General features: G+C 45.6%; 3 protein-coding genes and 1 pseudogene across 4 annotated transcripts; 2 read left to right on the top strand and 2 right to left on the bottom strand.

Annotated features, from left to right (window-relative positions):
- Window positions 1–6,476: 6,476 nt before the first annotated feature.
- Window positions 6,477–8,946, bottom strand: LOC147185932 (uncharacterized; annotated as a pseudogene). Its single transcript, XR_015099174.1, has 2 exons — window positions 8,565–8,946; window positions 6,477–7,608 (listed from the first exon to the last, which is right to left on the bottom strand). The product of XR_015099174.1 is annotated as an uncharacterized LOC147185932 (transcript).
- Window positions 8,947–10,344: 1,398 nt separating this feature from the next.
- On the top strand, window positions 10,345–19,318 carry LOC147185931 (uncharacterized). The gene is made up of 2 exons (XM_086102932.1): window positions 10,345–10,746; window positions 17,036–19,318. Exons 1-2 carry the CDS (start codon window positions 10,638–10,640, stop codon window positions 18,682–18,684), a joined length of 1,758 nt encoding a protein of 585 aa, XP_085959058.1. The 5' UTR covers window positions 10,345–10,637; the 3' UTR covers window positions 18,685–19,318.
- An 18,322-nt stretch (window positions 19,319–37,640) lies between these two features.
- On the bottom strand, window positions 37,641–44,748 carry LOC147185930 (uncharacterized). The gene is made up of 3 exons (XM_086103867.1): window positions 44,104–44,748; window positions 39,330–39,355; window positions 37,641–38,022 (listed from the first exon to the last, which is right to left on the bottom strand). The coding sequence occupies exons 1-3, from the start codon at window positions 44,746–44,748 to the stop codon at window positions 37,641–37,643; spliced, it is 1,053 nt and encodes a 350-aa protein (XP_085959993.1).
- Window positions 44,749–48,370: 3,622 nt separating this feature from the next.
- LOC147185929 (uncharacterized) lies at window positions 48,371–63,398 on the top strand. Its single transcript, XM_086102925.1, is given in 3 exon segments — window positions 48,371–48,784; window positions 60,716–62,622; window positions 62,625–63,398. Coding segments are annotated over 3 exon segments (2,325 nt in total). The 5' UTR covers window positions 48,371–48,660; the 3' UTR covers window positions 62,919–63,398.
- The last annotated feature ends 1,060 nt before the right edge of the window (window positions 63,399–64,458 follow it).

Raw genomic sequence — 64,458 nt, 5'->3', positions numbered from 1 at the left:
GCAGATCCTCATTTTCTCTGGCTGCTTAACGATAACCATATTGCTGATCCACTCTGTTGGCTCAGCCACAGGGGTAATATGACCATCACGTTCATGTCTATCCAGTCGGGCTTTTACCGCTGTTCTGAGGGCCACTGGGACTTTTCGTGGTGAAGTTTGTACCGGGGTCACAGAACTGTCAAGCTCAAAGCGTACCTCTCCCGGGAGCGCCTGGACTGGGTCCGTGAACACATCTGAGAAAGATTCCCAGTTCTTCTGGGATGGTGAAATGCATTAGCCCCAACTCCACACTTGTTGAGCCCGACAGGAGGGGGCGCTGTTTGCAACTCACAACCTCAAAGTCTAAGATATGTCTTTTGCCGTGTACAACACATTCAGTTCTAAAAACCCCAATTGAGTTGAGCGTTTCTCCAGAATACAAAACTAGCTTGGTCTTGCTTGACAGTAGAGGAACGTTGGGCGCAAGCTTCCTCTTGTCTCTGATGCTCATTACATTGCACGTGGCCCCCGAATCCAACTGACATCTCTGGGGTGCTCTGTTTAATGAGAGGGTAGCGAACCATTTTCTTCCATGACCATGTACAGCACCAATGCTCTCCGCAGCATAGATATCATCCTGTTTTTCGTCAAACTGTGCGTCTTCCGTGATATTAACTCTCTGGTTGGATTGAACTTTTCTCATGCACACTTTTGCGAAGTGATTCAAAGTCCCACATTTGCGACATGTTTTTCCAAATGCCGGGCACGCATCCGCTCCCCGTTTGTGTGAGCCACCACAATATTTGCACTCGACAATGTCCCTTCTTCTCTCTCCATCTTTGGGTTCATACATGCCTCGCGTGCCCCGTTGCTGTTGCTTGTCTGATACGTGAATACTCTCTGAAATGCACTCTGGCGTCATGAGTTTCAATTTCATACCCGTCATTTCAGCCTACATATCAATGGCCGATCTTAGTGTCAGGTCTTTCTCCCTAAGTAATAATAATAATAATAATAATAGATTTTATTTATAAGCGCCTTTCAAGACACCCAAGGACACTTTACAATAACAAAAAACACAAAACAATACGGGTTGAGCAGCGGCAGCCAAAACGCGCCAGCGTTCACTCAACCCGAAAGTCAGAAAGAAACAAGGGAGGGAGAGGGGGCGTAGTAGTAGGCGTCTTCTCACATTTTCGTCAGTGATTCCAAGGACCAGCCGGTCGCGTAGCAGCTCTTCTTTTAGCTCTCCGTATTCACATGAAGCGGCCTTCTCGCGGAGTCTCATAACAAACGAATCAATTGGCTCACCGTCATCTTGCTTGCAGTTTCCAAACACGTATCTCTCGAATATTACATTCCGTTTTGGTTTGAAATAATTCTCCAACGCGTCCAATATCTCTTTCACGTCCTCCTGTTGTGCCGCAGACAGGTTCAGGTTGTGTTTGTACACATGGCGGCAATCGCCCCCCCCCATAAGTCTTCTCAGAGCAGCGGCCTGCACTCTATTGTCTTTATCTCCCAAACCGGATGCCAAAGAATAGTCTTCAAATTCAGCACGAAAGTTATCCCAGTTGTTTGCAACAGCTCCCGTCAGCTTCATCTCCTCCGGGGCTGGGATGCTAACGTTAGCCGCCATGTTGTCAGCCTCGTTGCTATCACGGTCGCGATACTGGACTCCCAACTGCGTGTTCCGCACACAATAAACTCACAGCTGCGACGGCACTAATCGAAAACAGCAGTGGGTAGGATCACTTCTGACACCATTGTAGCCGACTCTCTGGAAGGACTAGACTGGACACAAAATAATTTTTATGTGGGCTTTATTCCCGACTGAACAATGAGAAATTGTACAGCTTTAAGATGAAAGTCTGAGACGTAAAATGAATTTTAAAAGAGTTTGAAAAGGGATCTAAGAGATCAAAGAAAATCATCTAACAGATTAAAGACAATTACGCCACAATAGACAACAGCAGTGGCTTGCTTAATAGGGAAACAGAAATAAAATACATTATTTCCAAGCCACAATACTTCTTAGTGGAGAACAAATAATCACTACAACCCAATGTTTTGAGATGCAGCCACACTTACTCGATATGTTCCTGTGTGTTGGGTGTGTACAAAGCACGTGGACAAACACAAATGATCTCCCCTCTAAAGGACAGATAACACAGTTCATATAATTTCACAGTCAAAAAAACATATTTACATCTTATAACATTGCGAACACTTACGCTGTACAGCTGTTCACACGACTCACTAGTGGTAGATTTCAAACTCCAAACCAAACCACTCCAGATATTATGCTCTACAAATACCATTCAACTAATTAATCATCTGTCCAAAATTAACACCTAACATGCGTCATGGTAAACTAGTTACCAATTACCTGAATATCGCCAGGGTTACGACGACGATCATGGGTGTATCAAGTTGGGACAAGCAGTGGGCACAGTTCAGCGACTACCCTCCTTCACGTGCATGTCACCCTTACTGGTCAGATTCTCACACGCTGCATATGTTCCCGCGTGTTTTGATCTAGTGTGGCTCTTAAAGTGACAGTGCTACATTTGTTAAACAAGGAAGCTTTCACTACAAACGTCTAAGTAAGGTTCACCTGGGTACACCATGTTTGGTTTATTAATGACACAAGTCATGATGGCGTTTGACGAATGCTTTAATAGCATGAATCGCAACTGACGGTAACGATGGCAAGCCGCACTTTGCCTCTTGGGTTATACCATTTTAACTAGACCGGGGGGGGGGGGGGGTTGAATACCTTCAACTTGAATACCTTCAACTTGACAAGTTGAATACCTTCAACTTGACAATAATTTTCGGAAGTGAAGCGCCGTAACCAAATTATTCCGTTTTTTAAAACATTCCAGTGCAGCCGGACAAACAAGACAACTATGCAAAAAAAGAACTAAATAAAGACACCACTATGATTGCAAGATTTTTGCCCACGCTGTTTAAACTGCCGATTGCGAACAGTAATTGCGATGCGGCAAACAAAGCACAACGGACCCAAGACAAAGCAAACAAACAAAGCGAGCGCGCACGATTGAATCGAAAAGATAACTCCACATATCTGATAAAGAAAAGCGGACACAAACGTAGCTCACCATTCGGCCAGGCTGACGACGAAGTGGGTGTTTTATCATACTAAACAAACAGCGATGCCGATTTTTATACGTCGAGCGAACGGTCGCGTGTCAGTGGCAGCCCCGCCCCTCTTCAAGCACCAGGTAAACCCAACAAGCAACGTCACGTTTTGAAAACTTCTTCCAGTGTAGGTCTTTCACATAGTCACCTCCAGATTGATTAATTTATTGCATTTCAAAACAAAATATATCATGCGGTTGACTCCAAAATATTTTCCCATTTTTAACATATGTCAATAGAAGAAGTTATCATTTGTTAAAATGTTTTAAATGGTCAGTCCTACAATAAATAATGAATCTCACCTCATTCATTCCAATATGATCACTGAAAAGGTTAGCAGGGGATACCCGGCTTTTGGCTTGTTTTTAACCTTTCACGATGCAATGTAATGCAACGCATGATGTCACAACATCACAGAGGAGTTCAAACATATTTTATTTTATTTTTATTTTTTTCTCGTTTGCTTTTGTCTATTGTCAAATCTGCATTCCAAATGAAAATATATTCTTAATTGCTTTCCCAATGTGAATATAGATCAAGTCAATAAAATAATCAAGTAGGACTCTGAGGTAGCGTTCGTAAACAAAACAAACAAGGGGGCGGGGCTAAGCTAAAGCTAATTCCTTAGCGGCCACTATTGTCATTTCTAAAACAGGAAATGGTGCTTTCCTCCGCTGAACCGTCTTCAGAAAATCCTTGTTAATTTCCAGGCTCCATTAGTTCAGTTCTCAGTTCTCTTGGTGCTCATTTGTCACTTCATTGTCTTTTTAAGTAGAGTGGCAGATGAGTTAAGCGCTTGAGTCTGGTTTGTTCTTCGTGAGAGGAAATTGTTGTCTGGAATTTTTATTAATTCCCCTCAAAGGACCGTGTAAAAAATATTTTTGCTGGTATGACTATGGTTTATGAGAGTGAAAACCGCTGCAGTGACATTAACTGCAATCCAGGGCACAAGATAATTCACTCTATACGAGTGGGGTGTAAAAAGAGACATCTATGAGTCAAGATAGCGCAAAACTACCGCTACTGCACCGAACATAAGTGCTGGTGCAACAAAGAAAAGAATGTGGGCGCACCAGTGGAAAAAGTTAGTCTCGAGCCCTGTGAGCAATTGCATAATAAGAATAGAACAGAATAAATATTTATTGCGCACTGGGGGTGGGAATTAGTTGTTCTGAAAGCCAGAAAGGGACAGTGGTGACTGGAGTGGACAGGTTATCAGGTTTACAAGGTATCCTTATTTGTGCATGAAAAGGTTACATTTTGTGTCATGTCTGTGATCAGCTGCTATTCTACAAATGCAAACAACTGAATGACCGATCCTCCTTGAAGACTGATGCTGACAAAAATGACTCACTGTTTGATCATTTGTATTTTATTCAGAATCATATTCACGTGTTCTCACCTTCACATCAAAAGACAACGTTTCTGCGGTCCATCTCATCGCTCGTTAACTGACTTTATATAAGATAAGATATCCTTTATTTGTCCCGCAATGGGGAAATTACAGTCAGAATTCAGAGAGGAAAAAACGCTGGGTAGGGAGAGGGAAAAAAACCACGCTCGAACTATCCTCTTCCGAGGATAATTTAAGTCCAGGATAAAAAAAAGACCCTAGCACAGAAATAAGCACATGACAGTTACAACAAGTCACAAGACATAACATGTAATAATGTAATAAAGGGGGGATGAATGGGAAGGGGGGGGGGTTGAGAGGGGTAACCGTGACGCGGCCGAACAATGACCAGCTGCACGGATTCACACGAGCGCTCTGCATGTCGAACCACGTCACGGGGGGAAAAGAATCGGAGCGATGAAGACGGTGATAACAAGGATGTGTATGCGCGTGTGGTTGTCCAGTTGTGTATGTGTATGCGTGTGCAGGTCATAGCTGCATCGTCGAGGTCTGCTCATCGTGAAGACAGTCCTGGCTTATCAGTCCATGGCCGAGAAGGAGGGGGCGGTGGGGGGCCCTAGACTCCGTGCGTATTTCCATCCAGGGGAAAGGCCAGATAGCGTTGTTTGTTTTGGAGAGATGGCCGCCAACAATTCCAGACAGCCTTGAGTCCTTGGTCTGTATCTCCTCAGTGGCGCCGATCAGTCTGATCCAGAAATTCTTTCCGCAGCGTGGATTCCAACGTCTCCATGGTATTATCGATCGCGTGGAGTCGCTCCAAATCACAACAATATTGCGATTGAGCTCAGTCACCGCTTGAGTCTGAGTGTTGGACATTCGCGCCAAGCCATCCAGAGTGACCGGCAGCTTCTTCACTTCCAATAGAGCTGCTCCCGTCGGTTGAATTTTGCGATAGAACAGCAAGCTGCCAACACCAAACAGCAGCATACCTGTTATCAAAAGGCCAATAATGTAGATGTCTTCCACATCCTCCACGGACAGTACTGTCAGGCACACCGGTCTCCACTTTCTCCATGGATCCAGGGCGTATCCGGCAGCAAGTGTCCCCGGAGGGCAAGCAGGCTCCCCACTGCCCGCTCTTTTCGTTGAAAAATTTTTGTCAATTACATCGAGAGACCAGCCAACTAATTCCATAGTTAGTTCTTCGGATGAAAACACGGTAGGAGGCTAGGGAGAAAAAAAAAGTTGGACAAAAAGACAGCACGAGAAGACTAAGTGGCGAGCAGGGAAAAAAAGAAAGGTGGGGGGGGGGCAGGGAGCAGAGCAGAAGCGTCCGCCTTCGTCGAGAGCCAAGCAGAATGCAGATAATATGAACATTACTAAAACATTAGACAAAGTGCATGCATTGCTTGAAGTATTTTGGCACCAGTGCCTTTTTTTTTAAATACACGGACTACATGAAGATAAAACAGAAGACGTTACATACACTGAAATATATATTTGTATAATTACTATTGTAAAAACTTGAGGTCAGGAGTACCTTACCAATTGATCGCGCTCAGCTGTGTGCATGTTATCATAATATATTTTATGTTTGTGTATGCGACATCAACAATGTTTCTTTTGCAAAGTAGGTAATCTTTGTAGCTCAAACCTCACTTCCTGTCCCTTCAAATACACCAATGAACTGAGCCAGCAGCCCGGAATTTAAACTCGTGGGTCAGCACTCTGCACTCCCAAACCAGCACACTTGTGTCTCTTGATCTTATCCTTCTGAGAAAATCGATGGTCACAAACTGAGCATCCAAATGGTTTCTCACTTGTGTGGGTTCTTGTGTGCCTTTTCAAGCCTCCCTTATGAGAGAATTTTTGGCTACAAATTTGGCATTCAAACGGTCTCTCACCACTGTGGGTTTTTGTGTGACTTCTTAAGTGTCCGTTCTGAGAGAATCTTTGGCCACAAATTAAACATTCAAATGGCTTCTCACCAGTGTGGGTTCTGGAATGTATTTTTAAGTGATGCTTCAGAGAGAATCTTTGGCCACAATCTGAACAGGTAAAAGGTTTCTCACCAGTGTGTGTTTTTGTGTGTGTTTTTAAGTATGTCCTCCGAGAGAATCTCTGGTCACAAACTGAACAGGAAAAAGGTTTCTCACCGGTGTGGGTTCTTGTGTGTGTTTTTAAGTTGATATTATGAGAGAATCGTTGCCCACACACTGAGCAGGCAAAAGGTTTCTCACCGGTGTGGGTCCTTTTGTGAGTTTTTAAAATTGACTTTTCAGAAAAGCTCTTGCCACAATCAGAACATGCAAAAGGTTTCTCCCCAGTGTGGGTTCTTGTGTGTATTTCGAAGCTCGTCTTATGAGAGAATCTTTGAGCACAAACTGAACATGCAAAAGGTTTCTCACCAGTGTGGGTTCTGATGTGACTTATCAAGCTTCCCTTCTGAGAGAATATTCTGCCACAAATCGAACATGCAAAAGGTTTCTCGCCGGTGTGGGTTCTTGTGTGTGTTTTTAAGTGTACCTTATGAGAGAAGCTTCGGCCACAATGTGAGCAGACAAATGGTTTCTCACCAGTGTGGGTTCTTGTGTGTTGTTTCAAACGGCTCTTATAAGCGTAGGTTTTCCGACACTGAGAACACTTCCAGCGCTTTTTTTTAGTGTAACACGTCACATCACCTTCAGACTCTTCATTATTATCATCGTCATCATCAACACCAGCATGAGGAGTGTGTGACAAAGTGTCATCGCTATCTGATAGTGGAGCTAAGAGGCCGTCTGCTTCTGTTGTCATGTGTTGACGTGAGCTACTGCTTGGAAGCTCTGCACCTCGACTCGCTTCACTTTCACCTTCATCGTCACACTTCAAAGGGACACCAGTTGATGGCAACTTCCAGATATACTCTTCCTCCTTCTCCTCTTTTATGAAGTGGGGTTCTTCTCCCTCCTTCTTCATGCAAGGGCACTCTGACTCCTCCTCTTTTTTAATGTAAGGGGACTGCTGCACCTCTTCCTCTTTAAAATGGTGGACTGCTTCATACTCATCTTCCTCTTTAATGTCCGGGGGCTCTGGCGCCTGACTCTCAGGATGAACATCTTCACTGATATCTGCAAGATACAAGAAGACGAAGACACTTGGAATTGTGGTTTATATTTACAATGAAGGTTAAGAGAACCATGAGAGTTAATTGAATATGAACCCAATTGAGCTCTGATTTCTGTAGATTTGGTTCAATTCGTGGAGCCCACAGTACAAAGTAAACACGGTGAAGCTGTATTTCCTGTGACGCTGCATGCATATGGAATAGGTTGGCAACAGTTACGCAGGCAGCTCTGAGTGGAAATGCTTTTAAACCCAGGTTGCCTTTTTTCTCCAAACATTTGATTCAGGTGTTCTAAACGTTCACTGATATAAAACCTGTTCTCCAATACAATTAAAGATGGCATGTCTGATTGTAAGCATCTTACACTCCAAACCCATTTCCAAAAGTGCTAAGTTTTTTTTTTTTTTTTAATTTGTCATCATTTGCCAAAAAAGTGGGCATTCTGATGAACCTTCAATCAGGACTGACTTTTGGTCAATTGTTGTGTTTGTGGGATGCTGTGTGTTTGCTTGTGCGAAGCACAGTGAATGACCTTGTGTACGAAATGTGCAACAACAATAAAGTAGCTTTACCTTTCTTTGTTTTTAAAATGTCAAAGCATCCTTTATTCTTAACTTATTGACAACATTTATACACAATTTTCATCCCCTTTCTACCTCTTGTCAAAGACGTTGGTCTTGTTGATTACATTTTAAAAAACAATAGGAGTTTTTCCATCATGTATCTGCATTTTTACCCTTTGAGAAATAACTTTGATTATTTTTTATTTAAATTTGTGTGGACTCCACCTCTTGCCCAAATCCAGCTACGACACGAATAAGGATCATCGTTTCGGTGAATGGGATAGATAAGTTCAAATCGCGCGATACTGGATGTTGTCACATAACGTATGACAATAACGTAATGGGGGTCTCACCAAAAAACAAAAAAAAAGAAAGTAATATCTAGAAGTGATCAAACCTGCTCTGCGTGAGTGAACTCGGGACTTCCTGAAAACAGCGTCGTGGTCCTCTTTTGTTCCACAAAGCTTCTCCATTTCTGATGTCCTTTTGGCACACATTTTCACACCATCAATCCGAAAAGAAATCCGCTCACACTGGATCTCTGCCTCGCAACGAAACGCGTCTGCTTGTTGGCAGCGAACGAGCTAGGCTAAATTAAGCTAGTCCCAGAAGCTTGAACGAGTGATGTCTTGTCCAAATACTATATTGATGGACGTCCTGCGTGATAGACCGGAGCTACTATGCCTCCAGTTGAGATTTGAGAAGAAGGTTGTTATTTAGAGCTTTTTTTTTTCTTTCAAATAAGCTAGTGTTGTAGTTTGTTCTACCGCGGAGCAAACGCATCGAACACTGTACGGCAAAGCTTTTGGACAATTTCCGTGTCAAAACGAAATTCGCTTCTAAAGGAAAAACTATGGTGACACGTTTGCACTGAAAATGCGCCTTTAAATACGTTGGTTATTTAAAATTAAATTCCGCGAATTTAAGCAACTCAATCCCGTTTTTTAATTACACTTCACGCGTGACACGAAGTTTGATCCAATGGACTTGCTGTAGTGTACATACGTCGCTCAAGCGCTTTTATTTTGACCGAAACACGCGCTTCCACACGCCGCATAGTATTTTCCTGTATTTGTCTCAAATTTTACTTTCACCTTCGCATGAAACCGTCCACAACAATATAGCGGACACATTTCGTCTGTTCGTCTATCGTTTTAAAATATACACGGGGACAGAATTGTTTTACCCCTCGTTAATGAAAGAAAATACCACAGTGGTCACAGAAATACAGCAACTTAAATCTTACCAAAGTCATACGTAAAAAAAATAAATAAAAAGGAATGATAAAAATGAAGCATTCAAAATCAGACAATATTTTTGAATGCTATTCAATAATGTTATTTTACAAAATAATGAAACCGGCCTGGACAAAAATGACGGTACCCTGAACTTAATATTTGTTTGCAGAGGCAATCACATCAATCAACTGATTGTTTTCAACTTCCGGTGAGACTCTGCACCTCTCAGCAGCTATTTTTGGCCAACACTGTAGGCTTTGCTTTCATTAACAGGGGGATACCAACAATTTTGTCCCGGTGTAAATCACACAGTGTTGCTGTGCTGTAGCATGTAAACATCATTCACTAATATTTTGAACTAAATGATTTCATGACATTCCGATTCTGGAAAGCATTTCTACTACGAGTCTGCATCTCTCCACAGGAAGAAAAAAACATTTGATTTTCAAGACGTGGAGTGGGAAATGATTCACTTTGAGAAGGCGTGATGCATTTACTTTTTTGTTCCCGTTTACACACTTTTGAATGAACATGTCAGGACTGCAAATATGCCATTTCCTTCTGAGCAAGCTCTACAATAATACACGATTCAATACATGTATCGATTCTCTTTGATGCGCTCTCATGTTTTTAATCAAAAGACAATTTTTTTGAATCAAATAATTTTAAAACTGCCATCATTTAAAAAAAACATGCACATTATTTCCACGTGTGAGTGCAGAAAAGAATCTTGAGTAAATTTTGAGTTAGCATTAAAAAATAGTATAAAAACCTTTACAATAAGACGAGGGACATTCGAAATAATAATATTAATATTGTGCTTTACTATTCAAAGGCGGGTTATAAGTCTATTCTTATTTTAAAATTCTGGATACATTTTACGAGTCGAGTCGATTGTTGCCGTAAGTTTGTCCCAAGGGCTTTGCCGTAGATCGTTTCTCTCTAGCTGTAGCTGGACCTCCGCACGCCACACGACAACACGGCTTCAGTTTCAAAAAATAACATTAAGAAAAGAAAAATAACCAACATTTATTTCTCAAATTACAGCTAAACGCACCTGAGCCTCGACACAGGACACCCATCATTGCTTTATTGGACTATAACATCAAAATCTCAAGCTTCGGGGCCTAGTTTAGCTTACTTAGCTTAGCTTACTTGGCCTCGCTTGCTAGCCGGTGCCTCGCAAAGCAGAGATCAAGTGTGAACGTAAAGTGTTGTGATTTTCCCGAAAAATGCGCACAAGAAGAAAGGCGGAATACGAGGAGCAACCTTGTTGGGCAAAAGAGGACAGCGGGGCTGTTTTCAACAATTTTCGATCTCGATTAGGCTCACGCGGAGCAGGTTTGGTCATTACTCGTTCTTTCACTCTCGGTCACGACCTACTTTTCTTCCTGTCATTATTAACCATTTAACGACGAATTACCTTTTTTTCTTTTCTCACAGTTATCTTTCCTCCACTTGAGTGCTGCGTTCTTAATTTACGGAAACGATTTTGTGTGTGTGTGTGTGTGTGGCATCTTGTGATATGTATATGTGCATGTTGGGGAGGGAGGGGAAAGGTTCTGTTTTTATGTTGCAATTTTAATGTTTTAATTGCTCTTTTGAGTTGCACTTTTATTTTTGAAAAGTGCGATACAAATTCATTTTGATTTATTGGGCTCTTGTAATAACCTTCATTGTAAATCTAAACCAGTGGTGTCAAACTCATTTCACATTGGGGGCCACATACGGCCACGGTAGATGTCAAACGCGTCGGACCATTACAATTATACCATACTCTACTATGAATAACCAAAATAATATGTCTCTTCTTTGTTTTGATCTAAAGAAGCACAAGAACATGAGGAAAAGGGTGAAAGTTAATGAACATGTCTTTTACAAAACATTTCATGAAGCACCTTAGAGTTCCTTAGACCAGAAATGTCAAAGTGCCCCCCCGCGGGCCAGATCCGGCCCGCGAGAAGGTTTTCAGTAGCCCTTGCGATGATATTGATTTATTATTAGAACCGGCCCGCAAGCCGGCAGCCCAAAGATCTTTTACACGCACCAGTACGACATTTCCCACAATGCAAGCAGTCGGCCGCTTAATTTCAATATTTATGAGTGCAGCAGTCGTTCACATAACAGTGACGTTAGCTCTCAGATACCCATCAAAAATGGCAAAACGGAAGGTGGACACTGAGAACCGGGGGTTTCAAACAAGGTGGGAGTCGGAGTACATGTTCATGGACGTAGCTGGAAAACCCGTGTGTCTTCTGTGCGGAGAAAGTCTGGCGGTATTGAAAGAGTGAGATGACATCATGAAACGAAACACGCGAACAAAAACAAGAAAATGGACATGGAACAAAGGCTCCAGAAGGCTGAGGAATTAAAACAAAGCCTCAAATCTCAACAGGCTCTGTTCAAAAAAGCCAAATCACAAAGCCAGGCTGCTGTCACGGCCAGTTTTATTGCGGCAGAAGAGATCGCTAAATCAGCCCGGCCACTTACGGAGGGGGATTTCATTAAAAACTGGATGCTTAAATTTGTGACGAAGTTTGCCCCGAAAAAAAGCAACTCTTTTTAAACGTGAGCACAAGCAGAAACACCATTGCCAAGCGAGTAGAGCAGTTGTCCATTTATCTAAAAGAGCAGCTTGTGAAAAACGAAAAATATGTCATCGCATATTCCTTGGCTGTGGATGAGAACGCTGAAGTTTCTGACGTTGCCCAGTTGTCAATTTTTATCCGCGGAGTGGACTCCAGCCTAAGCGTGACAGAGGAGTTTTTGGCTTTACATCCTATGCATGACACAACTATAGCGCATAAAAAAGATACGGCAGTGGGTGCTGCGCAGTTTGCCCGTCTCCTCCCCGACGCAATGGCCCAGCTTCGCATCCAGGCTGCTCAAACGTTGTCGATGTTTGGCAGCACATACCTGTGTGAAAAACGATTTTTTTTTTGGATGAAGCTAAACAAAACATCACACAGAAGTCGATTTTCTGCTGAACACCTTCACTCAATTTTGAGGATTGGCTTAGCTCAGAGCCTGACCCCAAATATTGATAAACTTGTAGAACAGATGAGACACCACCAAGTATGAGCCTCAGCCTCAAAGAAGGGAATACAGGATTACTGTGCAATCACATATTAAGAGTTTTTACTCAGCTCAAGTGTAAAAATTAAAGTATAATACTGTATTTGCTTTAACTGCATGTAACCTCTCCTTGAACAAAGTGTTGTTTTTGGTTAATAAATGTTTGCACTTAATTTAAGTGTATTTCAATCCAATTATGTTTTAAAAATATTTTATTTGAGTGAATGATCAAAAATTGCTATTATTTGTTTGCCCTCGAGGAAAATTAGCCTACTTTTGCTAAAAGAGAAAATATGGACTATTGATGGTGCCTTGAATAAAACCGGCTTCTTTCATTCATGTTGTGGATATTTTTATACAAGGGAAATTTGTTTTTTGTGCCTGTTGAGAGTTAAAGTTTACTGACAGAGCCATAAGAAAATGTTGCTTTATTTATCTGATCATATTGCAGTGATGTGTTCTTCGAGCCGGTCCTTGGCCTCGAGGACCCGCTCGAGGACCGAAGGGTGGTCCTTGGTCCTTGGCCTTGGAGTCAAGTCCTTGGTCCTTGGCCTTAGCCTTAGCCTTGGCCTCGGGTTGCCGGTCCTCAGACACAACGAGGGATTAGAGCCTCTAATCCTTCGTCCACAGATATAAAGTGGGCCAGAGGACCACAAAAATCATAAAGAAATCAAACAAATCCGTCCAGGGAAACTCACGTTGATGACTTCATCTGGCGCTTTAAGAGGGGCGGGGCTGCCACTGACAGTCAGTACAACATGTAAAGAGCGGCATCACAGTTAGTTTCAATCACGGTTCGTTCCGTTCGCGATCGGCAGTTTGAATAGCGTGTAAAGCCTTTCTGTAACAGTGGTGTCTTTTATTCAGTTATTTTTGCACAGTCGTCACGTTTATGCGGTCGCACTGGAATGTTTGTTTGAACCAAGTAATTTGCGTTACAGCTGGAGTCAATAATGTCGGCACTTCACCGGGTTTGGCCGTCAGGATTTGAAGTCCTTTTGCTTGATTCCAGTTATGTTTGCTGAATGCTTTCTCATGTTTAGAATAATGAATATTGATAATACATAGTTTAAAATCATGGTTGATTTATTCATTCATTCAGTCATTCATCTTCCGAACCGCTTGATCCTCACTAGGGTCACGGGCGGTGCTAGAGCCTATCCCAGCTGTCTCCGGGCAGTAGGCGGGGGGCACCCTGAATCGGTTGCCAGCCAATCGCAGGGCACACAGAGACGAACAACCATCCACGCTCACACTCACACCTACGGACAATTTAGAGTGTTCAATCACCCTGCCACACATGTTTTTGGAATGTGGGAGGAAACCGAAGCACCCGGAGAAAACCCACGCAGGCCCGGGGAGAACATGCAAACTCCACACAGGGAGGCCGGAGCTGGAATCGAACCCGGTACCTCTGCACTGTGAAGCCGACGTGCTAACCACTGGATACCGGGCCGCCTATGGTTGATTTAATTATTTATTATTATTGTGAAGTTGAAGGTATTAATTAATGTAGTATTAGTGGTAGTGGTAATAATAGTGGGCGGCCCGGTAGTCCAGTGGTTAGCACGTCGGCCTCACAGTGCAGAGGTACCGGGTTCGATTCCAGCTCCGGCCTCCCTGTGTGGAGTTTGCATGTTCTCCCCGGGCCTGCGTGGGTTTTCTCCAGGTGCTCCGGTTTCCTCCCACATTCCAAAAAAACCATGCATGGCAGGTTGATTGGACGCTCTAAATTGTCCCTAGGTGTGAGTGTGGGCGTGGATGGTTGTTCGTCTCTGTGTGCCCTGCAATTGGCTGGCAACTGATTCAGGGTGTCCCCCGCCTACTGCCCGAAGACGGCTGGGATAGGCTCCAGCAACCCTAGTGAGGATCAAGCGGTTCGGATAATGGATGGTTGGTAATAATAGTCGTACGCAGAGAATGTTTAGAGATTCAGCCATCTCGTTACCTCTGCGTCCCGCGTCCTCGACGCATCATTTTCCCACAGGACGCACAGTTCCAAATAATGTGCCTCCAGATAATGTCCAAAACAAATAAACAAACAAAAAAAACTACGGCAAGCCTGAGGATTTCACGGTAACAATTGTTACCGGTAGCGTGTCGTTTCCGTGGCGTCATTTTAACGGTACCGAAAAATAGTTTAATTATAAAAGTCACCGCACTTGAATTGACTGTGTGATCAACGTGATTTCACTGTGCCTGTATGTGTGTTTGTGGTGTGGTGTGGTGTGGTGTGTGAGTGTCTTTCTTCTAATTTACTTTTGTTTTGTTTTCAGTGTTGGGGGGGGGGGGTGCAACAGATGACGTTATGTGCGCATGCGGGTTGCTATTTTAGTCCGCAAACTGAGGAATCGCGCGGATGAAAGTTTGAGATGGCGGCGAAAAAAACCTCACAAATGTATTACGATATTTAAGAAATGGGAATGCCAGTCTGATTTTTCGTTTGAATCGTCCAAAGGGTGTATCACTAAACTCACCTGGAATGTATGCACAGAACGCGAGACCAAGATACGACGAGAGGCACGATTACGAGGCAAGTTGGTCATTAGATTTGTAGGCTAATCGTTATGAAAAATATTATGAAACGGTATTGGTTATTCTATAATTTACTGGTTGTAGCATGGTAACTTTATGAATAAAACACTCGTCACAAGGTGTAGTAATGCTAATGTTAAATGTTGGTAGAACTAATGATGACGTGTGTTAAATTCTTTCGTCAAATTACACATGCATCGTCTTGGGAAGAGGATGTCAAGCCACATCAATACTTAACTGTATTAATGATTACCAGTCAATTAATCTTTGCAGTGTGAGATTGGAAAAAAATACTCTGATGATGCCACACGAGTACACCAGTTTTTGATCCATTTATTTTTTGGAATAAACATGGTGTACTCAGCTGCTGATGTAATGTTCATTCATTGTTAATGCATAGATTTCAAACATTGAGCCTTGAAACATTATACTTTTGAGTGTCAGAATTCTTGATTATGAATATCAAAATAGAAAAATGGGTTCCCATGATGAACGTTTACGGAACCCAACGTTAGTTACCGTGGTTTCCCATTGGGTAATCCAACAGAACCGAAAAACGGTTACCATGAATTTCCAAAATCCTCAGGCCTGCTACTGAATTATTTAAATTTTTGCAGCATTTGTTTATCATTGTATGTATATGTTGTTGTTTGTGTTTTTATCATATGCGATTGAATAAGTAGACCATTTCAGAATTTGAAATTTGGGACTCTCAATGCATAATGGCACTCATACTTTTCTGATCAGCGAGTCCCTGGGACTCGCTGCCGGTAAACTGTAAAATTCTTACTGAGAGATTACCGCTTTTTCAACACTCAGTGATTGACTTCTATGCAAAGTCATTTCTCAACTTGTCTTCCGTGCTATGTCATGCCTGTTGAGTGTTGATTTACTTCATATTAGGAAAATACTGCACTAAAACATTAATTAATAAATGTATATCATATGCTTTTATTTTTGTTTTTCTCAGTATAAATAACACGTACCCTGACTGTTCTACTCTTTGAATAAAAACACTTCATTCAAGCGTTCGGGAGGGCAAGGGGTTATAATGGAGGGGTGTTGCAAATCATGAAGACCTGTCAAGTGGTATGATAGCATTGTTTTATACATGTCCTCGGCTAGGCCTCAGCTTAAAACTCAGTCCTTGGTCCTTGGCCTTGGCCTCGGAAAATTTCTCAAGTCCTTGGCCTTGGCCTTGCCTCAGAAAATTTTCCAAGTCCTTGGTCTTGGCCTTGGCCTCGGAGTCAAGTCCTTGGCCTTGGCCTTGGCCTCGGGTTGCCGGTCCTTGGACACAACACTGTCATATTGGAATGTATTTGTTAGGTTTTCAGTCGATTAAATTTGGTTCAATAAACTATATGTCGTAATTGTTAAATTTTTCAATGAACATTCGATCAGTCCGGCCCTCAGCTTGCAGCAAAAATTTTTATTTGGCCCTCCGTCCATTTGATTTTGACACTCCTGCATTAGACAAATGTGCAATTTACTTTCATCATTCACATATATGCATTGCAACTGATCCCACTGACTGTGCAAAGGCACAAAACTAACAATTGGTCGTGAAAAATATAGTAACGCATTTTAAGATAAAACAAGAGTTATAAAGAAATGATTTTTCTGAAATATTTCCACATGTGCATATAAAATCTCCCTGCCTACACCTTACTAACTAAGGAGAGTGCTATTAAATGTGTAAAAAAGTATTCACACGTCCTTGAAGGTGTCTGCTGTGTTGGGTCTGTCTCAGCTCTCTGTCTTCTCTGCTGTTGTCTTTCTTTGATCAAGACAATGTTGTCTTCTACTCTGATCAAAACAGTCTGTCGCCTAGCGGATACTCCACAATTTGCACCTTATTAAAAATATCCATTCCGTGTCTTTTATGCATTTATTCACTTTTAAATGATCCCGCGGGCCTGATCGAACCTCCTTGGGGGCCGGTTCCGGCCTGCGGGCCGTATGTTTGACACCAATGACCTAACCATAATTCCACACATGTTTGTCTTCTTGTGTCTTTCAGACATCACCGAAGATGTTTGTCCTGAGCAGCTGGATGCAGAGCCTTCTCACATTAAAGAGGAAGAGGAGAAAAAAGAGGTCTCCCACTTGAAAGAGGAAGAGGAGCAGCAGGCCCAATATATTAAAGAGGAGGAGCTACAGCACCCTTGCACGAAAGTGGAGGTGGATGAGCCCCCTGACATCAAAGAAGAGGAGGAGGAGGAGGAGATTATCAGCAAGGGGCCATTTGCTGGCGTCCTTCTGGAAAGTATAAATGAGGCGGACAGAGAGGCTCCAAGCAGCAGCTCATGTCAACACATGACAACAAAAGGTGTTGGAACCCCCCAGGAAGAATCAAAAGCAGATGTCATCTTAGCTCCACTATCAGATAGTGACAATATATCGTCAAATACAGATGATGAGGAGAAGGAGGAGGAGGATGAGTCTGGAGATGATCTGACATGTAACACAGACAACAAACCCTGGAAATGTTCTCACTGTGGGAAAATGTATGCTTATAAAAGTCTTTTGGAATTACACACCAGAACACACACTGGTGAGAAACCGTTCACCTGTTCAGACTGTGGCCAGAAATTCTCTTTTAAGCGAACCTTAACAGCTCACATAAGAACACACACTGGTGAGAAACCCTTTTCCTGCTTAGTTTGTGGCCAAAGATTCCGTTGGAGGGGATGCTTAAAAAAGCACATAAGAACGCACACTGGTGAGAAACCTTTTGCCTGCTCATATTGTGGCAAAATATTCTCTGTGAAGGCAAACTTAAAGAAGCACGTAAGAACCCACACTGGCGAGAAACCTTTTACCTGCTTAGTTTGTGGCCAAACATTCTCTTGGAAGGAAAGCTTAAAAATTCACACAAATACCCACACTGGTGAGAAACCATTCACTTGCTCAGACTGTGGCCGGAAATTCTCTTGTAAGGGAACCTTAACAGATCACATTAGAACCCACACTGGTGAGAAACCCTTTTCCTGCTTAGTTTGTGGCCAAGTATTCCGTTGGAGGGAAAGCTTAAAAAGGCACACAAGAACCCACACTGGTGAGAAACCTTTTGCCTGCTCAGATTGTGGCCAAAGATTCTCTGAGAAGGGAACCTTAAAAAAGCACACCAGAGCACACACTGGTGAGAAACCTTATGCCTGCTTAATTTGCGGCCAAAGATTCTCTTGTAGGGCAAGCTTCAAAATGCACGTAAGTAGCCACACTGGTGAGAAACTTCTTTCGTGCACAGTTTGTGGTCAAGGATTCTCTCAGAAAGATCACTTGATGCATCACACAAGTACACACACTGCTGAGAAGCCTTTTGCTTGCTCAGTTTGTGGCAAACCATTCTCTCAGAAGGGAACCTTAATAAATCACACAAAAACCCACACTGGTGAGAAACCTTTTGCTTGCTCAGTTTGTGGCAAAAGATTCTCTCAGAAGGGAACCTTAATAAATCACACAAGAACCCACACTGGTGAGAAACCTTTTGCCTGTTCAATTTGTGGCCAAAGATTCTCTCAGAAGGGAGACTTACCAAAGCACACAAGAACTCACAGTGGTGAGAAACCTTTTTCGTGCTCAATTTGTGGCCAAAGATTCTCTCGAAAAGGAACCTTAAAAATACACACAAGAACCCACGCTTGTGAGAAACATTTTGCCTGCTGAGTTTGTGGCCAAAGATTCTTGTGGGACCATCAGATTAAGAATCACAAGTATGTTGATAAGATGAACAGTTATCAATAAAGTTTTCAGCTTTCATCTGTGCAGGCTTCATGATTTCATGCACCAAGGCTGATTGTAAGTTCCTTTTTATCGGGATGCGGAACTTTTCTTTCCCTTGGCTGCATTGAAAATAAATTTTGTTTTATCTAATTAGAAAATCTAGCATTTTTTCTCAGGGCTATAATACTTTTGGATTCTTTGTGGGTGTTTGTTTTCATTTGGTTGTGATATGAGGTTTTTAAATATAGTTTGTTTTATCGTGTTTACAAAGGTTTGGTCATTTGTAATAGTTCTTGTTTTTTTCCCTCCTCAAATTTGAACCATTTTTAAATCGTATAAAATTTATTCTGTCTTCAATTTTGTTACATGTCTTCATTTCTCCCCACCCACTTGCTGTCAATCACCTTTGGAGGTGTTCAATGTTGAAAGGGCAGTTGGGATGTGGAGGGTTTTTTTTAATGAGCGACGAAAAAACAATTTAATCCGTGCACAAAATGCTAATTTGTGTGCATTTTATATAAATGTGAATGTTTCAATCCTGTGTCATTTGGGCCATGAATAAAGTACTACAAATGTCCGTATAGTTATTTTTTACATGTTATGCTTTTTTTTTTTTAAATAAAATATAACTGAAAAATTACTCACTTTGTCTCAGTTTGAACTTTTCTGGTTTCAGTATAATTGTCATTTGTCTGCACCGCTTCCTGGAACACCCCTGGACTTCTTCTGATCCAGTCTGTGCCATAGTCCACAGGAATGAAAATACCTCTGTGCTCAAGGTCTGGAAGCTCCTCTTTCAGCGGCCTCGTCATGGCGCCCGGAACACGTCGCTCTCGTCATTGCCACAAGTTTCACACTTTCATCCACTCGGATTTTGTTTTCTCCAGCCAGACAACCGTCTCCTGGGAAACAAATCGACAAAGTCTGATTTTATCTGTTCCATTGTCCTTCAGTGTTCCTTTCAGCCAGGGCCGGCGCCAGCCATTTTGGTACCCACATTGAATAGACGCACCTGAAAACCTGGACTCTCGTGCAGTAGGCGGTGGACACCTTGAACTGGTTGCCATCCAATCGCAGACACAAAATAACCTGTAATATGAATGTTTCAAAAACTTTCACAAAGGTGTATAATAATAATTAAGTCTTTATAAAACAACAAGAATGGCATCAAATACTCAAATGATTAAAAAACCTAAAATTTAAAATCCATCCATCCATCTTCTACCGCTTATCCGGGGCCGGGTCGCGGGGGCTTTAGCAGGGAAGCCCAGACTTCCCTCTCCCTAGCTACTTCTTCCAGCTCTCCCCGGGGGATCCTGAGGCGTTCCCAGGCCAGCTGGGTGACATAGTCTCTCCAGCGTGTCCTGGGTCTTCCTCGGGGTCTCCTCCCGGTGGGACATGCCTGGAACACCTCACCAGGGAGGCGTTCAGGAGGCATCCGAATCAGATGCCCAAGCCACCTCATCTGGCTCCTCTCGATGTGGAGGAGAAGCGGCTCGACTCTGAGCCCCTCCCGGATGACCGGGCTTCTCACCTTATCTCTGCAGAGAAAACTCATTTCGGCCGCTTGTATCCGGGATCTCGTTCTTTCGGTCACGACCCATAGCTCGTGACCATAGATGAGGGTTGGAACGTAGATCGACCGGTAAATTGAGAGCTTCGCCCTTTGGCTCAGCTCCTTCTTCACCACGACAGACCGATACAACGTCCGCATCACAGCAGACGCTGCACCGATCCGCCTGTCGATTTCTCGCTCCCTCCTGCCCTCACTCGTGAACAAGACCCCAAGATACTTAAACTCCTCCACTTGGGGCAAGATCTCCCCCCCGACCCGGAGGGGGCATCGTCCTCAGTCGGAAAAGGGTGGAGTACCCTTTTCCGACTGAGGACCATGGTTTCAGATTTGGAGGTGCTGATTTTCATCCCAACTGCTTCACACTCGGCTGCGAAACGCTCCAGTGAGAGTTGAAGAGCCCTGTTTGAAGGAGCCAACAGCACCACATTATCTGCAAAAAGCGGGGATGCAATAGTACTGAGGACCAAAACGGACCCCCTCAACGCTTCGGCTGCACCTAGAAATTCTGTCCATAAAGATTATGAACAGAATCGGCGACAAAGGGCAGCCTTGGCGGAGTCCTACCCTCACTGGAAACGATTCCGACTTACTGCCGGCAATGCGAACCAAACTCCGACATCGGTGGTATAGTGACCGAATAGCCCGTATCAGGGGGTTCGGTACCCCATACCCACAAAGCACCCCCCACAGAACTCCCCGAGGGACACGGTCAAACGCCTTCTCCAAGTCCACAAAACACATGTAGACTGGTTGGGCGAATTCCCACATACCCTCGAGGACCCTGCTAAGGGTGTAAAGCTGGTCCACTGTTCCACGGCCGGGACGAAAACCACACTGCTCCTCCTCAATCTGAGGCTCGACTTCCTGACGGACCCTCCTCTCCAGCACCCCTGAATAGACCTTACCAGGGAGGCTGAGGAGTGTGATCCCTCTGTAGTTGGAACACACCCTCCGGTCCCCCTTTTTAAAAAGAGGGACTACCACCCCGGTCTGCCAATCCAGAGGCACTCTCCCCGTTGACCACGCGATGTTGCAGAGGCGTGTCAACCAGGACAGCCCCACAACATCCAGAGCCTTGAGGAACTCCGGGCGGATCTCATCCACTCGGGGCCTTGCCACCGAGGAGCTTTTTAACCACATCGGTGACTTCAACCACAGAGATAGGAGAGCCCACCTCAGGGTCCTCAGACTCTGCTTCCTCCAAGGAAGACGTGTTGGTGGAGTTGAGGAGGTCTTCGAAGTACTCTGCCCACCGGTTCACAACGTCCCGAGTCGAAGTCAGCAGCGCCCCATCCCCACTGTACACAGTGTTAGTGGTGCACTGCTTCCCCCTCCTGAGACGTCGGATGGTGGACCAGAATTTCCTCGAAGCCGTCCGGAAGTCGGCTTCCATGACCTCACCGAACTCTTCCCACGCTCGGGTTTTTGACTCGGCGACCACCGAAGCTGCGTTCCGCTTGGCCAGTCGATACCCGTCAGCTGCCTCTGGGGTCCCACAGGCCATAAAGGCTCGATAGGACTCCTTCTTCAGCTTGACGGCATCCCTTACTGCTGGTGTCCACCAGCGAGTACGAGGGTTGCCGCCACGACAGGCACCAACCACCTTACGGCCACAACTCAGATTGGCCGCCTCAACAATAGAGGCACGGAACATGGTCCACTCGGACTCAATGTCCCCCGTCTCCCCCGGAACATGGGAAAAGCTCTGTCGGAGGTGGGGGTTGAAACTCCTTCTGACAGGGGATTCCGCCAGACGCTCCCAACAAACCCTCACAATACGTTTGGGTCTGCCAGGACGGACCGGCATCTTCCCCCACCATCGGAGCCTACTCACCACCAGGTGGTGATCAGTTGACAGCTCCGCCCATCTCTTCACCCGAGTGTCCAAAACATGCGGCCGCAAATCCGATGATACAACCACAAGGTCGATCATCGAACTACGGCCCAGGGTGTCCTGGTGCCAAGTGCACATATGGACACCCTTATGTTTGAACAAGGTGTTCGTTATGGACAGTCCGTGACGAGCACAGAAGTCCAATAACAAAACACCACTCGAGTTCTGATCGGGGGGGGGCCGTTCCTCCCAATCACGCCCCTCCAGGTCTCACTGTCATTGCCCAGGTCTCACTGTCATTGCCCCAGCAGAACAAGGGAGTCCCCAGCAGGAGTACTCTCCAGCACACCCTCCAAGGACTCCAAAAAGGGTGGGTATGCTGAGCTGCTGTTTGGTTCATATGCACAAACAACAGTCAGGACCCGTCCCCCCACCCGAAGGCGGAGGGAGGCAACCCTCTTGTCTACCGGTGTGAACCCCAATGTACAGGCACTGAGCCGGGGGGCAATGAGCATGCCCACACCTGCTCTGCGCCTCTCACCGTGAGCAACTCCAGAGTGGAAGAGAGTCGAACCCCTCTCGAGAGAACTGGTACCAGAACCCAGGCTGTGTGTGGAGGCAAGTCCGACTATATCCAGTCGGAACTTCTCTGCCTCACACATCAGCTTGGGCTCATTCCTTGCCAGAGAGGTGGCATTCCATGTCCCAAGAGCTAGCTTCTGCAGCCGAGGATCGGACCGCCAGGGTCCCCGCCTTTGGCTGCCGCCCAGCTCGCATTGCACCCGACCCCTTTAACCCCTCCCACGGGTGGTGAGACCATGAGAAGGGGGACCCACGTTGCCTCTTCGGGCTGAGCCCGGCCGGGCGCCACGGGTGTAGGCCCGGCCACCAGGCGCTCGCCAACGAGCCCCACCTCCAGGCCTGGCTCCAGAGGGGGGCCCCGGTGACCCGCGTCCGGGCAAGGTAAACTGAGTGCCATCGATTTTATTTATCAAAGCCGTGCTTTGTCTGGTCCCTCACCTAGGACCTGTTTGCCATGGGTGACCCTGCCAGGAGCATAAAGCCCCAGACAACTTAGCTCCTAGGATCATTGGGACACACAAACCCCTCCACCACGGTAAGGTGACGGCTCACGGAGAGGATGGATGGATAATTTAAAATTAAAAATAAAATGCCACGACTATTAACAGTGAAATACCATTTTGAATGAACCATGGTACAAAGGTTTTCTAAATTAATTATATAATGATGCAGGCCTATATTTCAACAGTGATGTGTTCCTCGAGCCGGTCTTTGGCCTCGAGGACTGGCTCGAGGACCGAAGGGCGGTCCTTGGTCCTTGGCCTCGGAGTCAAGTCCTTGGCCTTGGCCTCGGATTCAAGTCCTTGGCCTCGGGTTGCCAGTCCTCGGACACAACGAGGGATTAGAGCCTCTAATCCTCCGTCCACGGGCATAAAGTGGGCCAGAGGACCGCAAAAATCATAAAAAAATCAAACAAAATCCATCTTGGGAAACCCATGTTGATGACTTCATCTGGCGCTTTAAAAGGGGCGGGGCTGCCACTGACAGTCAGTATAACGTGTAAAGAGCGGCATCACAGTTAGTTTCAATCACGGTTCGTTCCGTTCGCGATCGGCAGTTTAAATAGCGTTTAAAGCCTTTCTGTAACTGTGGTATCTTTTATTTAGTTATTTTTGCACAGTCGTCACGTTTGTGCGGTCACACTAGAATGTTTGTTTGACAGAGATGTGTTCCTCGAGCCGGTCCTTGGCCTCGAGGACCGGCTCGAGGACCGAGGGGCGGTCCATGGTCCTCGGCCTTGGCCTCGGCCTTGGGAGTCAAGTCCTTGGCCTTGGCCTTGGCCTCGGATTGCCGGTCCTTGGACACAATGAGGGATTAGAGCCTCGAATCCCTTGTATAAGGACTGCAAAAATCACGAAGGAATCTAATAAATTCCATCCGTGGAAATCCATATTGATGGATGACCTCTGGCGCTTTAAGAGGGGCGGGTCTGCCACTGACAGGTAACAGTTAGTGCAACGAATAAAGAGCGGCATCACAGTTAGTTTCAATCACGGTTTGTTACGTTCGCAATCGGCAGTTTAAATGGCGTATAAAGACTTTCTGTAACAGTGATGTCTTTTATTTAGCTATTTTTGCACAGTCGTCACGTTTGTGCGGTAGCACTAGAATGTTTGTTTGAACCAAGTAATTTGCGTTACAGCTGGAGTCAATAATGTCAGCGCTTCACTTCCGGGTTTGGCCGTTGGGATTTGGAGTCCTTTTGCTCGATTCCAGTTATGTTTGCTGAATGCTTTCTCATGTTTGGAATAATGAATATTGATAATACATAGTTTAAAATCATGGTTGATTTAATTATTTATTATTATTATTGTGAAGTTGAAGGTATTAATTAATGTAGTATTAGTGGTAGTGGTACTCAGTGATTGACTTCTATGCAAAGTCATTTCTCAACTTGTGTTTACTTCATATTAAGAAACTACTGCACTAAAACATTAATTCATAAATGTATACCATGTGATTTTATTTTTTTTTCTCAGTATAAATAACACGTACCCTGACTGTTCTACTCTTTGAATAAAAACACTTAATTCAAGCGTTAGGGAGTGCAAAGGGTTATGATGGAGGGGTGTTGCAAATCATGAAGACCTGCCAAGTGGTATGATAGCATTGTTTTATACATGTCCTCGGCTAGGCTTAGTTTCAAAATCAGTCCTTGGTCCTTGGCCTTGGCCTCGGAAAATTTCTCAAGTCCTTGGCCTTGCCCCGGAAAATTTTCCAAGTCCTTGGCCTTGGCCTTGGCCTCGGAGTCAAGTCCTTGGCCTTGGCCTTGGCCTCGGGTTGCCGGTCCTTGGACACAACACTGGGAATTAGTTGGCTGGTCTCTCGATGCAATCGACAAATTTTTTTCGACGAAAAGAGAGGGCAGTGGGGAGCCTGCTTGCCCCCCGGGGACATTTGCTGCCGGATACGCCCTTGATCCATGGAGAAAGTGGAGAATGGCGTGCCCGTCAATACTGTCCGTTGAGGATGTGGAAGACATCTACATTATCGGCCTTTTGATAACAGGTATGCTGCTGTTTGGTGTTGGCAGCTTTCTGTTCTATCGCAAAATTCAACCGACGGGAGCGGCTTCATTGGAAGTGAAGAAGCTGCCGGTCATTCTGGATGGTTTGGCACGAATGTCCAACACTCAGACTCAAACGGTGACTGAGCTCAACCACAATATAAATGCGGTTTTGGAGCGACTCCGTACGATCGACAACAACATGGAGAAGTTGGAATCCGCGCTGCGGAAAGAGATTGCGGATTTGGCTGATCGGCGCCAGTGAAGAGATACAGGCCACGGACTCAAGGCTGTCTGAAATTGTTGGCGGCCGTCCCTCCAAAACAAACAACGCTATCTGGCCCTTTCCCCTGGATGGAAATATGCATGGAATCTAGGGCCCCCACCATAACCCCCCTCCTTCTCGGCGATGGACTGATGAGCCGGGACTGCCTTCATGAGCAGACCTCGACGAAGCAGCTATGACCTGTACACGCATACACATACACAACTGGACAACCACACGCGCATACACATCCTTATTATCACCGTCTTCATCGCTCCGATTCTTTTTCCCCCGTGACGTGGTTCGATCTGCAGAGCGCTCGTGTTGTCCGTGCAGCTGGTCAGGACGGCCGCGTCGCGGTCACCCCCCTCCTCCACCTCCCCCCTTCCCATTCATCCTCCCCCTTATTACATGTTATGTCTTGTGACTTGTTGTAACTGTCATATGCTTATTTATGTGCTAGGGTCTTTTTTTATCCTGGACTTAAATTATCCTCAGAAGAGGATTGTCACGTTCCATATTTGACAGCAGGGGGCAGGCGTTCTTGCTTGCCGCCTGCACACCTGCCACCCATTTGTTGACAATTGCACCTGCTATATCTAGGCGCTCCGACAGTCAACTCACTGCCGGAGTATTCCACGCCGTGCCATTTGCTATCGTCTATTCCTTCTCGGTTAAAACTCTGACTTACATGACTATTTACTATTATTGCGTGCCTTGATATTCCTCTCGTGTTTGATTAGTATTTTACTTAAGAACTTTCTCCTTGCCGTTTTTGTTTCGCAAGCGTTTTCTGTTATTTCCTGGTCCTCTTTTTGACCAGCGTTTTCTGTTGCTTCGTTATTATTTCCTGGCCCTCTTTTGACCAGCGTTTTCTGTTGTCCGTTTAGACGGGGATTTTGTGTTATAATAAATTTCATTTTTTATGACAAAATTCCTTTTCTGTGTCTGCTGTTTCGGGGATCCACTTACCTTTCGTAGTTGTGCACGAAGCGATTATTCTGTCGCTTCGGGCTCAACATGACAAGGATAGTTCGAGCGTGGGGTTTTTTTCCCTCTCCCTACCCAGCGTTTTCCTTTCTGAATTCTGACTGTAATTTCCCCATTGCGGGACAAATAAAGGGATATCTTATCTTATGAAAACAAGCTATGTTTTGCATGCTTGAGAACAGGTCACAATTCTAAGGAATGTAGAAATAGAGCCACGTGTGGAGTATGTCAAAAGAGTCATCCAACCGAATGAAGATCATTCTCCAACGGAGACACCCTCAGCACAAAACACCACGGAAGAAAGTACATGCTCACTATCTTGTTGTGTCAATGGAAGTGATGGTAGGAGTACCCGTCTGGATCTCAGCACCTAATGCAACTGATACGGAGATCATAGCATATGCGCTCTTGGACACACAAAGCAACCACGCGTTTGTCGATCAAGAATAATGTGCAAAGCTTAAGGTAGACATGGACCCAGTTAAACCGAAACTCTCCATTATGATGGAAAAAGACTCAGTGATAAAGAGCGAAAGAGTTTGTGGACTTAAAGTAAGAGGATTTTCCTCAAAAATTCCCATTGACCTACCTCCAGCCTACACAAGAGACTTCATTCCCTTTGACCGCAAACATATTCCTACCCGCAAAACAGCCACTTCATGGAAACATCTGGTTGATATAACCCAAGAGATACACCCACCAATCGATTGTAGTGTTGGACTATTGATCGGTTATGACTGCTCCAGAGCCTTGATTCCAAGAGAGGTCATTACTGGAGGTGACTCTGAGCCTTATGCTGTCAGAACTGATCTCGGCTGGAGTATTGTAGGAAGAGCAGTACAATGTCTAACTGCAGGAGATGTGACAAGTCTTTGTCTTCGAGTATCTGTCAAAGAGTTACCACCCAAAACACCATCAGCCATCATTGAAGTTCTGAAGTCTAATCCTGCAGACACAAAGCAGGGAAAAAAGGGATATCTCAAGACGACATTCTCTTTCAGCAAGTCGGAGGCCTCCAACAAAATGAGCGCGGCCATTGTGAAATGCCTGTTCCTTTCAAAGCACAACCTCACCTCCCAGACAACAAAGTGCTGGCTTTGACACGACAGAAACGATTTAAAAGAAAGCTGGACAGAGAGGACAAGTTCAGAAGTGACTGTCTGAAGTTTATGAAGAGTGCTTTGAAAGATGATGATGCAGAGAACGTAGACTCCAACTCGAAATTCGTAGAATACCGGAAGGAGGTGCACTTATTTGGAGTGTCATCTTCCCTTAGCTGTGCCAACGATGCCATGGAATAAGATAAGATATCCTTTATTTGTCCCGCAATGGGGACATTTACAGTCAGAGTTCAGAAAGGAAAACACTGGGCAGGGAGAGGGAAAAAAAACCACGCTCGAACTATCCTCTTCTGAGGATAATTTAAGTCCAGGATAAAAAAAGACCCAAGCACATAAATAAGCATATGACAGTTACAACAAGTCACAAGACATAACATGTAATGAGAGGGCGGATGGATGGGAAGGGGGGGGGGGGGGGCGACCGTGACGCAGCTTAACTGACCAGCTGCACGGTCACCGAGCGGTCTGCTGATAATACTACGTCACGGGGGGAAAAGAATCGGAGCGATAAAGACGGTGATAATAAGGATGTGTATGCGCGTGTGATTGTCCAGTTGTGTATGTGTATGCGTGTACAGGTCATAGCTGCTTCGTCGAGGTCTGCTCATCATGAAGACAGTCCCGGCTTATCAGTCCATGGCCGAGAAGGAGGGGGGTGATGGTGGGGGGGCACTAGCTTCCATGCATACTTCCATCCAGGGGAAAGGGTCCAGATAGCGTTGTTTGTTTTGGAGGGACGGCCGCCAACAATTTCAGACAGCCTTGAGTCCGTGGCCTGTATCTCTTCACTGGCGCCGATCAGCCAAATCTGCAATCTCTTTCCGCAGCACGGATTCCAACTTCTCCATGTTGTTGTTGATCGTACGTAGTCTCTCCAAAACCACATCTATATTGCGGTTGAGCTCAGTCACCGCTTGAGTCTGAGTGTTGGACATTCGCGCCAAACCATCCAGAATGACCGGCAGCTTCTTCACTTCCAATAAAGCCGCTCCCGTCGGTTGAATTTTGCGATAAAACAGGAAGCTGCTAACACCAAACAGCAGCATACCTGCTATCAGAAGGCCGATAATGTAGATGTCCTCCACATCCTCAACGGACAGTATTGACAGGCACACCATTCTCCACTTTCTCCATGGATCAAGGGCGTATCCGGCAGCAAATGTCCCCGAGGGGCAAGCAGGCTCCCCACTGCCTGCTCTTTTCGTCGAAAAAATTTTGTCGATTGCATCGAGAGACCAGCCAACTAATTCCATGGTTAGTTCTTCGGATGAAAATACGGTAGGAGGCTAGGAAAAGTTAGACAAAGACAGCACAAACACTAAGTGGCGAGCAAGGAGAGGGTGGGGGTTGAGAGGCAGGAGCTCAGCAAAAAGCGTCCGCCTTCGTCGAGAGCCAAGGATATGTCTTGCCATCCATAATGAGAAACAGTTCCCCAATGCAGCTAGTTTCATGAATAAGAATTTCTGTGTTGATGACAGACTCATAAGCGTGGAGTCAGTTGCGGAGGTGAAAGATCTTATGAAAGAAGCCCAACCTCTGTGTGCAAGAGGAGACATACACTTCCACAAATTCCTTTCCAACAATCTAGAAATGCTCAATTCAATCGATGTAGCAGAATGTGCTGAGGATGCAAAGAATGATGATTTCAGGCCTGATGACCTACCAGTGCAAAGAGCGCATGAAAAAAGTTGGAAGATCAAAGGTGACAGTTTCTCCTTCAAGAACAAAAGACCCCTGAGACGAAGAGAGACTCTTTCCGTTGTAGCCTCTTCGTACGACCCTCTTGGTTTTCTAGCCCCATTCATCTTTGATGGAAAGTGGATATGACAAGAGATGCGTGAGGGTGGTACAGGATGGGACAATCCACTACCTATGGACTTGAAGTTAAGGTGGGAGACTTGGCTAGAGGATTTGGAGAACCTCGATAAAAGTGAGAGTCCAAGATGTGTTATACCAGACACGATTGGCAAAGCGAGAGTGGTTCTAGAGTATATTAAAATTGAAGCCAAGCGATTCCATGGTTTCGTCGCAAGTCGGACCCAGAGAATCCAAGAAAATAGTGATGCAAATCAGTGGCACTACATTGACACAGAAAACGAAACAAAACAAAATCAACTGAGTCTACAAGCAAATTTGAAATTCAAGACTCTCCGTTATGACTGTCAACATGAAGACAGACAAGTGAGAAAAGTAACTTTAGATAGGAGAACGAAAATTAGGAAGAAAGGGAGAAGTTAGGAAGAAGGTAGAGAGCCTCAATAAGCCTTCCGTCGTTCAAAGAGCTGTCCAGAAGTTAGTGGTTCTAGTTAAGGTAACTAGGGAGAAAGCATCAGATGCTGATGAAACATATTTCTAAGTTAAGGTGTCAAATATTCAATCAAGAATAGGCCAATTTTTTTAGAATATGTAAATTCCATTGTTTGTTTGAATGACATTAAATTTGTCTCGTTTATTAAGGACACATCAGAACAAGGGTGAAATTACTGTTGATTATTTTCAAGAGTGTAAAGTAATTTTTCATTTACAAATGTTACACCAACAGTAATTTGGTGGGAGTATAACTGGCGCCAAGACTGAGTTGTTGGCGCCATGACAACGAAAATACAATTTAAGATAAGATAAGATAAGATATCCTTTATTAGTCCCACACTGGGGAAATTTACAGCCTCCAGCAGCAAGAATGTAGGCAGAAAGAAGAAGAAAAAACAAACAAACACCGTCCAATTACCGGTAAGTGCAATATAAATACAAAATGGATAAATCGCAGTGCTATTTACAGTTGTTTTCCACATCATTCAATTATTAAATATTATTGTTGCTATTTTTTATTCAGCAGCCTGACAGCAGTTGGTAGGAACGAGCGTCTGTATCTCTCCTTCTTGCAGCGCGGGTGTAACAGTCTCTGGCTGAAGGAGCTACCTAGTGCTGTCAGGGCGGGCTGGAGAGGGTGGGAGGGACTGTCCATCATAGCTTTTAGCTTAGTTAGCATCCTTCTGTTGCCCACCTCCTCCAGAGTGTCAAGGGAGCAACCCAGGACAGAACTGGCCTTCCTGACCAGTCGCTCCAGTCTCTTTCTGTCCCGGGCTGAGATGCTGCCTGACCAGCAGACAATGCCATAATGGATGGCCGAGGCCACCACCGAGTTATAGAAAGTCTTAAGGAGCGACCCCTGAACCCCAAAAGACCTCAGTTTCCTGAGTAGGAAGAGTCGGCTCTGTCCTTTCCTAATCAGGTTGTCCGTGTTTGTAGACCAGTCCAGTTTGTTGTTCAGAAGAACACCTAGGTACTTGTAGGAGGTCACCCTCTCTATGTCCATACCCTGGATGTTCATCGGTGCTGGTGAGGACTGTTTCCTGCAGAAATCCACAACCAACTCCTTAGTTTTCCTAGGGTTGATCTGGAGGAGATTCTGCTGGCACCAGTCGACAAAGTCCTTCGTCATTCCCCTGTACTCCCGATCGTCCCCCTCTGTAATGAGGCCAACAATCGCAGAGTCATCGGAGAACTTCTGAAGGTGGCAGGTTGGAGTGGCGTGTCTGAAGTCCGAGGGGTAGAGGATGAACAGGAATGGAGCCAGAACAGTCCCCTGCGGCGCTCCAGTGCTGCAGAGAAGCCTGTCCGACTCACAGCTCTGCAACCTCACGTACTGCGGCCGATTTGTGAGGTAGTCAGTGATCCATGCTGTGAGATGGTGGTCCACTCCGGCGTCCTGCTGTTTGCCTCCCAGCAAGTTGGGCTGGATGGTGTTGAAGGCACTGGAGAAATCAAAGAACATGATTCTCACAGTGCCTTCTCCAAGTGTGACAGCACTGAGTGGAGGAGGTAGATAATGGCGTCTTCCACGCCGATGCCAGGCTGATAGGCAAACTGCAGCGGGTCCAGTGCCGGGCTCACCAGCGGTCGAAGGTGGGCGAGGACGAGTCTCTCCAGCGTCTTCATCAGGTGAGACGTCAGCGCCACCGGTCTGTAGCTGTTCATTTTTTTGTTTAAAATTGTTTATTTTAGGCTTGTTGTTTTGCAAAAGTATTTTATATTTCTATGTGAATTTTTATATTTGTTTTTTCTTTAAATCCTCTGAATATGTTATTTGGAATGTTTTAAGAATCACTTCCGGGTCACGTGCCGTGGCTAGCGAGGAATGAGAGAAAGATCGAGAAGACAACTTGAGAGAGAGACAGAGACAGAGCTACGATTTATTTATTTATTTATTTATTCAATTTAATTTGATCTACTTTCAGTTTACCAAGGTGCACGCGGTATGTCATTTTGTGTTTATTTATTTAATGTCTTGTTAAAGATATTGTAATTTTGATGTTGTTTGAAATGTGTTTTAGTTTTCACAGTGTTCCACGATTAAACGTTTTTGGACATCAGTACGAGGCGTCATCCTTGACCGGGGTATCTACCCTGGTCAAGGATGCTTTGAATGACAGATTGCATATGTATGTAAAAGGTCGCACTATAAATTCTATAATCTGTTTTGCTATTGTCATATCAATATTAAAGCAATCAGTTGACGTTTTACTTTTAAATGTTTTTACAATGTTTAATATTTCATTATGATTCACAGCAGTAAGAAACATTGTGGAAGAGTTTTTTTCTATGTATTTATCTATTTCGAAAGAATTTATTGGATCAGGAATTTGTTTTGCTAAGTTACTGCTGATATTAACAAAATACTCATTAAATTCCTTTGCTATTTCTGCAGTTTCCTCAATAATGGTATTTTTCGCTTTCATAAAGTACTCCGGATAATCTGCTTTTTTAGAGATATTTCTAATTACATGATGTAATATTTTCCATATTTCTTGAATGTTGCTTTTATTTTGCTCTAATAATGCATGCAAATGGTCTCTCTTCCTAGTTCTTATAATATTTACTCATTTGTTTTTATAGGTCTTATATTTTGTTTCAGCTTCTTTGGTTCTGAATTTTAGAAACAATTTGTATAAATTGGTTTTCTTTTTACATGCATTTTCTATGCCTTTTGTTATCCATGGCTTACTTTGGTCTTTGTACTTTTTGAAGACCATAATTACTGGGAAAAACCAATTAATTAATTCCTGGGTTAATTGGTTCTGGAAGATTTTTTTTTTTGTATCTTGAAATGTTTTTTTGCGTACACAAGCAAAGAAAAAAACTGATTGCAGCGACTACAAAAGTAAAGTCCTAAAATACAAATAAATTTGTAATGATTTTTTAAAATAAGAACATTTTAGTTGTTACCAAATACCCATATTAATAAAAATAAATCATCATAAAAAAATCATAATAATTAATGCCACAACAATGAACAAATAAACATGGTTGATCATCTGAAACTTTCACTTGGCCTGAAGTTCCTCATACATATTGAAGCATTGATCCTGTATTCAGAAATACAAGACAAAATAACCAGGGATTCTACAGTGAAATAAAAATTTGAACCAGGGTACAAACATTTATATTTACAGGTACTGTACATGAAATTTTCATGATTAATATTGCACGAAAATTATTGTATGATCTGAAAATTGTGGTGGAGTTTTTAGCAGTTAGGCGAGGCAATAAAACAGTATGAAAAAGAAATTGTTTTTTGGTCTCTTATCAGTCAAGGTGGTTTTGCTCTGGTTTCACAGAGAATCTTCAGTGAAAGATTCTTTGCTGAAAAGCAGGTGGCCACAATAAACAACAAAAACATTATGCTGGTGTATGCTAATATATTATTTTCCATTACATGATGTATTGTCTTGAACAAAATATAAAGCTCAGAAAAATATTTTTGTTCAGGTCTGTATCTGTATCTGGACTGTGCTTGGATAGCCCGGGTGGCGGTGTGTGCCCGAGTTCTGGTCTCGCTCCGGGATTGCGTGTGCGTGCGCGTGGGCGCGTGTAAATTGAGGGGTTTGTTGTTTTTCATGGATGGGTCTACTTTATGAACGGCAAAAGGAGAGATGGATTCTGTCGTAATGTGGGTAAATAAGATGCAGTCGGTTTCAAGCAAGCAATAGTTTATTCTCGACTTGGCTCGAGCAGTCGTCGCACACACGTCTTCCTAGGTTTCCTAAGCTAACGACATTTTTCCCCGGCATCCATACTGTTAGGGCTTTCAAAGCAGAGCATAACAGCTATTACCACATCTCCCTTTCTAGAACACTGAACAGACAAACAGTATCTGTGGAAGCAAATATTGTTAACCAAATTCTGGATATTCAACAAACCTACTTTTCCACAACTTTGGATATTCAACATATCATATTCATATTCGAGCTGGGCGGCAGGTCCGATCCTCGGCTGCAGAAGCTAGCTCTTGGGACATGGAATGTCACCTCTAATGGAATGTAGGAGCTCATCCGCCCCTACACACCTGCCCGGCGCCTCAGGTCTGTGGACCAGACTTTATTAGAAGTACCAAGAACTAAACTGAGGCTCAGAGGGGATCGAGCCTTTTCTGTTGCTGGTCCCTCTCTCTGGAATGACCTCCACTAAACATTCGGCAAGCCTCCTCGCTGCCCATCTTCAAAACCCTCGTCAAAACTCACTTGTATTCTTTGGCATTCGACTCAGCATGACTTAGATTTGTTCTTGGTTTTACTGTTTGGTGCTTTCTACCGCCTTTATTACCGATTTGTCTTACTGTTTATTGTGCATGTTAAATTGCTCCATGTACACTTTGTATGCAGCGATGGCTGTTTGAAAGTGCTCTATAAATACTGTTGACTTGACTTGACTTGACTTGACTCTCTGGCAGGGAAGGAGCCCGAGCTGGTGTGTGAGGTAGAGAAGTTCCGACTGGATATAGTCGGACTTGCCTCCACACACAGCCTGGGTTCTGGTACTAGTTCTCTCGAGAGGGGTTGGACTCTCTTCCACTCTGGAGTTGCTCATGGTGAGAGGCGCAGAGCAGGTGTGGGCATACTCATTGCCCCCCGGCTCAGTGCCTGTACATTGGGGTTCACACCGGTAGACGAGAGGGTTGCTTCCCTCCGCCTTCGGGTGGGGGGACGGGTCCTGACTGTTGTTTGTACATATGCACCAAACGGCAGCTCAGCATACCCACCCTTTTTGGAGTCCTTGGAGGGTGTGCTGGAGAGTACTCCTGCTGGGGACTCCCTTGTTCTTCTGGGGGACTTCAATGCTCACGTGGGCAATGACAGTGAGACCTGGAGGGGCGTGATTGGGAGGAACGGCCCCCCCCGATCAGAACTCAAGTGGTGTTTTGTTATTGGACTTCTGTGCTCGTCACGGACTGTCCATAACGAACACCTTGTTCAAACATAAGGGTGTCCATATGTGCACTTGGCACCAGGACACCCTGGGCCGTAGTTCGATGATCGACCTTGTGGTTGTATCATCGGATTTGCGGCCGCATGTTTTGGACACTCGGGTGAAGAGAGGGGCGGAGCTGTCAACTGATCACCACCTGGTGTTGAGTAGGCTCCGATGGTGGGGGAAGATGCCGGTCCGTCCTGGCAGACCCAAACGTATTGTGAGGGTTTGTTGGGAGCGTCTGGCGGAATCCCCTGTCAGAAGGAGTTTCAACCCCCACCTCCGACAGAGCTTTTCCCATGTTCCGGGGGAGACGGGGGACATTGAGTCCGAGTGGACCATGTTCCGTGCCTCTATTGTTGAGGCGGCCAATCTGAGTTGTGGCCGTAAGGTGGTTGGTGCCTGTCGTGGCGGCAACCCTCGTACTCGCTGGTGGACACCAGCAGTAAGGGATGCCGTCAAGCTGAAGAAGGAGTCCTATCGAGCCTTTATGGCCTGTGGGACCCCAGAGGCAGCTGACGGTTATCGACTGGCCAAGCGGAACGCAGCTTCGGTGGTCGCCGAGGCAAAAACCCGAGCGTGGGAAGAGTTCGGTGAGGCCATGGAAGCCGACTTCCGGACGGCTTCGAGGAAAGTCTGGTCCACCATCCGACGTCTCAGGAGGGGGAAGCAGTGCACCACTAACACTGTGTACAGTGGGGATGGGGCACTGCTGACTTCGACTCGGGACGTTGTGAACCGGTGGGCAGAGTACTTCGAAGACCTCCTCAACTCCACCAACACGTCTTCCTTGGAGGAAGCAGAGTCAAAGGACCCTGAGGTGGGCTCTCCTATCTCTGTGGTTGAAGTCACCGATGTGGTTAAAAAGCTCCTCGGTGGCAGGGCCCCAGGGGTGGATGAGATCCGCCCGGAGTTCCTCAAGGCTCTGGATGTTGTGGGGCTGTCCTGGTTGACACGCCTCTGCAACATCGCGTGGTCAACGGGGAGAGTGCCTCTGGATTGGCAGACCGGGGTGGTAGTCCCTCTTTTTAAAAAGGGGGACCGGAGGGTGTGTTCCAACTACAGAGGGATCACACTCCTCAGCCTCCCTGGTAAGGTCTATTCAGGGGTGCTGGAGAGGAGGGTCCGTCAGGAAGTCGGGCCTCAGATTGAGGAGGAGCAGTGTGGTTTTCGTCCCGGCCGTGGAACAGTGGACCAGCTTTACACCCTTAGCAGGGTCCTCGAGGGTATGTGGGAATTCGCCCAACCAGTCTACATGTGTTTTGTGGACTCGGAGAAGGCGTTTGACCGTGTCCCTCGGGGAGTTCTGTGGGGGGTGCTTTGTGGGTATGGGGTACCGAACCCCCTGATACGGGCTATTCGGTCACTATACCACCGATGTCGGAGTTTGGTTCGCATTGCCGGCAGTAAGTCGGAATCGTTTCCAGTGAGGGTAGGACTCCGCCAAGGCTGCCCTTTGTCGCCGATTCTGTTCATAATCTTTATGGACAGAATTTCTAGGTGCAGCCGAAGCGTTGAGGGCGTCCGTTTTGGTGGCCTCAGTATTGCATCCTTGCTTTTTGCAGATGATGTGGTGCTGTTGGCTCCTTCAAACGGGGCTCTCCAACTCTCACTGGAGCATTTCGCAGCCGAGTGTGAAGCGGTTGGGATGAAAATCAGCACCTCCAAATCTGAAACCATGGTCCTCAGTCGGAAAAGGGTGGAGTGCCCCCTCCGGGTCGGGGGAGAGATCTTGCCCCAAGTGGAGGAGTTTAAGTATCTTGGGGTCTTGTTCACGAGTGAGGGCAAGAGGGAGCGAGAGATCGACAGGCGGATCGGTGCAGCGCCTTCTGTGATGCGGACGTTGTATCGGTCTGTCGTGGTGAAGAAGGAGCTGAGCCAAAGGGCGTAGCTCTCATTTTACCGGTCGATCTACGTTCCAACCCTCATCTATGGTCACGAGCTATGGGTCGTGACCGAAAGAACGAGATCCCGGATACAAGCGGCCGAAATGAGTTTTCTCCGCAGGGTGTCCGGGCTCTCCCTTAGAGATAAGGTGAGAAGCTCGGTCATCCGGGAGGGGCTCAGAGTCGAGCCGCTTCTCCTCCACATCGAGAGGAGCCAGATGAGGTGGCTTGGGCATCTGATTTGGATGCCTCCTGAACGCCTCCCTGGTGAGGTGTTCCGGGCATGTCCCACCGGGAGGAGACCCCGAGGAAGACTCAGGACACGCTGGAGTGACTATGTCACCCAGCTGGCCTGGGAACGCCTCGGGATCCCCCGGGGAGAGCTGGAAGAAGTAGCAAGGGAGAGGGAAGTCTGGGCTTCCCTGCTAAAGCTGTTGCCCCCGCGACCCGGCCCCGGATAAGCGGTAGAAGATGGATGGATGGATGGATGGATATTCAACAATCCGTCTGTTTCACCTTTTTTTTTCACAATCCCCCCCCCCCCCCCCACTCCACAGTTCACAAGTCGTGTCTGTGAGGTTCTCGCACCACTCTGCCACACCTCGTGGTATGACCCTGTGTGTGTGTAAGGACAGGTGTGTGACGGATGGTTGTGTGACCCTCGGGCGGTGCTGGACGTGATGTGGGGCGTTCTGGAGAACCCACTGTAGGCTCATTTGGTTGTGGTGCAGTGCTGGGTGTCAGTGTGTTAGGTGTGTGTCGAACAGTCTCTGGAAAAGGGACAAGATGGTGTCTATTCCTCCTGAGGGTGCCTGAAGGCCTCTCCACGATGTATGAACGTGGGGCTAAGTGGGAGGAAACCACTGTGCCTTGAGACTTTGCATCAGTGATCTACACTGGTTGTCCTGGAGTGAGTTGACTCAGACCTCTCACACGGTGTCTGTCGTTGAAACTTGCAGTGTCTTTACCTCTCTTCTCCCTTTCTTTCGCTGCAACGACATTGCCGTCCGGAAGCTCTGGGTCGAGAAGAGAAGGATGCAGGGGCATTGGGGTGTGCAGTCTTCTGCCCATGAGGAGTTGTGCAGGACTGGACCTGTTTGCGATCGGTGTAGCTCTATACGCCAACAGAGCCAGATACGGATCCTGAGCCTTCTTTAGCAGCTTTTTCACAGTCTGCACGTGACGCTCCGCCTCCCCGTTACTCTGAGCAAACCCAGGGCTGCTAGTAGTGTGGGTGAACCCATAGGCTGCAGCAAAGTCCTTGAACTCTCGACTGGAGTATTGAGGGGCATTGTCTGAAACAAAGATTTCAGGCACTCCGTGCCTAGCAAATATCGATTTGAGATGCACAATAATATTCAGAGATCGAGTGGGAGTTAGTTTGGCAATCTCTACAAACCTAGAATAATAGTCCACTACTAGCAGGTAGGTCTCGTGGTCGAGTGAGAATAGAGCAGAACCTACTTTTTGCCAAGGTCTCTGTGGGAGTTCACCGGCTATCAACGGCTCCACAGGGTTGGCACGCTCTTTGATGCATGTGGTGCAATTTCTCACCAGCTCGTTTAGTTGGCTGCTCAATCCTGGCCACCATACCGCCTCTCTGGCCCGCTCCCGGCACTTGGTCACCCCCTGGTGTCCCTCATGTATTGCGTCGAGGACAGAATTGCGCATTGCTGTGGGAATAACTAGTCTGGAGTCTCTGAGCAGTAGCCCATCGTGTACTGTAAGCAAGGCTCTATCAGGCCAATAAGCCTTAACTGGAGCTGTCAGCTTGCTGCTGTCAGGCCATTTTTTTTGACAGTATGACATGACCTCTGAGCAAACGCTGTCTTCCCGCAGATGTTCTCTCAGTTGTGCCATGTACGTTGAGCTGGCTGGCATGCTAACAATGATTTCATCCACATAGATGTTTGTCTCTTCCATTAAGTCTTTGTCTGCCCGTTTCAGGCTTGGGTTTTTGCGGACAGGTGAGCGCGAGAGTGTGTCGGCTGTAAACAGTTCTTTGCCAGGGGTGTGTGAGATAGTGAAACTGTACCTCATGAGTCTTAGTCGGAATCGCTGTATTCTGGGAGGAAGCTCGGGAAGTGCCTGGTGACCGAGCAGGCTGACAAGTGGCTTGTGGTCGGTCTCTATGGCAAAATGTCTCCCAATAAGGAAATCCCGGAAACACTCGCAACCCCAAGTCACTCCTAGCGCTTCCTTCTCCGCCTGGACGTACCTCTGTTCCGTCTCTGTCATTGCACGTGATGCGTACGCGACTGGTTTCCACTGCACTTCCTCCTTCTGTAGGAGGACTGCTCCTAGTCCGTATGACGAGGCATCCGCCGACAGCTTCAGCTCTTTGTTGGGGTCGTAAAGTGTCAGTACTGGCGGTGATGTGAGATCATTTTTCAGCTAATCAAATGCTCTCTGTTGTGCACATCCCCAGACCCAATGATTCTTCTTTGAGAGAAGGTCTCTCAATGGCTTGTCTTTTTCCGCTAGGCCTGGAATGTACTTTCCCAGCTGATTTAACATTCCCAGGAAGCTACAAACCTCTCCTGTATTGGACGGCTCTCTCATGGACCTGACAGCCTTTACCTTGTCTGGGTCTGGCTGCAGTCCGTCTGCGGACAGAATATGACCCAGAAACTTGACTTCACTTTTTCCCAGCTCACACTTCTCATTGTTAAGCGTGACCCCGGCTTCCTGGAGCTTGTTGAGAACTGTGTGTAGTCTGACGTCGTGGTTTTGTTGATCTCTACTCTATATGAGGATATCATCCATGTGGCATACGACTCCCTGCAGCCCGTCGATGATAAGAATCAGAATCAGAATCAGAATCATCTTTATTGGCCAAGTATGTAGAACACACAATGAATTTGTCTCTGGTATAACACGCTGCATTAGTATCATCGTAAACAACAAATCATTGAACCATTTTAGAGTAACCAGTAGTTTTGTAGTACCATTTTGTAGTACAAGAAGAGTGACTACGTCAGTGGCTGTTTAAGGAGTTAATGGCTAGAGGGAAGAAGCTGTTTAAGTGTCTACTGGATTTGGTGCGCATGGATCTGTAGCGTCTGCCTGAGGGGAGTAGCTGGAAAAGGTGGTGGGCAGGGTGCGGGGGATCCAGGATGATTTTCCGTGCCCTTGTCTTGATTCTTGAGACTCTTGATTCAGAGCTCCAGCTGCTCCACTTGTTGGCGGTACGCAGACTCGTCGCCGTCTTTGATGAGACCGATGACCGTGGTGTCGTCTGCAAACTTTATGAGTTTGACAGCTGGATCTGTTGAGGTGCAATCGTTTGTGTAGAGAGAGAAGAGCAGTGGAGAGAGGACACATCCCTGTGGGGCTCCAGTGCTGGTGGTGCGTATTGTTGATGTTGTTGCTCCCAGTCTCACCTGTTGTGTCCGTCCCGTCAGGAAGCTGAGGATCCACTGGCAGATCGTAGGGGACACACCGTGGTGGAGAAGTTTGGGGGTGAGGAGTTCCGGGATGATGGTGTTGAACACAGAGCTGAAATCCACAAACAGAATCCTTGCGTAGGTCCCTGTGCTGTCGAGGTGCTCGAGGATGTAGTGCAGACCTATGTTGACTGCGTCTTCCACAGACCTGTTTGCCCGGTAGGCAAACTGGAGAGGGTCCAGCAGGGGTCCGGTGACGTTCTTTAGGTGGTCCAGCACAAGGCGTTCAAAGGACTTCATGACGACAGACGTCAGGGCGACAGGCCTATAGTCGTTCAGTTCCGATGTTGCCGATTTCTTGGGAACTGGGATGATGGTAGACTGTTTGAAGCAGGATGGGACCTCACACAGCTCCAGGGATCTGTTGAAGATTTGTGTGAAGACCGGAGCCAGCTGGTCAGCGCAGACTTTCAGGCAGGAGGGGGACACTTTGTCGGGCCCCGCAGCTTTCTTGATCTTCTGCTGCTTGAAGAGCCGTCTCACGTCCTGTTCGTGGATCTGTAGTGGAGAAAAAAAAGGGGGGGGGGGTAGAGTGGTTTCTGGTAGAGGTGGGTGTGTGTGGGAAATGGGGGTGTCCTTTTCAAATTGGCAGAAAAACATGTTTAGTTCATTAGCAAGACCCTTATTGTTCACTGTTTGGGGGGGGGGGTGGCATTCTATAGTTAGTGATTGCTTTCAGGCCATTCCATACAGATGCAGAGTCGTTAGCAGAGAACTGTTTTTTCAGCCTCTCTGCATAGCTTCTCTTAGCGATATTAATTTCCTTTGTCAATTGGTTTCGGGCGTGTTTGTACAGTGCCCGATCTCCACTTCTAAATGCGGCCTCTTTCTCTTTCCTGAGTTGCCTGAGTTTGGGAGTAAACCATGGCTTGTTATTGTAGAAGGAGCGGAAGGACTTCGTTGGTACACACATGTCCTCACAGAACTGATGTATGATGTTACAGTGTTTGTGTATTCATCCAGTGTGCCCGTTGAAGTTTCAAAGACGCCCCAATCAGTGCAGTCTAAGCATTCTTGTAGAGCTAGCTTTGCTTCATCTGCCCATTTCTTCACAGTCTTAACAACCGGTTTAACACATTTGAGTTTCTATCTGTATGTAGGTATTAAGTGGATTAAATTGTGGTCAGAAAGACCCAATGCTGCACGGGCGACCGATCGGTATGAATTTTTGATTGTTGTATAGCAGTGGTCTAGAATGGTGCCTTCTCTGGTAAAACAGTCGATGTGCTGCTTATATCTGGGAAGTTCACGGTTAAGATGTGCTCTATTAAAATCGCCCAAAATGATCAGGGGTGACTCTGGGTATTTTAGTTCGAGTTTGTTGACTTGTTCAGCTAGCGTTTGTATCGCCGTGTTAGCGTTAGCTTGTGGCGCAATGTAAACACCGACTAGTAAAAAGTAGGTGATCATGGACATGCGTCGCTGAAAATGTTCTGGGGCTGACGCAATGCCGAAGGGAAATCTGTTAAAGCGGAAGCGGCCAAAGGGAGTTATGAATGTGGTGTATAATGACAATTCAGAGGACAACGGGATTTGCCAGAATCCTCTATTGGCATCCAATTTGCTGAAGACCTTAGAATCTGAATCAGAATCAGAATCAGAATCATCTTTATTGGCCAAGTATGTAGAACACACAAGGAATTTGTCTCCGGTATAACACGCTGCATTAGTATCATCGTAAACAACAAATCATTGAACCATTTTAGAGTAACCAGTAGCAGTATTTGTAGTACAAGAAGAGTGACTACGTCAGTGACTGTTTAAGGAGTTAATGGCTAGAGGGAAGAAGCTGTTTAAGTGTCTACTGGATTTGGTGCGCAGGGATCTGTAGCGTCTGCCTGAGGGGAGTAGCTGGAAAAGGTGGTGGGCAGGGTGCGGGGGATCCAGGAGGATTTTCCGTGCCCTTGTCTTGATTCTTGCAGTGTGCAAGTCCTCAAGAGTGGGTAGGGCGGTGCCAACGATTTTTTCCGCCGTCCTAACTGTCCGTTGAAGTCGGATTTTGTCCTTTTTTGTGGCGGCCCCAAACCAAACCGTGATGGAAGAACACAGGATTGATTCGATGACTGCCGTGTAGAACTGTCGTAGCACCTCCTGTGGCAGGCCATGCTTCCTCAGCAGCCTCAGGAAGTACATCCTCTGCCGGGCCCTTTTCAGGATGGAGATGGTGTTGACTTCCCACTTCATGTCCTGGGAGACTGTGATTCCCAGGAACTTGAAGGTCTCGACGGTTGACACGGGGCAGTTGGATAGTGTGAGGGGCAACTGTGGAGAAGAATGTTTCCTGAAGTCCACGATCATCTCTACAGTCTTGAGCGTGTTCAGCCCGAGGTTGTGTTGGCTGCACCAGAGCTCCAGCTGCTCCACTTGTTGGCGGTACGCAGACTCGTCGCCGTCTTTGATGAGACCGATGACCGTGGTGTTGTCTGCGAACTTTATGAGTTTGACAGCTGGATCTGTTGAGGTGCAATCGTTTGTGTAGAGAGAGAAGAGCAGTGGAGAGAGGACACATCCCTGTGGGGCTCCAGTGCTGGTGGTGCGTATTGATGATGTTGTTGCTCCCAGTCTCACCTGTTGTGTCCGTCCCGTCAGGAAGCTGAGGATCCACTGGCAGATCGTATGGGACACACCGAGGTGGAGAAGTTTGGGGGTGAGGAGTTCCGGGATGATGGTGTTGAACGCAGAGCTGAAATCCACAAACAGAATCCTTGCGTAGGTCCCTGTGCTGTCGAGGTGCTCGAGGATGTAGTGCAGACCTATGTTGACTGCGTCTTCCACAGACCTGTTTGCCCGGTAGGCAAACTGGAGAGGGTCCAGCAGCGGTCCGGTGACGTTCTTTAGGTGGTTCAGCACAAGGCGTTCAAAGGACTTCATGACCACAGACGTCAGGGCGACAGGCCTATAGTCGTTCAGTTCCGATGTTGCCGATTTCTTGGGAACTGGGATGATTAGCTCCTGCCAGGGAGCCGATAGTCTGCTCCACAGACGGCAGTATGTATCTCTCTCTGCAGACCGCTTCGTTGAGGCGTGTGAGGTCGACGCAGATGCGCACTGAGCCGTTCTTTGTGGGCACAGGAACTATGCCGGAACACCAGTCCGTTGGCTCTTCCACTCTGGATATGACACCAATGTCTTCCATTCGCTTGAGCTCCTCTTTCACTTTTCCAAGTAAAGGGATAGGGACTCGTCTTGGTGTGGTCAGGGAGTAGGGAATGGCGTCTGGCCTGAGCTTGATAGTGTATGGCTGCTGCATCATTCCTAAACCCTGACACACTTTTGGGTAGGATTCTTCCATTTCAGACTTGTCTATGGTGTCTGCTGTGTAGACTAGTTTAAGCTTAACGCTTGCTGGTCTGCTTAACAAGGCTACACTTAAGTAATTGACAACATAAATCTCTTCTTGTATCACTCGCTCCCCCTTGCATAGTTGCTCACTGTATCTGCCTAACACAGATAGGGGCATTCGACCTGGGCCAAATAATGGTCTGTCGGTTCAGACTAACTGAGAGGCGCCCTCTGTAATGGCATGGTCGATATGGGCCGGAATAACTGAGACGTCAGCTCCTGTGGTAATCTTAAATTTTACTTTGTGGTTTCTAATAGTCAAATCAGCAAACCATGGGTCTAATCCTGCATCTACCGAGGAATAAGGGAGTGTCCTCATTGCAGTCTGTCTCTACAACATGTACTGTTTTGGTAGACTAACAAACTTTGCTGTAATGGCCTCGCTTTCCACATGCGTGACATGTGACATCTCTAGCTGGGCATTGTGCTTTGGCATGACCGGATGACTCTCCACATCTGTAGCATGCCTGACCATCCGATGATGATGGCTGTGGCTTTGCTGATGAGTGCTTTGGGTGTTCAGGGGTCTTGTGTATTCATGGTTTTTGTTTTCTTCCTTTTGTTACTGCATCAATGTCCATCATGCCTCCTCCTCTGAGGTCGTTTTGCTGCTTTTTAATTATTTCTGACTGTCTTGCCATGTTGACTGCTTTTTCCAGCGTCAAATCTGCGTCTAGCTGCATCCTCTCAGATAAACTGGTGTCTTTCAGCCCCACCACGATGCGGTCCCTTATCAACTCGTCGCGGGGTGCTCCGTATTTGCAGTTTTCCGCCAGAGTATACAGTGTAGTAATGAATACGTCAACAGCCTCACCTGGTTGCTGCACTCTCTGATTGAATTTAGCTCTCTCATATATCACGTTCCTTCTGGGTACAAAGTACGTTTCGAGGTTCTTTACCGAGGTGTATTGCTGTCTCTGTGCGTCGGTTAAATCTTGCCCTCGCAGGATGTCGTCTGCTTCATCCCCCATGCAGTAAATTAGCGTGTTCACCTGGTTAGCATCTGTGCTAAGATGAAGGTTGCTGGCCAGTCTGAATCTCTCGAACCTGCGTATCCACCGTTCCCAATTTTGAGACTTTGAGAAGTCAAATGCTTCCGGTGGTTGTATGGAGAACGTAGCGCTCGGAGGAAAGTTGGCATTCGTCGGGAGCTGAGGAGTTTGTTGCTGCCGCGGCTCTGCTGCGGCCTCGTTGTTGCCATCTTCGGACATCGTTTTTATTTTTATTTTTTTCAGCTCCAAAAGTTGCTCTTCGTGCTCTTCTTACCGCTGTCCGACTGTTGACACCATGTCGTAATGTGGGTAAATAAGATGCAGTCGGTTTCAAGCAAGCAATAGTTTATTCTCGACTTGGCTCTAGCAGTTGTCGCACACACGTCTTCCTAGGCTTCCTAAGCTAACGACATTTTTCCCCGGCATCCATACGGAGAAAAACAACAACAACGTCTGCACTGCAGCACGATCGAAACACGCACAACTAAAACACTTCCTGCTTTTCTTTTCTCCAGCCAATCAGACGCTATCAACAAAAATCATGTCGAAGCAATTATAAAACAACAGAATATAATTTAGGTATGCTTGACATGAAATATGATGCTCCAACATAAAATGATAGTAATTAATATTATAACATAAGCTTACATTACATATGTTCACGCTTTGCAATACGTGTGTTAAAAAACAAACAAAAAATAAATTTAATGCTCAGGCTATTACCGATAGTTTCCTGTGCAACTGCAGAACTTTACCTTTTATCGACATCTCGTGGTGTTTTGTGTTGAACTACTGTACTTAACCTCACCTCTCCTGCTTCCGATGTACAGTCAAACTTTGGTTTTCGAACGTCTCTGTTCTCGACCAAATCGGCTTTCGACGAAAAATAACGAATTTTTGAATAACTTTATAAATGGAGATCTCATACTAGCAGACAGAGGATTTGACATTCAGGAAGTGGTAGCACTTGTGGGAGCAGAAGTTAAATATCCAGCTTTCGTGAAAGGGAAAACACAGCTGAGTGCGACTGAAGTTGAATCGACAAGGAAAATAGCCAATGTCAGGATTCATGTGGAGCGTCTAATAGGAACTGTGCGACAGAAATTCACGATCCTTGGTGCTACTTGTCCAATAGATTACCTGACTTCAAAACCTGGTGATGAGTGTACAATTCTGGACACGATTGTCTTTGTGTGTTGTGCCTTGACTAACATGTGTCCATCTGTTGTACCTTTTGATTGAAGCAGGCATAAACATGATTCTATTTGATATGTAATATGTAACTATCAGTGGTATTGTGATACATGTACTGTGGCAAAGTATATTTTACAAAGAACATTACAGATATGTTTTTGCTATTTATTCTGGAAGAAATAATTTTGTACGAATGGAAATAAAACTAAATCTCATATTCAAGTTATTACTTTTTACGTGTGCATTCACAAATCACCAAATTAGTCAGGAAACAACTCTTTCGTGTCGAAGTCTGCGTAGTAAAAAATGCTTGCGCGATCAGCGCGAGCCCTCCGACAGGGCGCGCTGCACGGAATTGTGGGATACTGTTACGATTTTTAGCAAAAAGGACAGAACCCTCGGGAATGCCTATTGCTTGCAACTGACCGATTTGGTGTTTGGAGCCACACTGGGTTGTTTTACTAAGTCAGCAAGGAAACATCAGAGCACGGCTGGGCACATACAAGCTACGGTGCGTTTAAAAACGTTTGGGGACACTCGCGTAGAACTGCAGCTCAGTGAACCGGCACTACATTGGTGAGGAAATGAACTTGATTTTACATTTCTTCTTGTCATTTTATTTCGTTAGTATTAAATTAATAGTAACGAAATAAAATAACAAAGATACAAAAATTTATCAAATAAACCTGCTCACCTGCAATTTATAATGGCGCATTATAGTCAGCTTCGTGCACGAAAGTTCATTCTGTGGTAATAGCTGTTATGCTTTTACTTTGAAAGCCCGAACAGTATGAATGCCGCGTGAAATGTCGTTAGCTTAGGAAGCCTCGGAGGACGTGCCTGCGACGACTGCTCGAGCCAAGTCGAGAATAAACTATTGCTTGCTTGAAACCGACTGCATCTTATTTACCCACATGACGACAGTTCAATCTCAGCTGCTCAACATTTTCAGTTATTTGCTGTTGTAACGCCGATTTTTAAAATGCAAATGATCAGTTTACTTTATTTTTAAAGAATAGTTTGTTTTGTTATTGTTTGGTTGGTGTCTTATATGAAACTGCGACATTGTGCAATTTATTGGACAGACTTGTTTGAGATCACACAGCGTAATTTGGGTGACATTTTATTTAGTATTTTTAAATCATCTTTTTATTTTTGACAATATCTGTAAATTTAGTTTCCTGCTCTTAATTGTGAATGCATACTTGATGGTTTAAATGCTCCTGAAATTAGGGTAAGTGCTCCTTGACGAGCCTATACTGTCTTGCAGTCTTCCTCAACTGGCGGACCACGATCCACGACCGGACCGCCGACCTCCTCTGTCCGGACCGCCGACCTCCTCTGTCCGGACCCTCGGCAAATTGTATAAAATAATAAATTATAAAGTGATTTTTACGTTATACATTTTATATTTCTGGACTATCATCTGCGCATTACCGCGATCGCTTGTTAAAATTATCCGTTGTATTCTTTGCGTGCACTTACAGATATAATGCAGAGGACCGCAGCAGCGCGACTTTGTGTGTATAATGTTTCACTAACTGGAGACCCTGGCTGAGCAGGGCATGTCGGCGATAACGATGCGCTGATTGGCTCCTCTGAACTTAAGGTGTGCCCATACATAAGCGTCAGCACGCGTCTATCCCAACACACACGCATTCAAAATGGATGATTGTGTCAGGAAACAGACGCATGCACGACGGCACAGTGTGCTCACAGCTTCAGCCCAGGAGAGCCGCACATAGATAACAAGACGAATCGCGGGAGGTTTCGATTGTGTGCAGTTTTGCTCCCGTCTACCCGGGGATCTTTGCAGCTGTTTAACAGCAGAACACCGCAACATGGTAAATGAACATCACAATGGCGTCCTCAAATAATATTTGCATGCCTCAGACATTGCATTCACCTTTAGTGGAAGAAAAGCACTGCACATTAGTGTGCTCCCTCGTGTCAGTATTTAAAATGGTTCTTAACTCCTCTTCTGATATATTTTTCAGTGATCTCAGAGGGGATGTGAAAAGGGTAATTGTACAAATGAAAAGGATATTTTTGTTTTCATGTTTAGTATTTATTTTGGTAAAATGAGTATTTTGTTTTGTTTTGTTTTTGTTAAATTAAGGGAAAAAAGACAACTACTGTTTAACAAAGTTAAAGTAAAAATGACTTATTTCCTTAAAATGGCTATTGCTATTATTAAGCAGGCACAACTTAACAAAATACAAGAGTTCCTGTGCCTCAACACAATACCTCTCATTATTTGCTGTGTACTGGCAAAGTGAATAATTGTTATTTTCATGCGCCCCATTATTGGTTGGTTGTGAGGAGTGTTGAATTCTATAAGCTTGGCTTGACCATACTAAATGGGCATATAGCCCTGCTCCCCGTGACCGCCGTGCATGGGACTGGACCTTGGTCTTATTAAAAAAAAAAAAAGTGGACCGACAGCATTTCTAGTTGAGGACAACTGCTGTATTGTGTATGTATGTGACGTCACTGAAGGCCTTAGGTTGAAATGCACGGCCCGCCACTGTTTAAAATCCAAACCAGGAACAGGCGTGAATTATTTGGAGAGCTTTTATTTTGAAGGTGGCCATCGCCGCTCGCTGGCTGAACGTTACAGGAATGCAGAGTATTCACAATCGCTGACTTGATGGCTGTAAAGGACTGGCCACGAGGCGGTTAAAAGACACCTTTTACAAAATTCTCCTGAATTTTGCAGTCAACGCGGTCAAACCTCCACTCGGGGCGTCCACCATCACTTCTCTGGACTAAAACATCTTTCGTTGAAATTTTGTGTTCGATTAAAGTCGTCTCGGTGTACGTTGGTGTTTCTCGGCCTAGCTTAGCTTCGCTTGCTAGCCGCTAACAGGGAGGCGCTTGTGCTCAACACATTCGAGAGAGATCGTAAGTGTAAAGTGTTGTAATTTTCGTGTGAAAATGTGCGCAAGAAGGACCGAAGAATACAAGGAGGAACTTTGGGGAGAAAAAGAGGACCACAAGGGACAACGTCAACTATTGGACGCCATTGGCAGGATGCAGCCAAGAATTGTTCACAGAGCAGGTTGGATCACACTGTTACTCTCACGTGTTTAGTACTCTTGTGATCAGCTTTCATCGACTGTCTCTCTTGTAAACACACGCAAACAACCGCAAGTGTTTGGGTGTGCGTGTGTGTACAAGGTGTGTGTGTGTGGCCAGTGCTCGCCATTTTGTTGCCCAAGCATAAATCAGGGGTCCCCAAACTTTTTCCAGTGAGGGCCACATAACTTTTCGCTTCTCTGGTGGGGTTCTGGGGTCAGTTTGTAACAGAAAAAGTGTGACTGTAATTTGAATTGAATACAACTTTATTGTCAAATGTGCGTACCATACAGCACAGATGAAAGAGGATCTAAACGTAAAACATTATTTTTTCCAGAAACACCCACAAAATCTAAAAACCTTTTCTGGATTTTTCACAGAACAAAAGTCAGGAAATAAATAAATAACACTATTAATGAAATAAATACCGTATTTTTCGCACTAACAGGCGCACTGGATTATGAGGTGCACCTTCAAATAATGGCCTATTTCTCCATTGCGACACAAATAAAGGTTTTTTTATCTTATCTTATATTTTAATTCTTTTCATATATTGCACGCACTGCACTATAAGTAACAATCTACAATGCATCCACTAGATGGAGCTACAGGTACGTCTTTGTCCATCTCCGTGCCTTCTCTTCTTCCGTTTGACTCGAGAGGCGTTCATGACTGCCTCCAAAAAACCAAAATTGACGATTACTTCAATGAAACTACGAAAATTGAAAATGCAGTAATGCATCAAAACAGAAAATCACAAAATAAATTCGAAAGCCTCATAGCTAAAACAGAACGTTCAGATGTCAGTAAATTTGATCTTAGTTTTACTGTTTGGTGCCGACTACCATCTTTGTTACTGATTAGTGCCTGATTGTTAAATATATGTTAGTTGCTCCATGTACAGCACTTTGTATGCAGAAATGGCTGTTTGAAAGTGCTCTATAAATACAGTTGAGTTGAATTAAATTGGAGGAGACTGGACTGTCTCAGAAGTGTTTTTTAAAATTCTTTTGTTGTGTACTGTATTCACAAACGCGGACATCACAAAATAAATTCTGTAGTGGGGCGATAGAATTTATTTTGCGATTTCCTCGCTTGATTTTCTGTTTCAATGCATTATTTTTAATTTTCGTAGTTTCATTGAAAGGAATACAGTAAATATTCCCATCCTTCTACGGAAAGGAATATCCTTCACCCGGAATGAAAACCTATGCATTAACATTTGACTACGATATTACATGTTACCGGAAGTTGCGTAAGCGGAAATTCCACTACCCGTAACCCGGATGGAGGTGTAATGCCGCGGGAGCTTAAATACACGCAACGCCCACCCGATGCGACGGAAAAGACAACGCTGAAACAAGTTTTCACTTCGCGTTTTTTGATCATCAGATTCTAAACGACGACATGCAAGTGAGTTTTTATTGCCGTGCATTTTACTGTAATTGTGAATGATTTTAACTTTATTCACTTACGTCCTGTAGAACGCGGCACTAGCTTAAAAGCAGCACCCACTCGACACGACCGAAGAAACGTGTTCGCTTCGCCGTTTTCATTCATCAGATTCGAAACGAAGACGTGTAAGCGACTTTTCATTGGCGTGCGTTTTACTGTAATTGCGAAAGATTTTAACTTTATTCACTTACGTCGTGTAGATCATCGCATCGAAACGTAGAAGAACTGTAACAACTGGAGCGGAGCGAGTGAAATGCATCCGTTTGAGCGAGGCTGGACACAAAGTTAAAAAGATCCAGCAGACACTTGGAGTCGGAAAGACGCAAATCTACGAAACTTTAAACAACAAGGCATCGATTCAACTCCTGATGACAAGCCACCACCCAGCAAGGAAGCAATGCAAATGGCAACAAAAATCATTCAGTATGCACCAGAATTACCAGACATCGGTGATCAACGGGACAGTTACTTGCAACTAGCAAGAAAACTGTATGACACGCAGGCAAACATTGTCATAAACCAAAGAATGCATCCAACAAAACAATCCAAAATACATATTTTTTTCCCAAGACAGAAAAAAATAAACATTAAAATACTGTACGTATTTTACTGTTGTGATTTTTTTTTGGATACACCTGTATTGCGGTTTTTGTTATATAAACAGTTTTTGGACAATATATTTTTGTATTTTATTGATTGTGTTGTTACACGTGCATTTTGTCAACATACTTGCAGGTTTATAAAGGACATGTAGCATGCTCATTTCCCAAATGAGGAATTTCTGTTATCAGGTCAAATTGGACAGCGCAAACACGAGTCCGTACTAGAGAATATTTACTGTAGTTAATTTACGTTTTTCCGAGGCGGTCATGAACGCCTCTCGAGTGGAATGGAAGAAGAGAAGGCACGGAGACAGACAGAGACGTACCTGTATTTGTTGAGACTGTGACAACCATTAATAAAGTGTGTGTTTAAAAAAAAAAAACACCACCGCTCTCCTTTTTTCGGAGCTGCAACAAAAACTTATTTGATAAAGCAGCAACACAGTTCACTGAACCAACAGCAAGTTATAACATTGTAAGCATGTCTCCAGCAAGGAGCCATCTTGGGTTCGACGTATTACTGTAATGACCATACACAAAGCGCACCGGATTTTAAGGCGCTCTGTAAGATTTTAAGCAAATGGAAGACTTTTTTTTTTTTTTTAAATAACCTTCCCTGGGTTCTTCACTGAAAAAAAAGCCAGGAAATTAAACTACACCATTTATGAAATAATCAACTTTGCTCTCATGAAGTTTATGCATGACACCACAACCTTCATGACAGAATGCCGAGGCAATACTTTGCAGCACAGTGATTGCTGTTGAATTAGGTAGTGAATTTGAAACCCCGTTCTTCCATCTCCTGGTTCATACATCGGATTATAATAATAATAATAATAATGCATTTTATTTAAAAGCGCCTTTCATGCCACCCAAGGACACTGTACAGACAATAAGAAAATACAATGTAAAAATGAGTAAACGAGATATTATATAAAAACAGGACATAAAATCATAAAATCATAAAAACATAGGAAATGGAAGAGCTATGTGTTGTAGGCAATCCTGAACAGGTGTGTTTTTAGACGGGACTTGAAAGTGGAAAGAGGTGTGCAGTTTTGGAGGTCCGGAGGTAGGTTGTTCCAGAGCTTTGGAGCAGCGTGACTGAAGGCTCTGGCTCCCGTGGTGCTCAGTCGGGCAGGGGGCACTGACAGGCGGAGGGAGGACGAGGATCTGAGGGAGCGAGAGGGGATATGCACCTGGAGAAGGTCGGATAGGTAAGGAGGGGCCAGGTTGTGGATGGTCATATATGTATATAGAAGCAGTTTGTAATTGATGCGATGTTGAACAGGGAGCCAGTGAAGCTGTTGGAGAACGGGGGTGATGTGCTGCTGGGAAGATGTTTTTGTGATGATGCGAGCAGAGGCGTTTTGAACCAGCTGGATTTTATGAAGGGACTTTTGAGGTAGGCCGAAGAGGAGAGCGTTGCAGTAATCAAGGCGGGATGTGACAAGACTGTGGACAAGAATAGCAGTGGTGCGGGGGGTGAGGGAAGGGCGAAGTCTGGTAATATTGCGGAGGTGGAAATAAGCAGTGCGGGTGATGGTGTTGATATGTGAGTGGAAGGTGAGCATGCTATCCAGGATGACACCCAGACTCTTAACCTGGGGGGAGAGGGACACTAGGGAGCTGTCAATGTTGAAGGAAAAACTGTTTACTTTGGATAAAGTGGATTTGGTGCCAAGAAGGAGGACTTCAGTTTTATTAGTATTTAATTTAAGAAAGTTTGTTGTGAACCATGTTTTGAGTTCGGAGAGGCAAGAGGTGAGGGAGGGGGGTGGGAGTATGGAGTTTGGCTTGCAGGAGAGGTAGAGCTGGGTGTCATCAGCAAAGCAGTGAAAGTGGATATTAAATTTGCGGAGGATATGGCCAAGAGGCAGGAGGTAGATGATGAAGAGAAGGGGACCTAGGACAGATCCCTGTGGTACACCTGTGGTGACTGGGGAGGGCTTTGAGGTGAAGGATTTGAGCTGGACAAACTGAGTGCGGCCAGTGAGGTAGGAGTGGAACCAACTGAGGGGAGTGTGGGAGAGACCAATGGAGGAGAGTCTATTGAGGAGGATAGGGTGAGAGATTGTGTCAAAGGCAGCGCTCAAGTCTAAGAGGATGAGGATGGAGACTAAACCGGAATCAGATGCTATGAGGAGATCATTTACAATACGGATTAGGGCAGTCTCTGTGCTGTGGCGGGGGCGGAAACCGGACTGAAAGGGTTCATAGAGAGAGTGAAGGGACAGGTGGGAGTGGAGTTGAGCAGCAACAGTTTTTTCAAGGATTTTCGAGATAAATGGAAGGTTGGAGATGGGGCGGAGGTTATCAAAGTTGTTGGGGTCAGAGCCATGTTTTTTCAGTGTGGGGGTGATAGCAGCAGTTTTGAGGAGTGATGGGACAATACCAGAAGAGAGTGAGGAGTGGATAATAGCAGATATGAGAGGAAGCACAGAAGGAAGGCAGGATTTAACAAGGGATGAAGGGAGGGGATCAAGCTGGCAAGTGGTGGGCTTGGATTTGAGTATGAGGTTGGATAATTCAGCAGTCGTTGGTGGAACAAAACTGGAGAAGAGATGACAAGGAGAAGAAGGTTCAGATGGGGGGGGGGGGGAGCAGGCAGGTTTTGATGGAGTTGGTGATGGATCTTAAGGATTTTGTGATTGAAGTGTTCCATTATGGAGTTGCAGGTTGCTGTGGAGTACAGGTGGAGGGGGAGAGAGTTTGGTGGCCGGAGGATTTTGTTCATGACGGAGAAGAGAGTTCTTGAATTTCCTTCGTTGGAGAGGATGAGGCCGGAGTAGTAGCTGGATTTGGTTTGTGCAATTTGGTCCTTGTATTTAGTGATATGGGTAGTGTACATGTCCTTATGGATGGTGAGACCGGTTTTCTTATAGAGTCACTCAAGTTGGCGGTTTTTTGATTTCAATGATCTAAGAGCGGGTGTAAACCAGGGGGCAGATGTAGAGAATGAAGCAGTCCTGGTCTTCAGGGGGGCGAGAGAATTTAGAATATTTGTGAGGCAGGCATTGTAGTGAGCGGTGAGGTCATCCGGGTTTGAAAGGGCGTCTGGGGGCGGGGAACGGTCGATAATGGAGCAGAAGGTGTCAATGTTGATATTTTTGGTATTACGAAAAGAAATGAGGCGGGAGGTTTTGATTGTAGAGAGACGGAGTACGATGTTAAAAGTGAGGAGGAAATGATCGGTTTCAGGAAAAACATCAGCAGTGGGCTTGGAGGGGGAGAAGCCAGAGCAGCAAACCAAGTCCAATGTGTGGCCTTTGATGTGGGTGGGGAAGTCAGTAGGATGTGAAGTCTCTTGTGAGTGGCAGGTCGGGGGTTGTCCATGTGAATATTAAAATCTCCCAGCAAAATTAAATTTGGCGAGAGAGTGGATAAGTGTGTGATTAAACTGGAAAATTCATTGATGAAATCGCTATGTGGCTTCGGGGGGCGATAAACTGTGGCAATGATGGTTGGGGTGGGTCCAGGGAGTTTAAACACCATGCATTCAAAAGAGCTTGATGCAGGAACGGAGACTGGTAAGACTTTCCACTTCTCGCGGTGGATTACCGCGAGGCCTCCTCCACGGCCGTTGCCACGGGGACGGCAGATGTAAACAAAGCCGGGAGGAGTGGAGTCATTCAGAGCAGCGAAGTCGTTTGTTTGTTGCCAGGTTTCTGTTAAAACGAGGAAGTCAAGTTTGCGTTCGGCGAGGACGTCTTGAATGAGGTGACCCTTGTTCGTAAGTGAGCGGATGTTCAGCAGTCCAAAGTTGACAGCGGAGGTGTCATGTTTGATGGCGGCAGTGCTGTTAGCCGACCTAGCCAGGCGGGCTACTGCATAGTAGTTGGTGTTGCGGCCGCGGTTTCTGGGAGGACGTCGAGAAGTGGACCAGGTCGAGTTGATTGAGCCAGGATTTTTGTAGTCAACATGTCTACGCGACCCGCGGTGAATGTAGCGACGTCGAGGCAGGCGAGCGATGTCAGGATGATGGTGCAGTTCCGGCGGTGGAGGCTCCGGTGCAATCCTCCGGATCCGGAGAAGATCCGCGACAGAATAGTGGAGTAGTCCTGTCACTGGATGATGGCAGAACGTCAGAAGTATCAGAAATAACCCAAAGGCGGCGAAGTTGTGCCGCCCCATGACGAGGGAGAAAGGCCGGTGCGGTGACAGCCGGTAAGTTTAAGCTACCGGCGTTAGCCCGTGGACTAAGTTACGATTTGGGGTTTGATTGATCGGGTGAAGCTATGATTTGTTACATCAATCACAGTCCAAACAGTCCAAAAACAGAAGGGCAAAAGAAAAATCAGAAGAAATATCTGAAAAGTTTTGGAAAAGTTTGGAGTGAGAAGCGGCGACATACACGCCAGCGTCCTCTCACCCCGGAAGTCAATCCAAGTGAGGCCAAGAATGAACAAGATTAAACTTTTATCTCGGGGATTAAACCCCCCGAGATACGCCCACCGTACTCGGAGCCCCGTCAGTTTGGTGTACTTTGCCCAAAATATCCTGCCCCGTCGTAGTCCCTTTGAGACTTTAGAGGGATGCCAGCTCCTCGCACATCTTAAAGTTTGTGTTAACTGCACAAATAAAAATTAGCAGTTGCGCTGTGTCCTGCACATCTGTGATCTCATCCAGTGCTCATGAACATCATTCAAATACTTTCGTCTTCTGTTGCAGCTGAGCTCATACATTACCCGCGATTTCTTGGATACGTCTGGTGATTATACTCGCGGTATTAAAGGCGTCTTTCTTCTCGGGACACACCTCCACCACGACAGCATTCATGCATTTCTTGACAAACTCTCCATCAGTAAAAGCTTTACCGCTGCTTGCTATCAGTTGAGCAACCCGAAAGCTCGCCAAAACAGATGACTGGTTCAGCTGAGCTTGGTGAACAAATATATTTTGTCGAGCTGACATTCCACTTTTTAGCTTTGACAGTTTATCTGCTCCCTTTTGGCCATGCAAGCTATCGTACTTGTCTTTGTGACGGGATTCATAGTGTCTGCGCAGATTGGATTCTTTGAATACCGCCACCGGAATAAATGCTTTGTGGTGCCCCCTCATCCCAAAACAGAACTTTACATTATCCAAGCATTTTTCAAAAACTGTCACAAAAATAAGAGATAAATAATAATTTTAAAATCTGACATAAAACACAGAAAATGGCGCCAAATACGCAAATAAATCAAAATAAATACTTAAAAAATGGCACTACTGTTAAGAAATAAATGTCGCCCTACATTTAAAATTTGGGTACATGAAAATTTCAATATGCTACCTTTATAGACAAGGACTGATAGGGCACTCTATCAATATTCTGGACATAATGTGACGGCATTACATTGGGGCCCGGGGGGTAGAATAGGTCCCCTCGGGTGGTGTCCGTCCCTCATTCAGCTCGGGTCCTCTACCAGAGGCCAGGAAGCTTGAGAGTTCTGTTCAGTATCCTTGCTGTTCCCAGCACTGCACATTTCTGGACTGAGATGTCCGATGTTGTTCCCGGGATCTGTTGCAACCACTCATCTAGTTTGGGGGTCACTGCCCCGAGTGCTGCGACCACCACAGGCACGACTGTCACCTTTACCTTCCAGGCTCTCTCCAGCTCCTCTCTGAGCCCTTGGCATTTCTCGAGTTTCTCGTGTTCCTTCTTTCTGATGTTTCCATCACTTGGGACCGCTAAATCCACTACAACGGCTTTCCTCTGCCCTTTATCTATGATCAACCCGTTGGGGCCCGGGGGGTAGAAAAGGTCCCTAGCACCCCCTTGCTGTTCGTAAGAGGCGACAAATGGGGCGAGTCGTTTGCCGCGTTTGCTGCGTGTTGCGACCCGTGGGGTGGGAGGAGCTCCTTAGCCTTGTTCGGCAATCTTCCTTCGGGAGTAAACCCAGAGGCCAAATCCGGAGTTGTAGTCCCTAAGGCGGTGCGTTGTGAAACTCTCTCAGCGTCCCGGCAACTCCTGCGACGACGTCGATGCCAAGCTGCTTGGGCCCCGCCCTTCCCTTGGACAACATCAACGGCGTGGAGAGGGGGTATCTAGCGCATGGGCAACGCCAGGTCCTCCATACACACCTGCCCAGGCTTGTGCCCTGGAGAGGACACTCCAGCGTCATCGTTTGACAACACAACACGAGGAGTGGCAGATGTCAGTGCTTAATTGGCGTAGAGCTAGGCGCTAGGGGTCACTCCTGACAGTGGGAGGGGGCCTCGTACCCCCATTGGGTAGCTACCGCCTGCTTCAAGCCGGGCAGCCCCCGGACAGTAAGGTGCTACCCCGCCACAGTTCACTTTCCTTACTGGGTGCGTAGGGATTAGGACCAGGAATAGTTAGAAAGGTGGCCTGTAAATCCGATGCACCAGGAAACAACAAAAGAAACACAACAAGGAGCAAGCCCTTGTTAAAACTTGCACCATGGAATGTCAGGACAATGACAAACGGTCTGACGCTAATGGACATCAGCGATGCCCGCAAGACAGCAGTGATCAACAACGAGCTGCTGAGACTCAGCAATGACATTGCTGCGCTGCAAGAAACCCGCCTCGCCGAAACTGGATCTCTCCGGGAGAAAGACTACACCTTCCACTGGTGTGGGAAAGCTGCTGACGAGACCAGAGAGCACTACGTTGGTTTCGCTGTCAAGAACTCCCTGCTGAGCATGATAGAGCCTGGTGGAGAAGGGACTGAGAGGATTCTCACCTTGCGACTTCACACTACAGTCGGCACTGTCACCCTGTTCAGCGTCTATGCCCCTACTCTATACTCCACGCAGGAGGCGAAAAACAAGTTGTATGACCAGCTGTTGGCAGCCATCCAGAAAGTTCCAACCACTGACCAACTTGTTCTTCTTGGGGACTTCAACGCCCGCGTTGGATCCGACCACATATCATGGCCCAGTTGCCTCGGCCCTTGGGGAGTGGGTTGCATGAACAACAATGGACAACGTCTCCTGGAACTGTGCACACTTCAAGACCTGTGCATCACCAACAGCTTCTTCCAGAGCAAACCGCAGCACAAGGTGTCATGGCGCCACCCCCGCTCCAAGAGCTGGCACCAACTGGATCTCATCTTGACCCGCCGCAAGCAGCTAAGCAGCATTCTCACCACACGCTCCTACCACAGCGCTGACTGCGACACAGACCACTCCTTGGCCTGCTGCAAGATCCGACTCCAGCCCAAGAAGCTGCACCGAGCCAAGCCACCAAGCACGCCCCGCATCGACACAGCCAAGGCAAACCATGTGGGCATGGTGGAGGAACTCGCCCGGCACCTGAAAGACGCCCTGGAGAAGAAACCACCAGAAGGAAACACGAGAAAGCCATAGGTCCTTCACACAGCAAGACAGCCCCCTTCAAGATGAAGACAGGCGAGACTATCACAGACAAGAGCAAGCAGATGGAGCGATGGGTAGAGCACTACTCAGACCTCTACAGCAAAGAAACCACCATCTCCGATGTCACCCTAGAGTCTGTTGAGCACCTGCCCGTCATGGAGGAGCTAGACGAGTTACCAAGCCTTGAGGAGCTCAGCAAAGCCATCAACAACCTGCCCGTCGGGAAAGCTCCTGGCCTTGACGGTATCCCAGCAGAGGTGATCAAGACCGGCAAAGAACCTCTGCTGCACCACCTACACAACCTACTCTGCCAGTGCTGGGAAGACGGTGAGGTACCTCAAGACATGCGTGACTGTAACATCATCACCCTCTACAAGAACAAAGGTGACCGCAGTGACTGCAACAACCACAGAGGCATCTCCTTACTGAGCATCGTGGGGAAACTCTTCGCCCGAGTGGTCCTGAACAGACTCCAGAAGTTCGCTGACGGAGTGTACCCCGAATCACAGTGTGGCTTCAGGTCGGAACGATCCACCATCGACATGATTTTCTCGCTCCGCCAGCTCCAGGAGAAATGCAGAGAGCAGAACCAGTCATTGTATGTTGCCTTCATTGACCTGACCAAGGCCTTCGACCTTGTGAGCCGCGACGGCCTCTTCAAAGTCCTTGACAGGATTGGTTGCCCGGTGAGGCTGCTGAGCATCATTCGTTCCTTCCACTCCGGAATGAAGGGTGTCGTCCAGTTTGACGGCGTAACATCTTCCTCTTTCGAAGTGAAAAGCCGTGTTAAGCAGGGATGTGTACTTGCTCCGACCCTCTTCGGCATCTACTTCGCTGTCATGCTCAAGCACGCTTTCGGGAACTCCACTGAGGGTGTCTACCTCCATACTCGCTCTGACGGCGGCCTCTACAACATGGCGAGGCTGAGGGCCAAGACCAAGATCCGCAAAGTCCTGATCGGAGACATTCTGTTTGCGGACGATGCTGCTGTCACTGCCCACAAGGAAGAACATCTTCAGCATCTCATGGATCGTTTCTCGAGGGCATGCAGCGACTTTCAGCTGACCATCAGTCTCAAGAAGACCAACATATTGAGTCAGGACACAGAGAGCCAACCCACCACCTCCATTAACAACTACCAGCTGGATGTGGTCAAGGAGTTTACTTACCTTGGCTCCACAGTGACAGACTCGCTTGACTTGGACTCTGAACTGAACAGAAGTATCGGCCGAGCCACCACAACTCTTGCCCGGCTCACCAAACGCGTGTGGGAGAACAGCAAGCTGACGACCAAGACCAGGATGGCAATCTACAGGGCCTGTGTTCTCAGCACCCTACTGTATGGCAGCGAGTCCTGGACCCTGTATGCACGCCAACAAAAACGCCTTGGAACGTGCCAACATCCCCAGCATGTACACCCTCCTCCGTCAGCGTCACCTTCGGTGGCTCGGCCACGTCCGCAGGATGGAGGACGGTAGGATCCCCAAAGATCTGCTCTATGGAGAACTCGCAGTTGGAAAGAGAACACAGGGCCGCCCACAGCTTCGTTTCAAAGACGTTTGCAAGAGGGACTTGAAGGCTGTTGAGTTAGATGTGAAGGGATGGGAGTCACTGGCCCAAAACCGCCCAAACTGGAAACAAGAACTGGCACGTGGTCTGTGCCGAGGGGAGGAGAAGATGAGAGCATCGGCAGAAGACAAGAGAGCCAGGAGAAAGAACAGCCAGGACAAACAAGCGCCCCCCTCCAACTATGTGTTCAGGTGCATACACTACAAGAGGGACTGTCACTCCCGGATCGGCCTCTTTAGCCATACCAGACGGTGCTCCCAGTCAGGCACAAACAGATAATCACACTGTGATTGAAATGCCAATGAATGATGAATGAATGTGACGGCAGTGAATTGGAACTGTAACGGATTTACATGGAACAGGAGAGGTGACCCGATCTCTTTTTTTCGTCAATGGACGCTATGGCTTCTTGTTTGACGTCTCTGATCCATTGGTGAAAGGACACTTTGTTACCTTGACAGCAGCTCTTATAATTTTTGTTCTTCTACTTTCTTCCTTTCATAATTTTGCAGCTATAAATTGGGAATTTCTCCATTGTGAGACAAATAAAGGTTATATTATCTTATGAAAGGGAAGAAATCTACTCAGCTTTAAGATCTTTTTTTTCCCCCAAATTACATTTTCACCAATAGATGTTGCTCTTGGTCTATGAACCTCTCGAAAATGTCGGCATAGTCGTTGCATATAAAACAACGTTGTCTCTGAACATTTTGCGTTGCTTTTGGCGAGCTTGTATATAAAAAATGTCACACTGTCTTCTCACAAATAACCAAGGATAAAAAAAATAATTAAAAGATAACCATGGTTGAAAATAATCGAGAAAGAAAAATCCACCACAAATATGTGATGCTGGTCATGTCACATATTGAGTTGTAATCTGAACTCATCTAGCTCTCCAAGTAACCTTCATTGTAATTATAAACCATAATTCCATGGATGTTTTTGTCTTCTTGTGTCTTGCAGACATCAGTGAAGATGTTTGTCCTGAGCGGCTGGTTGCAGAGCCCTCTCACTTTAAAAAGGAAGAGGAGAGCAGAGAGGTCTCCCACTTTAGGGAGGAAGAGGATGAGCAGGCCCATTACATTAAAAAAGAGGAGGAGCCAGAGCACCCATGCACGAAAGATGGTGTCAACACATCATCAAATGATGATGATGAGGATGTAGAGTCTGATGGTGATCTGACATGTCACACTGACAACAAACCCTGGAAATGTTTGTCAAGACATGTTTGGCAAGAAGGGCGTGGCAAGACGTTTACTTGTCCGAGTCATTTGAAAAGACACATGAGAACTCACACTGGTGAGAAACGTTTTGCCTGTTCAGATTGTGGCCAAAGATTCTCCCTTCAGTCAAACTTAAAAAGGCACACAAGAACCCACACTGGTGAGAAACCTTTTGCCTGTTCAGATTGTGGCCAAAGATTCTACCTTCAGTCACACTTAAAAAGGCACACAAGAACCCACACTGGTGAGAAACCTTTTGCCTGCTCAGTTTGTTACCAAAGATTCTCTCGGAAGGAACACTTAAATGATCACAAAAGAACACACACTGGTGAGAAACCTTTTGCCTGCTCAGTTTGTTACCAAAGATTCTCTCGGAAGGGACACTTAAATGATCACAAAAGAACACACACCGGTGAGAAACCTTTTGCTTGTTCAGATTGTGGCCAAAGATTCTACCTTCAGTCACACTTAAAAAGGCACACAAGAACCCACACTGGTGAGAAACCTTTTGCCTGCTTAGTTTGTGACCATAGATTCTCTCGGAAGGGAGACTTAAATGTTCACAAAAGAATACACACTGGTGAGAAACCTTTTGCCTGCTCAGTTTGTTACCAAAGATTCTCTCGGAAGGGAGACTTAAATGTTCACAAAAGAATACACACTGGTGAGAAACCTTTTGCCTGCTCAGTTTGTTACCAAAGATTCTCTCAGAAGGGACACTTAAATGTTCACAAAAGAACACACACTGGTGAGAAACCTTTTGCCTGCTCAGTTTGTTACCAAAGATTCTCTGACAAGAAAAACTTAAAAACACACACCGGAACACACACTGGTGAGAAACCTTTTGCTTGTTCAGATTGTGGCCAAAGATTCTCTCAGAAGAAAACCTTAAAAACACACACCGGAACACACACTGGTGAGAAACCTTTTGCCTGCTCAGTTTGTGGCCAAAGATTCTCTCAGAAGGGAGACTTAAATGTTCACAAAAGAACACTCACTGGTGAGAAACCTTTTGCCTGCTTAGTTTGTGACCATAGATTCTCTCGGAAGGGAGATTTGAATGTTCACAAAAGAATACATACTGGTGAGAAACCTTTTGCCTGCTCAGTTTGTTACCAAAGATTCTCTCGGAAGGGACACTTAAATGATCACAAAAGAACACACACCGGTGAGAAACCTTTTGCTTGTTCAGATTGTGGCCAAAGATACTACCTTCAGTCACACTTAAAAAGGCACACAAGAACCCACACTGGTGAGAAACCTTTTGCCTGCTTAGTTTGTGACCATAGATTCTCTCAGAAGGGAGATTTGAATGTTCACAAAAGAATACATACTGGTGAGAAACCTTTTGCCTGCTCAGTTTGTTACCAAAGATTCTCTCGGAAGGGACACTTAAATGATCACAAAAGAACACACACCGGTGAGAAACCTTTTGCTTGTTCAGATTGTGGCCAAAGATTCTCTCAGAAGAAAAGCTTAAAAACACACACAGGAACACACTCTGGTGAGAAATCTCTTGCCTGCTTCGGTTGTGATAACAAATTCTCTTGTAACACAAACTTAAAAAGGCACATTCGAGCCCACACTGGTGAAAAAACATTTGCCTCTTCAGATTGTGGCCAAAGATTCTCTCAGCAGGGAAGCTTAAAAAAAAGCACACGAAAATACACACTGCTGAGAAACCGTTTGCCTGTTCAGATTGTGGCCAAAGATTCTCTCGGGATGGAAGTATAAATAATCATGAAAAAACGCACGCTGGTAAGAAATATTTTTCCTGCTCAATTTGTGTCCAAAGATTCTCTCAGAAAGGACACTTAATTCAGCGTGTAAGAACGCACACTCGTGAGAAACCTTTTTCCTGTTCAGTTTGTGGCCAAAGATTCTCGTGGATGTCTCAGATTAAGAATCACAAATTTGATGATGAGATTAACAGTGATCAATGAAATTTTCACATCTCGACTGAGCAGGATTCATCAGGCTGATTGTATTTTATGTACCTTCTTACTGGGATGCTGACATTTCTTTTCCTTCAGTGCAGTGAAAAGGTTTTTTGACATTTTTGGTTGTAGTAATAAATTAGAAAATCTAGCATTGTTATCAGTGTTATAATACTTTTGAATTCTTTATTACAGTTAGTTTTTTATTTGCAACGTTTGAATGTAGTTTGTTCTCATTAGTTCTCATAGAGGTTTGGTCATTTGAATTCATTCTTATCTTTTTTGTTTTGTTTAGTTTTTTTTTCAAGTTTTATCCTTGTCTGGATAGCACACCACGCATCAAGTGATGTGTTGCATTGCCTTTTATTGGATGCGATCCTGAATAAAATGGACATGTTCCATTTTGTCATGAAATGTGTGATGGAGCTATATGAATTGTTGTTTGATACTGTGTGTTGCTCGCTGGCCAATAAAGTTCTCTTTGCTTCAAAATCTTGGATCAGCTGAGTCTTCTTCAAATCCCTACCTCAACATCGGTGAGATTCATGATTGGTTTCCCAGCAGTGAGATATAAAACTAGGAACCCTAAAACAGAAGGTTTTCCTGTATTTCAATGTTTACCTTCATTAGAACCCACCACCAGAGACCAACCAGCCAAACGCTAGCGAGCGTGAGGGAGCCGACAAACCCACTTGCCACGTTAGAAACACCCAGCAGCAAGCCCACTGTACACGTCACAAACTAGCATACAACCGACTAGCAACGAGACCCGACAAAATGCCACCCAAACAGAAGCAAGACACAAAGCAGGATGAGGACTTCCTGACCGTCACTCAAGTAAACGAATTACTCCAGCAACAAAAAGAGCTTTTTACGGCGCTCTTGTAACAACAACAGGCAAATTTCAAAGGATTTGTCAAGATGATACTAGACTCAACAAACTCACGACTTGACACTTTTACCAGGCAAGTCCAAGAAATAAAAACCAGCATCAACTTTAGCCAAAAAGAGGTAGACGACATTTAAAAAAATCTAATCTGTCAAACTGGCCATTCCAAAGACATGCAAACAGAATTCTACAAAATATGTGACGGCATGCTAGTATTAACAGACAAGATGGACTACTTGGAAGGACAGTCAAGAAACAACTTGGTAATTGATGGAATTGAGGAAAAACCGGGAGAAACGTGGACTGAAACAGAGGAAAAAGTTCAAAAAATCCTTAAGGAGAAGCTGCTGATACAGGGGCAAATTGAGGTGGAGACAGCTCACCGCACAGGAAGACAAGAACCTGGAAGACCTTGACCAGGGCCAGTTGTGGTGACATTTCTAAAATACAAGGTCAAATCAAGGATCCTACAAAAAGCCAAATACTTAAAAGGCTGCAACATCTACAGTACATCAACGAAGACTTTACAGATGCCGTACAACAAAAAAGAAAAGAGCTCCTCCCAAAATTAAAAGCTGCACGTGACAAAGGGGAAACTGCCTACTTAAGACATGACAAACTTATCGTCCACCCCCGCACTAGTACTCCAACACAACA

Source organism: Hippocampus guttulatus, chromosome 22, assembly GCF_054856545.1.
Source record: "Hippocampus guttulatus isolate MCC_2025c chromosome 22, RoL_Hgut_1.0, whole genome shotgun sequence".
NCBI classification, from domain to species: domain Eukaryota; kingdom Metazoa; phylum Chordata; class Actinopteri; order Syngnathiformes; family Syngnathidae; genus Hippocampus; species Hippocampus guttulatus.
Note: the sequence above shows the minus strand (reverse complement) of the source record. Positions and strands in the feature narration are given on the sequence as shown.

Coding starts and splice junctions, on each gene's coding strand:
- LOC147185930 (XM_086103867.1), bottom strand. CDS start 44,748: ATGTCCGAAGATGGCAACAACGAGGCCGCAGCAGAGCCGCGGCAGCAA. Junction 39,356..44,103: donor GCATGATGGACATTGATGCA/GTAACAAAAGGA, acceptor TTCTGTCCGCAG/ACGGACTGCAGCCAGACCCA. Junction 38,023..39,329: donor TGCAGCCAGACCCAGACAAG/GTAAAGGCTGTC, acceptor TCAATACTCCAG/TCGAGAGTTCAAGGACTTTG.
- LOC147185931 (XM_086102932.1), top strand. CDS start 10,638: ATGCGCACAAGAAGAAAGGCGGAATACGAGGAGCAACCTTGTTGGGCA. Junction 10,747..17,035: donor ATTAGGCTCACGCGGAGCAG/GTTTGGTCATTA, acceptor TGTGTCTTTCAG/ACATCACCGAAGATGTTTGT.